This window comes from Ornithorhynchus anatinus, chromosome 10, assembly GCF_004115215.2.
Source record: "Ornithorhynchus anatinus isolate Pmale09 chromosome 10, mOrnAna1.pri.v4, whole genome shotgun sequence".
Classification (NCBI taxonomy): Eukaryota; Metazoa; Chordata; class Mammalia; order Monotremata; family Ornithorhynchidae; genus Ornithorhynchus; species Ornithorhynchus anatinus.
This window is the reverse complement of record NC_041737.1, coordinates 58,333,385-58,394,332: the sequence shown is the minus strand read 5'-3', so window position 1 is coordinate 58,394,332 and position 60,948 is coordinate 58,333,385. Positions and strand designations below refer to the sequence as shown.

The 60,948-nt window shown below is 47.1% G+C and overlaps 8 protein-coding genes across 9 annotated transcripts; 1 reads left to right on the top strand and 7 right to left on the bottom strand.

The window, feature by feature from the left end:
* Positions 1-3,437: 3,437 nt before the first annotated feature.
* Positions 3,438-4,376, bottom strand: LOC100087824 (olfactory receptor 6C74-like). The gene has a single exon (XM_001517609.3). It carries the CDS (start codon positions 4,365-4,367, stop codon positions 3,438-3,440), a length of 930 nt encoding a protein of 309 aa, XP_001517659.3. The 5' UTR covers positions 4,368-4,376.
* A 6,645-nt stretch (positions 4,377-11,021) lies between these two features.
* On the bottom strand, positions 11,022-11,984 carry LOC100086508 (olfactory receptor 6C74-like). The gene has a single exon (XM_001516567.3). It carries the CDS (start codon positions 11,958-11,960, stop codon positions 11,022-11,024), a length of 939 nt encoding a protein of 312 aa, XP_001516617.3. The 5' UTR covers positions 11,961-11,984.
* Positions 11,985-18,075: 6,091 nt separating this feature from the next.
* LOC114814697 (olfactory receptor 6C75-like) lies at positions 18,076-19,014 on the bottom strand. Its single transcript, XM_029073782.1, has one exon. It carries the CDS (start codon positions 19,012-19,014, stop codon positions 18,076-18,078), a length of 939 nt encoding a protein of 312 aa, XP_028929615.1.
* Positions 19,015-26,762: 7,748 nt separating this feature from the next.
* On the bottom strand, positions 26,763-30,398 carry LOC100085669 (olfactory receptor 6C75-like). Of its 2 annotated transcripts, none has more exons than XM_029072859.2 (2): positions 29,539-30,398; positions 26,763-27,760 (listed from the first exon to the last, which is right to left on the bottom strand). In XM_029072859.2, exon 2 carries the CDS (start codon positions 27,733-27,735, stop codon positions 26,797-26,799), a length of 939 nt encoding a protein of 312 aa, XP_028928692.1. In that variant the 5' UTR covers positions 27,736-27,760; positions 29,539-30,398; the 3' UTR covers positions 26,763-26,796. The 2 variants fall into 2 exon arrangements, with proteins under 2 accessions (XP_028928692.1, XP_028928686.1); XM_029072853.2 differs by lacking the exon at positions 29,539-30,398 and adding an exon at positions 28,922-29,131.
* A 1,811-nt stretch (positions 30,399-32,209) lies between these two features.
* On the bottom strand, positions 32,210-33,148 carry LOC100086512 (olfactory receptor 6C75-like). The gene has a single exon (XM_001516568.2). It carries the CDS (start codon positions 33,146-33,148, stop codon positions 32,210-32,212), a length of 939 nt encoding a protein of 312 aa, XP_001516618.2.
* A 4,921-nt stretch (positions 33,149-38,069) lies between these two features.
* Positions 38,070-39,023, bottom strand: LOC100086502 (olfactory receptor 6C75-like). Its single transcript, XM_001516560.3, has one exon. The coding sequence runs from the start codon at positions 39,021-39,023 to the stop codon at positions 38,070-38,072; it is 954 nt and encodes a 317-aa protein (XP_001516610.3).
* A 6,284-nt stretch (positions 39,024-45,307) lies between these two features.
* On the bottom strand, positions 45,308-46,246 carry LOC100681604 (olfactory receptor 6C76-like). Its single transcript, XM_029073780.1, has one exon. The coding sequence runs from the start codon at positions 46,244-46,246 to the stop codon at positions 45,308-45,310; it is 939 nt and encodes a 312-aa protein (XP_028929613.1).
* Positions 46,247-58,292: 12,046 nt separating this feature from the next.
* On the top strand, positions 58,293-59,234 carry LOC100086493 (olfactory receptor 6C4-like). The gene has a single exon (XM_007663573.2). The coding sequence runs from the start codon at positions 58,293-58,295 to the stop codon at positions 59,232-59,234; it is 942 nt and encodes a 313-aa protein (XP_007661763.2).
* The last annotated feature ends 1,714 nt before the right edge of the window (positions 59,235-60,948 follow it).

Sequence of the window (60,948 nt, the reverse complement as noted above, 5' to 3'; positions counted from 1 at the left end):
TCAATCATATAAATTGAGTGCTTACTTTGTGGAAAACACTGTACTAAGCACTTGGGAGAGAACAATATAACGGACACAATCCCTGCACACAACGAGCTTAGAAGCAGTGTGGCTCAGTGGAAAGAGCCCGGGCTTGTGAGTCAAAGGTCATGGGTTCTAATCCTGGCTCTGCCACTTGTCAGCTGTGTGACCGGGGGCAAGTCACTTAACTTCTTTGGGCCTCAGTTACCTCATCTGTAAAATGGGGATTTAGACTATGAGCCCCACGTGGGACAACCCGATCACTTTGTATCCCCCTCCAGCACTTAGAACAGTACTCTGCACATAGTAAGCACTTAACAAATGGCATCATTATCATTATCATTATTATTATTACAAATGTAGAGGGGAAGACAGACATCAATATAAATAAATAAAATTATACCTAGTATGTAAGTGCTGTGGGCCTGGGAGAGGGGATGAATAAATGGAGTAAATCAAGGTGATGAAGAAGGGAGTGGGAGAAGAGAAAAAGAAGAGGGCAGACCAAGAGGAGAGCAAACAAAATAGAACAACGGGTATCTTCCTTGTACAAATGGTGGCTGGGCCCGGGGATGGTTGAAGTATTGAGATCTTTTGGAGATGGAACCTACTCTCAATTAATCCATGAATCGCATTTCCTGAGCTTCCACTCGGGGCCCAGCTCTTTACTAAGAGGTTGGGAGAGGACAATGGAAAATACAGTTAAGAAGCAGTGTGGCCTAGTGGAAAAGATCACGGGCATGAGAGTCAGAGAACCTGGGTACTAATCTTAGCTTTGCCATTTGCCTGCTGTCTGACCATGGACAAGTCACTTGACTTCTCTGTGCCTCAGTTCTCTTGTTCTCTCTCCTATTTAGACTGAGCCCCAGGCAGGACAGGGACTGTGTACAACCTAACTAATTTTTATCTACCCCAGGACCTAGAACCGTGTTTGATACATATTAACTGCTTAACAAATACCATAAAAAATGGGGATTGAATTCTACTCCCTCCCTCTTAGATTGTGTTCTCCTGGAGGGACAGGGACCGTGTCCGTACTGACTATCTTATAACTGTCCCAGCGGTTAGTACAATGCTTGGCATATAGTAGGTAAGTACCATAAAAAATAGACATGATTCCTGCCTTCAATGTGTCCTGGGTTGAGCTCTGCCATGTGGGGAGGGAGATTCAAGCCGAGTTGTCGCCCCTGAGGTCCGGGGTCTTCATCGGCCCTCCCCTCCCAGTCAATCAATCAATAATTAATCAATCAATCAATTTAACGCTTCCTTCTAGGACCTCCCGGGGCTGCTGGCTGCTGGCTATGTTCCCTTGCCCTGTCCTCAGATGACCAGGAAAGGAAAGGGCTGTGATCTGCTTCTCCACTTGGTAATATTTCTGAAATGACAACAAGGATAGCAGACCAGGTGTTACCCAGCCGGTCATCTGGTGGTGTTTGACCAATCCCAGGAGTCCCTGCAGTTCTCCTCGAAAACTCAACCCCCTTCTAGGACCTGTGTTCTTATATCAACATACTCCCCACCTTATGAACTGGGATTCCAGGCCTATAAATCCATCAATCAAAAGTCAATCTGTCAATCTGTCACTCCTTTAGTCCATCAGTGGTATCTATTGAGGACGTGCTGAGTGCAAATCCATTCATCAGTTGATCTCAGGACATTTTCTGAGAGTCTATTGAGTCAACACAATCCATCAATTAATGAAATGGTATTTATTGAGCACTTGCTGAGTGCAAAGAAATCCATCAATCAATCCTATAACATTTATTGAGGGTCTACTGAGTGTTAAGTAATCCATCCATTCATCAGATGGAATCTATTGACTAACTACTTACTCATAGGCACTACTAAGTGCTTGGGAGAGCACAGCTGATGGAAGTCAATTGGTTCCTACCATCTGATAGTTTCCAATGGAATGGAGGACACAGAGATGATTTTCAAACAGTGGGAGCCTGAGTAAAAACAGAGATCAACTTGGGAGAAGAACAAATAGGATAGATTGGAATGTCTACCCAAATAATAATAATAATAATGATGGCATTTATTAATCGCTTACTATGTGCCAAGCACTGTTCTAAGTGCTGGGAGAGATTCAGAGCTCTAGACTGTGAGCTCGTTGTGGGCCCAGAATGTGTCTGTTGTTGTACTGCCCTCTTCCAAGCATATAGTACAGTGCTTTGAGCACAGTAAGCACTCAATAAATACGATTGAATGAGTGAATGAATGAATGAATGAGACATACAAATTCTCTGCCCACAGAAATACAATCTTTATAAATCTGGGGCGACCGAGGTGGGCAATAATAATAGTACTTAGGCTATTTGTTAAGTGCTTACTATGTGCCAGGCACTGTACTAAGCGCTGGGGTAGATACAAACAAATCAGGTTGGACCCAGTCCCTGTCCCGCGTGGGGCTCACAGTCTTGATCCCCATGTTACAGATGAAGCAACTGAAGCACAGAGAAGAGAAGTGATTTGCCCAAGATCACACAGCAGACTATTCAATCAGTGCAATTACAGTACGACAAAACGTATTCAATCATTCATTCACTCATTCAATTGTATTTTTTGAGCACTTACTGTGTGCACGGCACTGCACTAAGCGTTTGGAATGTACAATTCGGCAACAGAGACAATCCTTGCCCAACAACGTGCTCACAGTCTAAAAGGGGGAGAATGTATGCAAATATGCTGAGGATAGATGAGAGGGGGAGTGAGAGGGTGGGAGTGAGAGAGTGGAGTACAAAGGTGCTGAGCTTTGGCTTCCCCTCCGTGTAGTGACCAAAGTTGTCACTCCTCCTGCAGCTGGACATCACTTAGCTCAGGTACAGAAGGAGATTTGCAAAAAGCGCATTACACCTGGGGATTTCTACTGGCTTCGGCATAGACCTGCTGAGCAAACCTCGGAACGTCTCTATCTTGCAGGGTGAAAAGAGTTGATTCCCCTTGGGTAGATGAGGGCAAAGAGCTGAGGTAGCAGGGAGACCTGGCCAGGGGAGGGATTTCCAGGCGGGTGGGAGTGGGGGCGCACAGAGGGATGGAGAACCATCAGGTCCTGTTAGCGATGAAGCATTAGCCTAATGTGGCTCAGTAGAAAAAGCACGGGTTTTGGAGTCAAAGGTCATGGGTTCGAATCCTGGCTCAGCCACTTAGCTGTGTGATTTTGGGCAAGTCACTTCACTTCTCGGTGCCTCAGTTCCCTCATCTGTAAAATGGGGATTAAGACTGTGAGCCCCACGTGGGACAACCTCATTCCCCTGTGTCTACCCCAGCACTTAGAACAGTGCTCGGCACATAGTAAGCGCTAACAAATACCAACATTAATATTATTATTATTAATGTACAGGCACTGAGTTTCTTCGGTCGAGCTTCTGCAACTCCTGTATAATTTCCCACTGGATTTGGTCACCAAAGAGCCCTCACCTCCTGGAGGAAAATCCACCTCGGTGCACCAGGTCCCTAATGGCCTGCTTGACCTGCTGGTTCCGCAGGGTGTAAATGAAAGGGTTCAACATAGGGGCCACAGAAGTGTTCAGCACGGCCACCCCCTTGGTCAGGTCCACCCTGTCCTTGGCAGATGGTTTGATGTACATAAAGATGCAGCTCCCATATGTGATGGAGACCACGACCATGTGGGAGGAGCAGGTGGAAAAGGCCTTTCTCTTCTGTTGAGAGGAGGGCAGTCTCAGGATGGTGTGGGCAATGGCCGTGTAGGACACAGCCACTAACGCCAAGGTGATCAGTACTGTCCCCACGGCCACGGCAAAAGTCAACAACTCCAGGGGCCCAGTGTCTGAGCAGGAGAGCAGGAGCAGAGGGGAGACGTCACAGAAGAAATGGTTAATGGCTACGGAGCCACAGAATTCCAGCTGGAGAGTAAGGATGACCGGAGGAAAGATGACCAAGAACCCGGCCAGCCAGGAGCAGAAGACCAGCAGACTACAGACTCTCTGGTTCATGATGGTCGTGTAATGTAGCGGCCGGCAAATGGCGACGTAGCGGTCATAGGACATGGCGGCCAGGAGGAAGAACTCGGTTGCCCCCAGCAGAAAAAAGAAGAATAACTGTGTTATACAACAGTTGTAGGAAATGGTCCTGTCCCCGGTGGCGATAGTGGCCAGAAATCTGGGAATGCAGGCGGACGTAAAGCAGATCTCCAGCAAGGAGAAGCTGCGCAGGAAGAAGTACATGGGCGTGTGGAGGCGGGAGTCCAGCAAGGTGAGGGTAACGATGGTCAGATTGCCGGTAACACTCATCGTGTAGGTGACAGACATATAGAGGAGAATTACCGTTTGTAAAGTCGGGTTGTCCGTAAAGCCCAGGAGGATGAACTCAGTGTGGTTTCTCATAACTGATCTGTGATTCCTGTTGGGGTAACACCAGAGGACTGTCAGTCCAACTGACTGGAGGGGAATGGAGGGCAGTGTCTCCTCTCCTTCCAGACTAGGTGGGCAGGGGCAGCTCCAGATATGCTTAGAGTCCTCCACTCTGGGCAGAGTGCATGAGACCAAGGGCATGGCAGTGCCAGGACCCAGTCCTTGAGATGACTACATGGGTTAATGGCTGACACTTTCCCCAGGGACCATGGAAGTGTAGTGGTCCCAGCTGCGATTCTTAGACTTCATTACTGAGAAACTGCATGGCTATTGGAGTACAAATTACATTTACTATTTCCTCACGAAAATCAACACGATCAAGTCTGAGCTCCCCAAAGTCACCCCTCCGCCTCTCCCCTCCCCCCCAACAACCCCCTCTCCTACTTTCCCATCCTTCCCTGCAGTATCCTCAGAGGAGATCTCCTCCCTCCTCGCAAGTGCCACCCCCTCCACCTGCGCCTCGGACCCCATTCCCTTTCACCTTCTTAAAACCATCGCCCCTGCCCTCCTCCCTTCCTTAACTTCTATTTTTAACCACTCAATCTCCAAGGGCTCCTTCCCCTCTGCCTTCAAACATGCCCACGTCTCCCCCATCCTAAAAAAACCCGCTCTTGACCCCACTTCCCCCTCCAGTTATCGTCCTATCTCCCTACTACCCTTCCTTTCCAAAATCCTAGAACGAGTCGTCTACAATCGATGCCTAGAATTCCTTAACTCCCATTCTCTCCTAGACCCCCTCCGATCTGGCTTCCGTCCCCTCCACTCTACCGAGACTGCTCTCTCTAAGGTCACCCATGACCTCCTTCTTGCCAAATCCAATGGCTCCTACTCCATTCTGATCCTCCTTGACCTCTCTGCTGCCTTTGACACTGTCAACCATCCCCTCCTCCTCCATACCTTATCTCACCTTGGCTTCACGGACTCTGTCCTCTCCTGGTTCTCCTCTTACCTCTCTGGCCGATCATTCTCGGTCTCCTACGCTGGAGCCTCCTCCCCCTCCCATCCTTTAACTGTTGGAGTTCCTCAAGGGTCAGTTCTTGGCCCTCTTCTGTTCTCCATTTACACTCACTCCCTCGGTGAACTCATCCGCTCTCACGGCTTTGACTACCATCTCTACGCAGATGACACGCAGATCTACATCTCCGCCCCTGTCCTCTCCCCCTCCCTTCAGGCTCGCATCTCCTCCTGCCTCCGGGACATCTCCACCTGGATGTCGGCCCGCCACCTAAAACTCAACATGAGCAAGACTGAGCTCCTCATCTTCCCTCCCAAACCCGGTCCTCTCCCAGACTTCTCTATCACCGTGGATGGCACGACCATCCTTCCCGTCCCGCAGGCCCGCAATCTCGGTGTCATCCTTGACTCGTCCCTCTCGTTCACCCCACACATCCTATCCGTTACCGAGACCTGCCGGTTTCACCTCTACAATATCGCCAAGATCTGCCCTTTCCTCTCCACCCAAACGGCTACCTTACTATTACGGGCTCTCGTTATATCCCGGCTAGACTACTGTGTCAGCCTTCTCTCTGACCTCCCTTCCTCCTCTCTCGCCCCGCTCCGGTCTATTCTTCACTCCGCTGCCCGGCTCATCTTCCTGCAGAAACGATCTGGGCATGTCACTCCCCTTCTTAAACAACTCCAGTGGTTGCCTATCGACCTCCGCTCCAAACAAAAACTCCTCACTCTAGGCTTCAAGGCTCTCCATCACCTCGCCCCTTCCTACCTCTCCTCCCTTCTCTCTTTCTACCGCCCACCCCGCATGCTCCGCTCCTCTGCCGCCCACCTCCTCACCATCCCTCGGTCTCGCCTATCCCGCCGTCGACCCCTGGGTCACGTCCTCCCGCGGTCCTGGAACGCCCTCCCTCCTCACCTCCGCCAAACTGATTCTCTTTCCCTCTTCAAAACCTTACTTAAAAATCACCTCCTCCAAGAGGCGTTCCCAGACTGAGCTCCTCTTCCCCCTCTACTCCCTCTGCCATCCCCCCTTTACCTCTCCGCAGCTAAAGCCTCATTTTCCCCTTTTCCCTCTGCTCCTCCACCTCTCCCTTCCCATCCCCACAGCACTGTACTCGTCCGCTCAACTGTATATATTTTCGTTACCCTATTTATTTTGTTAATGAATTGTACATCGCCTTGATTCTATTTAGTTGCCATTGTTTTTATGAGATGTTCTTCCCCTTGACGCTGTTTAGTGCCATTGTTCTTATCTGTCCGTCTCCCCCGATTAGACCGTAAGCCCGTCAAACGGCAGGGACTGTCTCTATCTGTTGCCGACTTGTTCATCCCAAGCGCTTAGTACAGTGCTCTGCACATAGTAAGCGCTCAATAAATACTATTGAATGAATTTACTGAGCACCCACTGTGAGCAGGCACAGTTCTAGTCACTCCGGAAAGCATGCAACAAGCAAGTGACAAAATCCTTGCCCACATGGAATTTCCATTCTCATGGGGAGGCAAACGTAAACATACTTACCAATAGTGTGGTCAAAATGAGAAATTGAAAGACATATATTTATGATTGTTGAGAAAGAGTACAGAGTGCCCCCTGGATCATGGGTGCATGAATGTCTTGTGTACATGGAGGGAGGGGAATGCCCTTTGTCCAAGCCCATGAACATCAGTATTTCACCTGAATACATGTCCCCAACCCATCAACTGTCTACACCTGGATAATTGAGATTGCCTGCAGCCTTGAAGAAGGAAGAGTGTTTGGGACCATGAGCATAGGACCCAGTGAGTGCGAAGGAGCTCATAACCCCGTCATTCCCTGGAGATACTGCCAGTAAAGGGAACAAGCCCTCAGGAGACAAGTTCGGGATGGCTCCCTGGGTGAATAATAAATGTGTTTTTGTTCATTCATTACTATCTTCTAAGAAGTGCACTAAGCGCTGGTGTGGATTCAAAGTAACCAGGTCTCACTTGGGGCTCACAATCTTAGTAGGACAGAGACCAAGAATTGAATCCCCATTTTGCAGATAAGAGAACTGAAGTACTGAGAAGTTGAGTAGTCCAAAGTCACACAGCAGGTAAGTGTCGGAGCAGCAATTAGAATGCAAGTCCTCTAACACCCAAGGCATGCTTTTTCCATTAGCCAACAGTGCTTCTGAAGACTAGAGGATCTAGATACATGGAGTAGGTGGGGAGCTCAGACATTCACCAGCCATCAAGGAGCCTCCTTGGATCAAAGGGACCCTGCTTGGAACAGTAATTACAAAGAGCGGACTAGGGATTGAGTTCTGGTGTGTGTGTGTGTTAACATCTATCTCTCCCAGACGTCTTTATAGATGAAACCCCTCTCTTCCCTACTCTGTTTCCCTTCTATGTAGCTTATTCGGTTGGATCTTTACCTTTTAAGCACTTGCTATTCACCCCAGCTTCAGTACTACAGCACCTACATATATATCCATAATTCACATAAGGATTTATTTTTATGTCTTTTTCTTGCTCTGTACTTCTAAGCTTCTTGTGCTCAGGGAATGGGTCTATCAACTTTATTGTATTCTCTCTAGCATTTTGTAAAGTACTCTGCATACAGTAAACCCTCAATAAACATTCATTCATTCAATCCCAATTCTCCTCCCCAATCGATGCTCTCTTCCTCACCTTCCCAACACCATTGAACATGCGACCTCATCAAATCTCCAACCAGGCCAAAGTTTCGGCGTCCTATGGAAAACGGGAGGGAAGAAAGGCATCAGGAGTTTTCTCTGCTCATAGCAGGAGAGTCAGTTTGGATCCTTTAGACTTCTCTTAACAACTGCAGGAGCAAGAGTGAGGGTTTTATTATCTTTGGTTCCCAAAGGGCATACAGGACAGGGACTAATTGTGAGAACAGTGAAAGTCTCCCTAGGGGTGAGTCGGAAGACACTAATGTATGGAAGATGCTTTGGTGGCTCTAGCTGCTACTGTTTAATACCCAGACTGGGGATGTGTACTGGCTCTGGTCATCTGCCATGTGGGAAAGGAAATCCCAGCCTTGTTGTCGCCCCTGCGGTCTGCTGTGTGGACCCCGCAGCAAGGAGAGGGGGACCCAAGCTGCCACCACTGTAGACCTCTCGCCGCCCCTCCCTTCCTGCTCTCCCATCTTGACTGTGGCCCTCCCAGAGGGCTTGACTTGATGTGCTTTGGAATGCCTCCCTGGTCTACACCTGGCTCAGTGTCTTCAGGAGCCCTCTCCTGATCCCCACGACGCTTGTCCCAGGTCCGGGCTCCACTGTTGGACAGGCTCCAGTTGCCCAGAACTGCAGTCCCCTTCACACACACAATCCCCTACTCCTAGGCGCTAAGGCGTGTCTCCTAGATCCAGCCCCTGTCTCGTGGAGTCGCTGCCATTACAGGATAACTCTAAACCCCATGCCATGGCACTTTAGGATTGATCATAGCATCCTGTGTTTCCTTAACACCTTGGAATTTCGAGCTCTAACATGGCGAATTGGGCCACGAGGTGGAGATCAACTGTCGCACACCTCTTGCCCACATCCTGCCTCTGGCCTGGAACACCCTCCCTCTTTGTAACCGACAAATGATCACCCCGTTCTCCCCCCACAACCACCTGCAAAGCTTTATTGAAGACACGTCTCCTGCAAGAGGCCTTTGCTGGCTGAGCCCTCATTTGCTCTTCTCGCTCTCATTTCTGCTTATCCTTGCACTTGTATTTGCACCCTTTTGTACCCCTCCTCAGCCCCACAGCACTTATGTACATATGCGTAATTTATTGATTTATATGAATGTCTGTCTTCCCTTCTAGACTGTAAGCTCGTTGTGGGCAGTGACCATATCCACCAACTCTCCAAGGCACCTAGTACAGTGCTCTGCACACAGGAAGTGCTCAATAAATACAGTTGATTGATTGATTGATTAACCATTGGAAAAGGGACTAAGATGGTGAACAGGGACCACTGGAACCCGAGGGATACCAAGTTCTTGCTCAACCACCAGTGAGAAGCCACGGAACCAGCCTATCTCTTGGGGGAAACCATCCTCTGGAGGGCCAAAGAGAACTGACTATGTCAGCTCGGGGTCGGTTTATGAAAATGAAAGTATGTGTTAAAACCCCACCTGAGTACTTGAACAGGTGGCCATATGCTGAGACATCCTGGGAAGGTGTGTGATTACATGTCCCTGACTAGGAGCTATATTCAGCCTGCCAGGAACTCAGGATGACCAGAGATCCACTGGAGTTTCCAGTGTCTTGTCCAGTGGCTGTAGCTTGTGTGACAACATGAAAACATGCACAACTTGCATGGCAATATGAGAAGCAGTGTGGCTTAGTGGAAAGAGCACGGGCTTGGGAGTCAGAGGACGTGGGTTCTAATCCCACCTCCACCACTCTTCTGCTGTGTGACCTTGGGTAATCCACTTAACTTCTCTGTGTCTCAGTTATTTCATCTGTAAAATGGGGGATTAAGATTGTGAGCCCCACGTGGGACAACTTGCTAACCTTGTATCTACCTCAAGGCTTAGAACCATGCTTGTTACCGAGTAAGCACTTAACAAATACCATTATTATTATGTTCTCCACACGCAGACATAGACTGACCCTCGGCTCCGGGTCTGGCTAAGTCCCCACGGCTGCCCGGACCTGTCCCTTCCTGTGGGAATCTAGGGTCACAGGCTCAACTAAATCCTAGGCACTATACTAAGTGCTTGGGCAAGGACAACTGATGAAACTCAGATGTTTTCTGCCATCCAGTAGTTTCCAGTGGAATGGAGGACAGAGACAGAGATAATTTCCAAAGAGTGGGAGGCAGAGTAAAAACAGGGATCAGCTAGTGAGCAGAACAAATAGGACAGATTATAATGTCTGCCCAAATCAGATTAAATCAGTGCAATTACAGTATAACAGAGACATATGCAAATATGCTGAGTATAGATGTGAGAGGGAGAGTAAGAGGTTGTGGGTGAGAGAGGAGAGTGAGAGGATTGGAGTAAAAGGTGGTGAGCCTTTGGGTTCTCCTTCCCATAATGACCACTGATGTCACTCCTCCAGTTGCAGTCCCTCACTTATCTGGGTTACGGCAGGAGATGTGCAAAAAACACATTACACCTGCAGATTTCTATTGGCTTCGATCCAGCCTCGCTGAGCAAACCTCGGGACGTCTCTGTCGTTCCGAGTGAACAGGCCTGACTCTTCCCTGAGTGGATGAGGGGAACAGGTCGAAGGAACAGAGGGACCCAGCCAGGGGAGGGATTTCCAGAAGCGGAGGTGCAGGGGCGCACAGAGGGATGGATAACCGTTAGCTCCTGTTTGTTGGGCAGCAGATAAAGCATTAAGCTAATTTATGGAGAAGCAGCATGGGTTAGTGTAAAGAGTATGGGCTTGGGAGTCAGAGGACATGGGTTCTAATCCTGGATCCACCACTTGTCTGCTGTGGGACCTTGGGAAAGCTATTTAACTTCTCTGTGCCTCAGTCACCTCATCTGTAAATGGGGATTAAGATTGTGAGTCCCAAGTAGGAAAATCTGTTTACCTTTTATCTACCCCAGCGCTTAGAACAGTGCTTGGCACCGAGTAAGCGCTTAACAAATACCATTATTTTTTTCTTATTTTACAGGCATCAAGTCTCTGTGATCAAGCCTCTGCATCTCCTGCACATTTTTCTGCTGGATTTTGTTGCCAAGGGGTCCTCACCTCCTGGAGGAAAATCCAATCCGGTGCACCATGACCCGGAAGGCCTGCTTGACCTGCTGGTTCCGCAGGGTGTAGATGAAGGGGTTCAGCATGGGGGCCACAGAAGTGTTAAGCACTGCCACCCCTTTGGTCAGTTCCACCCTTTCCTTAGCAGATGGTTTGATGTACATGAAGATGCAGCTGCCGTATGTGATGGAGACCACGACTATGTGGGAGGAACAGGTGGAAAAGGCCTTTCTCTTCTGCTGTGTGGAGGGCAGTCTCAGGATGGCACGGACGATGGCCACGTAGGACGCGGTCACTAATGCCAGGGTGAGCAGGAGAGTCCCCATAGCCAAGACAAGAGCCATCAACTCCAGGAACCAGGTGTCCGAGCACGAGAGCAGGAGCAGAGGGGAGACGTCACAGAAGAAGTGGTCAATGGCTACAGAGCCACAGAAGTCCAGTTGGAGACCAAGGATGACGGGAGGAAAGATGACCACGAACCCGGTCAGGCAGGAGCAAAGGACCAGGAGTGTGCAGACCCTTTGGCTCATGACAGCAGTATAGTGCAGCGGCCAGCATATGGCGACATAACGGTCGTAGGACATGGCGGCCAGGAGGAAGAATTCGGTCGCCCCCAGCAGGATGAAGAAGAATAGCTGAGTTGCACAACAGTTGTAGGAAATGGTCCCGTCCCCGGTGACAATGGTGGCCAGGAATCTGGGAATGCAGGTGGACGTGAAGCAGATCTCCAGGAAGGAGAAGCAGCGCAGGAAGAAGTACATGGGGGTACGGAGGCTGGAGTCCATTAGGGTGAGGGTGACGATGGTAAAGTTGCCGGTGACACTCAGTATGTAGGTGACAGACATGTAGAGGAGAATCACAGCCTGTAAATTCGGGTCGTCCGTGAGCCCCAGGAGGATGAAGTCAGTCACTGGCGTGTGGTTCCTCATGGTTGACCGGTGACTCCTGTTGTATAACGCCAAGAGGACCATCAGTCTGACCTACTGGAGTGGGATGAAGGGATGCGTCCCTTCTCTTCTCCCTCCAGACTAAGTGGGTAGGGACAGCGACAGATATGCCCAGGGTCCTCCACTCCAGGCCGGGTGCATGAGATCTTGGGCATGGTCGAGTCAGGACCCATTCCTTGAGATGACTTGATGGGTTGATGGCTGACACCTCCCCAAGGGACAACAGAAGAATGATGGTCCTGACAGCGATCCTTAGGCTTCAGCACCTGGAACCTGAGTGAAGATTGGAATAGAGATAATACTTGGAATGGAGATTATATTTTCTGAGCACCCACTGGGAACAGGGCACTGTTCTAATCTCTCATGAAAGTACATACAAGCATGTGACAAAAGCCCTGCCCACATAGAGCTTTCGTTATCATGGGCAGGCAAACGTAAATGTATTTTCCGATAGTGTGGTCAAAATAAGAACTTGAATAACATGTGTACATGAGTGCTGAGAATGGGTGCAGACTGCCCACTGGAGCATGGATGCGTACATACCTCGTGTATATGTGATTGGGTGGAAAAAGTGCCTTTTGACCGATCCATGAATGTCAAGATTTCATCACAATATATGCGCCCAACTTATCAACGGTGGGCAACTGAGTTCGTCAGGAGCCTTGAGGAAGGAAGAGAGTTTGGGACCATGAGCATAGTACCCAGTGAGTATTAAGAAGCTCATAGCCCAGCCATTCCCTGGATATGCTGCCAGAAAAAAGAAGACCCTCAGGAGACGAGTCCGGAATGTCTGTCTTGAGTGAATAGCAACTGTGGTTTTTGTCAATCCGTCAGTTGTATATATTGAGCTCTTATTGTGTGCAGGGCGCTGTACTAAGCAACAATATAACAGATACATTCCCTGTCCACAGAGAACTTACAGTCTAGAGGGTGAGACAGGCATTAATATAAATAAATTACAGATATGTACATAGGTGCTGTGGGGCTGGGGCGGGGGAGGGAGGTTGCTGGTGCTGAATATAAGGAATCAGTCAGAGAGATACAAAAAAGAGTGGAAAGAGAGGAAGTCAAACCCTAAGTGCCAAGCACTTTATAAAGTTCTGGGGGTAGATAGAAGATAATTAGGTCCCAAATGGGAGTCACAATCTAAGTAGGAGGGAGAACAAGTACTGAATCCCCAGTTCCCAGGCTGTCTTTTTTCGGTAGGCGACACTACTGAAGATTAGAGGATCTGGACACAGGAAGCTGATTGGGTGCTCAGAGACTAACCAGCCACTGGGGAGCCTCCCTGGATCAAAGGTATCCTGCTTGGGTCAGTAAGGATGACAAAGGGAAGTCTGGGGATAAAGTTCTGGTGTGTGTGTATGTGTGTGTACATTTGTTTCTCCTAGAGGTCTTTCCCTATTAAGCCCTCTTTCCCAAGTTCCCGCTCCCTTCTGCGCCGCGTATCCACTTAAATCTTTACCTTTCAAGCACTTGCTATTCACCCCAGCTTCAGTACTATAGCACTTATGTAGATATCCATAATTTACTTACGGATTTATATTTATGTCTGTCTCTTCCTTTGTACTGTGAAGTTCTTGTGATCAGGGAACTTGCCTACCAACTCTTTTGTACTCTCCCAAGAGTCAGTAAAGTTCTCTGCACACATTTAGCCCTAAATAAATACCATTGATTGATTTTCTGATAATTACCAGTTCTGAACGGAGGCTCCAGGACAGGGTCTCAGGCTCCAGGAATTCTGGGTTAGAGGGAAGATGGACGCAGTCATCCATGGATTGAAGCTTTGAAATCCACAGTGGGAAGGGAAAGGACCAAAGCGACCCTGAGAGATCCTCACTTCCCGAGGACTTCATCCTGATTCTTAGTGTCACCCCAAACACCTGTTGTGGCCTAGGGCCGGAGTATTGGTGCTGAGATAGTGACATGCCTGTATGGAATTTCCCACCTGTTCCGCTGCTCTGTGCTGGCGGACACCTGCTCAAATCCTACTTCCTTCTTAGCCCTCTCATTACCATTGAACATGTGACCCCATCCACTCCCAACGAGGTCAAGGTTTCTGGGTCCTCTAGGAAGCAGGAGGAAAGGAAAGCATCCAGTTTTTTTCGTTCACAGCAGCGGAGACAACCTGGCTCCCTGGTTCAGGAGATGGGCTTCTCTACCTACTGCAGGAGGAAGAACAGGGTTTTATAGTCTTTGGTTCCAGATGGGCCCACAGGGACCAATTGTAAGAACAATGAAAGTCTCCCCAGGGGTAAGTCAGGAGACACAAATTCATTGAGGTTGCTTTGTTGGCTTTGGCTATGAAACTTTAATACCTGGATTGGGGCTGCAGATTTGAGGTGGGGCACAGCCGTAGTCATTCCAAACCATCAATCCCTGTCCATGTGATCAAGAGGAGAGCAAGTGAGGTGGAGCGATGGAGATCTCTTTTCTGCAAATGGTGGTTAGGCTCAGGGTGGTTGATTCTCTTTTGGGGTTGGAACCTACTCTCAATCCATTAATCGTATATCTTGAATCAATAGCTGGGAAGCATCATGGTCTAGTAGAAAAGAACACAGACTTGGAAGTCAGAGAACCTGGGTTCTAATCTTATGTCTGACACTTGCCTGCCTCATGACTATAACTTCTCTGAGCCTCATTTCTCCTGTTCTCCCTCCTACTTAGACTGTGAACCCCATGCAGGACAAGGACTGGGTCCATCCTGTTATTTTGTATCCACCCTAGCACTTAGAACAGTGTTTGACACATAGTAAGTGCTTAACAAATATCATAAAAATGGGGATAAATATGGAGGGAGGCCTCCCTCCTACTTAGACTCTTCCCCACGTGGGACCGGGACAGTGTCCATTCTGATTATTTTGTATCTGTCCCAGTGCTTAGAATAGTGGCTGGAACATAATAGGAATGTACCATAAAATAATAGACATGATCCCTGCCTTCAAAAAGCTATCGGGGGATTTCCTGCAGAATCCCCACGGTCCTGCCACTCCTCCTGTGCTAATGGAACTCGGGGGGGGGGTCATGCAAATGAAAGGATGTGTTGAAACCCCACTCGTGTAAGCAACCCGCTCTGGGTATCTGGACAGTCTGCCATGTTATGAGATTTCCTGAAAAGGTTTGGGATAAGGTCCCTGACTAGGAGCTAAAGGTTGAATCTGTGTTAATAATAATAATGATGGTGTTCTCTATACAGGGAAGCAGCATGGCACAGTAGATATAGCACGGGCCTGGAGTCAGAAGGTCATGAATTCTAATTCCGGCTCCGCCACTTGTCTGCTGTGTGACCTTGAGCAAGGCACTTCACTTCTCTGGGCCTCAGTTACCTCATCTGTAAAATGAGGATTAAGACTGAGAGCCTCACGTGGGACAACCTGACTACCTTGTATCTACCCCAGAGCTTAGAACTGTGGGTGGCACATAGTAAGTGCTTAACAATTACCAGAATATAACACCCCTCTGGAAGAGGCAGCATCCTTCATTTCCTCTCTCCTTCCCTCCCTTCCCATATGGGTCTTCCATTGCCTACCACCTATACTGGAGCGAAGCCCCTACCCAGGCTCTTGGTCTATTTTCCCTCCTTAGCTCTCCCTTTCTTAACCTATGTGCTCTTCCCTCTTATTTGAGAAGGAAACAGAAAGGTGCTAAGACATCTCTGTCCATCAGGTGGAAAGGAAGTGGGATCCCCTTTCTCTCTTCCTTATGGAGGCGGGGACCGAGGAGGCACATGTGGCTATGATGATGTCTAGGGTGTCCTGGTTCAAAATGGGAAAGACTCTATCCCGGGGCAGCTGTAGCTCCGAGTCTCCTGCTTCCCAGGGAAGCTACTGCCCGACAGTTTCTGGACAGAATTCCTGGCTCTCAGCTCCTCTGACATTCTGCTACTCCACTTCCTTCTGCAAGGGGTGCCACTGGCCTCCGTTCAATCAGTTCCACGTGGAGACAGGTCGCCCGACCAAGAGATTCAGACACACCACTCTCCTCCTATTGGTTCCCCCAGAGCGACGCCCCCAGGCCCACTCCTTCCCAGAATACGCACTCAGTGGTTCATTCATTCTTCCAATTAATTCAATCGTATTTAATGAGCGCTTATTATGTGCAGAGCACTGTACTTAGTGCTTGGAATGTACAATTCAGAAACAGAGACAATCCCTGCCCACAGTCTAAATGGGGGAGACAGCAAAACACAACAAAACAAAACAGTGGTTGTGGGTTGGAGGTGATAGCTGGCACTTTTATTCAGTTTTTTGGGAGCTCAGGCTGACCAGAACCTCTCTGGAGAGTCATCATGGAGGTTACCAGTGTCCAGTCCCGTGGCTGCAGCTCACATGGTAGCATGAGCCCGTTATTGGGCAGGGATATTCTCTATCTGTTGCCGAATTGTACATTCCAAGCACTTAGTACAGTGCTGGGCACATAGTAAACGCTCAATAAATACTATTGAATGAATGAATATGTTCCTCACAGAGACATAGACTGACCCTCGGCCCCAGGTCTGGCCAAGTCTCTGCGACTGCCCTGAGCTGTCCCTTCTTGTGGGAGTACGGGTCACAGGCTAGCCAAGTAGTCAAATCAATAAATCTAGGCCCTTCCGCCTAGGACCTCCAGGAGTGAGCTGGGATCTGCCTCTCTACTTGATATCATTTTCCAGAACAACGACAAGGAGGGCAGACCAGCTTCCCTCAGCCAGGCATCTGGTAATGTTTCCCTGAGTCTCATGCTTCTTGTGGTCTCCCTGAAAACTCAGACTCCTTTTAGGACCTCTGCTTTTGTATGGAGATACTCCCCTCCCCCAATATTAAATGGAATCTAGGCCTATCACTTAATCAATATATCAATCAATTAAGTCAGTCAGTCACTCTGTTAGTCAATCAGTGGCGTTTATTGATCAGTTAAGGAATGCAAAGCAATCCATCTATCAATCTGATAGCATTTAAAAAAATGTTTTTTAATGATATTTGCTAAGCACTTACTATGTGATAGGCTCTATATTAAGTGCTGAAATACATACAAGCTAATCAGCCCCATGTAGGGCTCACAGTCTTAATCCTCATTTTGCAGATGAGGTAACTGAGGCAGAGAGAAATTAAGTGCTTTACCCAAGGTCACACAGTCTACAAATGTCAGAGCTGGGATTAAAGCTGAAGTCCTCTGACTCCCAGACCCTTCACTTTCCACTAGGCCAAGCTTACTGAGTTCTAATCAATCCATCCATTGATCTATAGACAGCCTGCTAAGTCTTAGGCACTCTATGGAGTGCTTAGGAGAAGACAAGTGGAGAAGGACACAAAGTTCCTGCCATCCTGATGTTTCCAATCGAATGGAGGAGACAGACAGGGATGATTTCCAAAGAGTGGGAGCCTCTGTAAGAACAAGGATCAGATAAGGAGCAGAACAAAAGGGACAGATTGGAATGTCAGCCCAAATCATATTAAATCATTAAAATTACAAGTTAACATATTCATATATGTAAATGCTGAGGATGGATGTTAGAAAGTGAGAAAGCGAGGGGGAGTGTGGGAGGGTGGAGGTGAGGGGGGAGTGGGAGGTGGGAGTGAGAGGGTGGGATTGAGAGGTGCTGAGACTTTGGTTTGCCCTCCCCCTGATGACCAGTGACCTCACTGCTACAGGAGCAAAGACTAATAATAATAACAATTATTATGATACTTGTTTAGTGTTTCTTATGTGCCAAGCACTGCTCTAAGCGCTGGGGTAGGTAAAAGTTAATCGGGTTGGACACAGTAATTTAGCTCAGACACGGAAGGAGATTTGCAAAAAAGCACATTGCACCTGGAGTTCGTTATTGGTTTCGACACCGACCCGTTAAGTCAACCTCGGAATGTTCTTATTATGCAGAGGAAAAGGCTAAACTCTCCTCTGAGCAGACCAGGGAGGATGGTTGAGGTGGGAGGGGGACCTGGCCAGGGGAGGGATTCCCAGGAGGGTGGTTGCGGGCGTGGACAGAGGGCTGGGGAACTGCCAGGTCCTGTTTGGTGGCAGCAGATGAAGCATTAGGCTAATGTACAGGTACCGAGTCTATGTGGACTCTTTGCAATTCCTGCAGATGTTCTTGTGGTACTTTATCACAGATGAACCCTCACTTCCTGGAGGAAAATCCGACTCGTTGAATAAGGTCCCTGAAGGCTTGCTTGACCTGCTCGTTCCGCAAGGTATAGATGAAAGGGTTCAGCATGGGAGCCACGGAGGTGTTGAGAACCGCCACCCCCTTGTTTAGTTCCACCCTGTCCTTGGCAGATGGTTTGATGTACATGAAGATGCAGCTGCCATATGTGATGGAGACCACGACCATATGGGAGGAGCAGGTGGAAAAGGCCTTTCTCCTCTGCTGGGCGGAGGGCAGTTTTAGGATGGCGCGGATGATGGCTGCGTAGGACGCAGACATTAGCACCAAGGTAATGAGGAGTGTTCCCAAGGATAAAAGGAAACCCATCAGCTCCAGAAAGCGGGTGTCTGTGCAGGAAAGCCCCATCATTGGGGAAGAATCGCAGATGAAGTGGTTGAGGACGTTGGAGGCACAGTAATCCAGCCGGGCAATCATCACAACTGGTGGGAACACAATCAGATAACTGGAGAGAAAAGAGCAGAGGACCAGCAGGGAGCATACACCCCTGCTCATGACAGTCGTGTAGTGCAGGGGCCGGCAGATGGCAACATAGCGGTCGTAGGACATGGCGGCCAGGAGGAAGAACTCCGTCACCCCCAAGAAGATGAAGAAGAACAGCTGAGTGAAGCAGTTGGAAAAAGAAATGGTTCTGTCTCCAGTGACAATGGTGACCAGGAATCTGGGAATGCAGGCGGATGTGAAGGCGATCTCCAGCAAGGAGAAGCTGCGCAGGAAGAAATACATGGGAGTGTGTAGGCGGGAGTCCAGCAAGGTGAGGGTGACGATGGTCAGGTTCCCAGTGACGCTTAATGCATAGGTGAGGAAGAGGACGAGGAAGAGCAGAGCCTGCAGGTGGGGGTCATTGGTGAGCCCCACGAGGATGAACTCTGTCACCCCCGTGCCATTTCCCATGGTTGGGTGGTGGCGTCAGCCAAACCCGCAGGAGCAACAGGAGAGATGGGGGAGCTGAGGGCAGGTGCAGGAACAGCCTAAGATGGGAAGAAGATCCCATGAACCAACCAACGAGCGATTCCCCCTCCCCTGGACTGTCAGCAGTTCAGGCTCCGGCTGCTGCACACCCAAACTATATATAATTTGGTCAGAGGGGGCATGGGAAAATTCCCCCTATTCTCCTCCAGGAGATCCATTGGCCTTTCCTAGGCTCCAGTTCTTTGCCCACGGTAAGGGTGACCCCACCCTCCCTTGAAAGCTCCCGGTTTCTCTGGCAGCGAGGATCTCTGGCTCCCACCTCTTTGTTTATTCCTTGCTCTTTCCACTGTCTGCTTCTTCTCTTCTGTCCTCTTCTGTCTGGTTCAGGTAATCATATCCAGAAGCCCTGATCCATGAAGCCTAGAGGGTCCTCTAGGAAACGGGACCAGAGATGTGGTCTACTACCTGCCATTAGTTCCCTCCAGCCTCCCCTTTCTCCGCCTCCTCCTTCTTCTCCCAAATCTACATTCCAGTCCGTATCCCTCTCCCTCTCTGCTGTCTCATATTTCCTCCTGCTTTCAAGACATCTCTTCTTGAATGTCCCACTATCACCTCAAATCTGACATGTCTAAAACAGAACTCCTTATTTTCCCATCCAAATCCTGACTTTCCCAACACTGTAGACAGCACCACCATCCTTCCTGTCTCACAAGCCTGTAACCTGGCATTAGCCTTGACTCCTCTCTTTCATTCAATTAAAAAATTCAATCCATTACTAAATCCTTTCATTTCGACCTTCACAACATCCCTGAAATCCACCCTTTTCTCTCCATCCAAACTGCTGCCACATTAGTTCAAGCACTTATCCTGTCCTGCCTTGATTACTGTATCAGCCTCCTTACTGACCTCCTTGCTTCCTCTTCCCATTCTGGTTCATACTTCACTCTGCCATCCAGATCATTTTTCTACAAAAACTTCCAGTCCCTGTTTCACCACTCCTCAAGAACCACCAGTGGTTTCTCATCCACCTCCACATCAAGCAGAATCTCCTTATCATCGGCTTTAAAGTACTCAAATCATCTTGCCCTCTCCTACCTCCCCTCATTACTCTCCTTCTACAATCCAGCTCACACCCTTTGCTCCTCTAATGCTATCCTTCTCACTGTACCTTCTCACCATCAATCTCTTGCCCACGTCCTGCATCTGGCCTAGAATGCCCTCCCTCTTCATATCTGACAGGCAGTTATTCTCCCCACTTCTAAAGCCTTATTTAAGGCACATCTCCTCTAAGAGGCCTTCCTTTCCCCTTCTCCCACTCCCTACTGTGTCGCCCTGACTTACTCCTTTTATTCATCCTCCCTCCCAGTCCCACAGCATTTATGTACATTATCTGTAATTTTATTTATTTATATTGTCTGTTTCCTTCTCTAGACTATAAGCTCGTTGTGGGCAGGGAATGTGTTCTATTTGTTATATTGTACTTTCCCAAGCTTTTAGTACAGTGATCCACACACAGTAAGTGCTCAATAAATATGATTGACTGACTGACTGACTCTTCCTCCTCTCCTTCTGACTTTTCCTCTTTTACCTCCTCTTCCTCTTTCTTCCTCATTCTCCAGCTCTTCCTCTTTTGTATTCTACTATTACTTCTCGTTCTTCTCTTCCCCCTCACCTTCTTCCTCTTCCTCCCTTCTTCTGTATTCCTTATCCCCCCCTTCCTCTTCTCCTTCCCCCTTCTGCTCCTGATCATACACCTTCTTCTCCACTTCTCTGCTGCCCTTTCCTACTGGGAGGTGGTTATGCCCGATCAATTAATTATCCTGGATAATTGATGAATCAATCACAGCATTAACAAAGTGTGCCCTATGTGCTAAGTACCGCCCAAAGTGCTGAGTTAGATTCAAGATGACCAGATCAGACCCAATTGCTATTCCTCAAGGGGGTTCTCAGTCTATCTTTTCCTCATTTATAGAGGAGGAAGCTGAGGCTCAGAATGGTGAAGTGTTTGCCCAGGGTTAACCAATAAACCAGAGGGAGAGTTGGGATTAGAAGCCAGGCGGGACTCCTAGTCCTGTGCTCTTTTCACTAGGTTGTTCTGCCTCCTTCTCAAGAGTGAAGACAGTTCCATCAAGAATTGATGGCTGACCTGACTGGGCAACTTCGCTAACAGAGGGCCCGGGGTCTCCAGGGTGGAGGTAAGGTCTTCCTCCTGTTCCGTGTGGAATGACATCTTCCCAGGAGACACCTCCCCACCCTTGTTTGGGGGGATGCCAGTGGCTCATGTTCACCTTCTTTACTCAGTCCAGTGGCCTCCTGTGCTGGACTGAAAGACATGAAGGAGGCTGGGTAGCTTAGGTGTCAGAACATAGGACTGGCTTCTCATTCTAGATCTGCCCTTTACCTGCTGTGTGACCTTGGAGAAATCCCTTCTCCTCTCTAGGTCTCTGTTTTCTCCTCTGTAAAATGGGGATGAGGTTTGAGTTCAGTGTGGGACAGGGACTATATCTGATATGTTAGCCATTCATCTCCCCAAGCGCTCAATAAGTGCCATAACAACACCAACACCAACAACTGTAACACAACAACAATGGTAATAATGATAATAATAAATATTGATAATTCATGTCCAGTATCATCCCTAATAATAAAAAAAAATACCTGTGAGGGTTCCAGAGCAGACGAAGTCATACGAGTCAGCTCACATGAGCTCCACATATGCTTTGGAGATGAAGAGGAAGAAAGCAGGAGGAGCAGAGATGAGAGCAGGGACAGACTCACTCTCCCATGATCAGGTCCCTGATGGTAACCCTCAGAAGGTGAGCTTGGAAGGCCGCGCTCGGTCTCCCTTGAAGCCGGCAAACTGGTGCTGCACCAGAGGAGGGGAGGGTCGGGACCAGGGAGCACTTTCCAACACTGCCACATCCAGACCTCCCTCTGACCCCCTGCTCCCTCCCAGAGGCTCCTTGTCAAGCAGACCCTCTCTTGGGGGGCCCGTCCCAGGCCAGCTGAAGATCAGCTCCCTTCCCTTTGTCCCCACGGCACTTCTGAGACCAGATCCGAACCAGAACCCAGAATGACAGGGCCCTCCTCAGGTGACCTTCCCACACTCCAGACCCTCAGGGAGTGGGAAAGACTCATAGAGATCACAGAGAAGCAGTCCCCTCCCTTCTCCAGCACCGGAGCAAGGAGTAGCAATAGCGCCTAGCACTGCAGTAAACACTGGGAAAATTATTCAGGGGAGAATTAAATATGGTCCCTGGAAACTTCCCTATCTAAGCTTAATTGAGCGACGGAAACATAAAGGCAATGACAAATAAGAGAAAAGCAACAGGGAAGGTGGCCAGGGGAGAAGTTTCAGGCTCCTCGTGGCCGGGATTCCAACAGTCACAGCCACAGACCCGGTTCTCCACACAGGGAGGGAGGTGACTCTGAAGGCTGGCATGGCAGGAGCCAGCCAGGTTTTTATCCTCTCTGTTTGTGATCAGCTTCCGGGACTGGGGCCAGGAGTCACAGCCGGGCTGTGGGGAGCAGCGCTCAGGAGCACTAATGAGTCTACACCGTTATCCTCAGTGGTGGCCAGTGGAGACTGGGGCCCATGGAGAACGGGGCCAGGGGGACCTCGGAGGGCAGGTCAGGGGCTCAGAGATGAAGCAGGGACTGCATGGACCCAGCCTGGAGACCTTGACTGAGTTCTTCTCCAGGAAGGGGCAGCGACTCCATCTTTAGCCTTGGGGAGGGGAGAGGCTCATCCATCAGCCCAGTGCTGCCCCACCCTACAACAGGACCTTCTGGCTGGGCCCTGTTCTCTGAATCCCCCAACATTGGTCCTCCCCAGGGACTGCCCTCAGGGATTCAAAGCCACCATTCACATTCATAATAATAATAATAATGTTGGTATTTGTTAAGCGCTTACTATGTGCAGAGCACTGTTCTAAGCGCTGGGGTAGACACAGGGGAATCAGGTTGTCCCACGTGGGGCTCACAGTCTTAATCCCCATTTTACAGATGAGGGAACTGAGGCACAGAGAAGTTAAGTGACTTGCCCACAGTCACACAGCTGACAAGTGGCAGAGCTGGGATTCGAACTCATGAGCCCTGACTCCAAAGCCCGTGCTCTTTCCACTGAGCCACGCTGCTTCCCACATTCACATTCATAGCCCTTCTAGGAGGAAAACACACAATCCCAATCCATCCACAGCATATACGGTGTCCAGACCTTTGTGCTAAATTCTGAGAAAATAAAAACAAACAGAAGTCGAGGTAGAAGACATGATCTCTCGCCTCAGTGAGTTTACAATCTAACACAGAGAGAGACACAAAATGAATTACAGATAAAATAGGAAAATATATTTATGGGAAAGTAAGGGCTTAAACAGATGATCACTTACTATAGTAGTATTAGTCAAGAGGGCCTCCTGGGATCAGTGAGATGTACTATTACTTACACAGCCAACCGGTCAGTGGTATTTACTGAGTGGTTATTGAAAGGTGCTAAATTGTTGAGAGAGTACAATAAAGTAAATAAGACATGTCCCCTGTCCTCAAGAATATTTCAATCTAACGAGGAAGGAAGGTATGAGAAGAAGAAGCAACGTGGCCTAGTGGAAAGAGCACAGGCCTGGAAGTCACAGGAACCAGGTTCTAATCCCTGATCTGCTACTTGTCTGCTGTGTAACTTTGGGCAAGTCACTTAACTTCTCTCTGCCTCACTTTCCTTAACTATTCCATGGGGAATACATCCTGTTCTACCTCCACTTTAGACTGTGATCTTAGTGTGAAACAGACTGTGTCTGACTTCATGGTCTTGTAGCTATTTCAGTACCTAGTACAGTGTCTGGCACTCAGTAAGCGATTAGCAAATGCAACAACAATAATGATAATAACAAATGCAATAATAATTTACCACTAGATTGGTCAGTTTAAATAATCGAATGTACATTTGAATAAAGATGAATACACAAGTGCTGAAGATGGGTTTAAATAAAGTCATATGTGCTAGAGTTGCCTTATCTTAAAATACTGGGAGAGTAACTGAGAGAGACTAAATTGTTATGATCAGAAGTGTTATGGATAGTTAGGATTGAATAAGTGCTGAGGTGGTAGTTAGGAAGATGAGACCTAGGTAAAAGAAAAATAAACGGAGAAGAACTCCTGGAGGAAGAGGGATTTCTGAAGGGCTTTAAAGTGAACCGTGGTAAAGCCGGTATGAAATGGGAGGGAGTTCAAGGCAGGAGAAAGGGCATGGAGCCAGGGAAAGTTGAGAATGAGGCACAGCTATCAGGTTAGTTTGGAAGGTGTGAAGAGTGAAAACTAGGGTGTAGTAGGAGAAGTGAATGAATAAGGCAGAAGAGCAAGAATGCTGAGAGATAGCCTTGAAACTCATGATCAGGAGTTTCTGCTTGATGTGGACAGGAATGGACAACCCTCAGAAGGATTTGAGTAGTGGGGAGACCTGGAACTCCCTCCTTTCCCATGTCAGACAAACCATAGCTCTCCCCACGTTGTCCACCATCCTAAAATCTCATCACTTCCAACAAGTTTTCTCCAGTCAATTTCTCTCTCTCCAAAGCCATATCATTCCTTCAGCCAATTCTAGCACATATGGACTTATTTACTCCCTCATTAGTACATGTATATATGTTGGATTACATATATATGTTCGATTAACATCCTTCTTGTCTCACAAACCCATTAACTTTGGTGTTATCCTCGACATGTCTCCTTCATTCAATTCACGGTGCAATTTACTGTATTAACCACTTGGAAACTTCAGTGGATGTGCTAGATCCAATTCATTTCTTCCCTGATCTCTCATTCCACCAACTGTCACATTATTATTACCAAGTCACTTATTCATCTGTTTAATCATACTCACATCTTTATTCTCTATTACCTCTTCCTACCTGTAATCAATTGTAGTGTCTGTCTTTCCTGCTAGGTTACAAACTTCTCAAGGGCAGGAATTGTGTCTATCAATTCTGGTGTCCTCTCCCAAAAGCTCAGTACAGTGTTTGTCATCCAGTTGGCGCTCAATCAAACTACTGATTGACTCATCGAGACATGTTCCTTGCCAACAAGTAGCTCCCACTTGACTGAGGAAGAGAATGAAAAGCTAAAAGAGTAGCTGTAGGCTGTGGTAGATGCTTTGATAGCTCTGGCTGTGAACGTTTAATACCCAGATTGGAGACATGTCCAGAGGGATGGGGCTCAGCCACAGCCATTCCAAACCATTAATCCCTAGTCCAGATAACCAAGAGGAGAGTAAGCAAGGTGGAGCAAAGGGGATCTCCCTTCTCCCTTCTGCTAAGTTCAGAGATGGTGAGGTATTGGGCTGACTTTTTCTGGCTCAACACTCCCTGCATCTCTTCCTGAAACTCAGCTCCCTTGTAGAACCTCCACTCTTGCATCAAGATGCTCCCGTCCAGACCAAATAGGATTTCAGGTCTAGCAATTATTTAATCAACTTGCCAATTAGTCATTCAATGGTATTTAGTGAGCACCGACTGCTCAAAGATCTCATGGTATTTATTGAGAGCCTAGAGAATGCAAAACAATCCATCAATCAATCAGATGGCATTTATTGAGCACCTGAGTACAAAGCAATCCATCGATCAATTCGTTTGCATTTATTGACGGCATATCGAGTGCTAAGAAATCCATCAAATAGAATCTATTGACTGCCTACTGACTGAGTTCTAAGCACTGTACTAAGTGCTTGGGAGAGCACAACTAAAGAAAGACACAGAGTTCCTGCTAACCAGGCATTTCCAATCGAATAGGGGAGACAAAGAGAGATGATTTCCAAAAAGTGGGAGCCAGAGTAAGAATAAACATCAGGTAGGAAGCAGAACAAATTGGACAGATCGGAATGCTTTTTTTTATGGTTTTTGGTAAGTGCTTACTATGTGCCAGACACTGTAGCAAGCACTGGGGTACATACAAATTAATCAAGTTGGACACAGTCCCTGTCCCACATGGGGCTCACAGTTTTAATCTCCATTTTAAGAGACACAGAAACACGGAGATGTGAAATAAATTGCCTAAGGTCACACATCATATAAGTGGCAGACCCAGAATTAGAACCCAGGTCCTTCTGACTCTCAAGCCCCTGCCCTATCGACTAGGCTACACTGGCTCTCTAATAACTGCTCAAATGCCTGCCCAAATAAGAATATATCACTACAATTACAATCTAATGTTTACACATGCATACGTGCTGAGATGAGAGGAAATGGGAATGAGATGGGGAGAGCAAGAGGGTAGAAGTGAGGGGGCAAGTGGAAAGTGGGACTGAAAGAATAAGAGCAATAGGATGGTAGCGAGAGGTGGTGAGCCTTTGGGTTCCTCTCCACAAACGACCAGTGACATCAAATATATAGGTGCAAGAATTCATTTAGCTAGGACTTCGAAGAAGATTTGGGAACACACACACACACACACACATACACACACACACACACACACACACACTCTGCATCTGTGGTTCTCCATTAGCTTCGGAACATCTCTATCATGTGGAGGAAAAGGCAAGATTCCCTTCTGAATGGACGAGGGCAGAAGGGCTGGGGTTGTAGGGGGAAATTGGCCAGGGGAGGGATTTTCAGAAGGGTCGTGTGGGAGCGCACAGAGGGCTGGAGAACAGCCAGGTCCTGTTTATCGGGTAGCAGATGAAGCATTAGGCTAATGTAGAGGCACCGACTCTCTGTGGTCGACCTTATGCAACTCCTGCAGATTTTCCTGTGGCACTTTATTGCAGAATAGCCCTCACTTCCTGGAGGAAAACCTAATCCGGTGCACCAGGACCCTGAAGGCCTGCTTGACCTGCTCGTTCCGCAGGGTGTAGATGAAGGGATTCAGCATGGGGGCCACAGAAGTGTTGAGCACCGCCACCCCCTTGGTCAGTTCCACCCTGTCCTTGGCAGATGGCTTGATGTACATGAAGATGCAACTGCCATATGTTATGGAGACCACGACCATGTGGGAGGAGCAGGTGGAAAAGGCCTTTCTCCTCTGCTGGGAGGAGGGCAGTCTTAGGATGGCACGGACAATGGCTGCATAGGATGCAGTCATTAGCACCAAGGTAATGAGGAGTGTTCCCAAGGACAAAAGGAAAGCCATGAGCTCCAGGAAGCGGGTGTCTGCGCAGGAAAGCCCCATCATTGGGGAAGAATCGCAGATGAAGTGGTTGAGGATGTTGGAGGCGCAGAAGTCTAGCTGGGCGATCATCACAACTGGTGGGAACACGATCAGATAACTGGAGAAAAAAGAGCAGAGGACCAGCAGGGAGCATACACCCCCGCTCATGACAGTCGTATAGTGCAGAGGCCGGCAGATGGCAACATAGCGGTCGTAGGACATGGCGGCCAGGAGGAAGAACTCCGTCACCGCCAGGAAGATGATGAAGAACAGCTGAGTGAAGCAGTTGGAAAAGGAAATGGTTCTGTCTCCGGTGGCGATGGTGACCAGGAATCTGGGAATGCAGGCGGATGTGAAGGCGATCTCCAGCAAGGAGAAGCTGCGCAAGAAGAAGTACATGGGAGTGCGGAGGTGGGAGTCCAGCAGGGTTAAAGTGACGATGGTCAAGTTCCCGGTGATGCTCACTGCGTAGGTGAGAAAGAGGACGAGGAAGAGCAGAGCCTGCAGGTGGGGGTCATCGGTGAGCCCCATGAGGATGAACTCTGTCACCCCCGTGCCGTTTCCCATGGTTGGTTGGTGGTGTCAGCCAAATCTGCAGGAGCAATGGGAGAGATGGTGGAACTGAGGGCAGGTGCAGGAACAGCCTAAGACGGGGAGAAGAGCCCATGGACCAACCAACGAGCGATTCTCCCTCCCCTGGACCTTCTGTGGTTCAGGCTCCGGTTGCCACACGACCCAACCATGCATACTGTCGTCAGTAGGGATTTGATAGGAAAATGTCCCAGTTCCACTCCAGCCGATCTACCGTAGTCTCCTGGGCACCGGTTTGACCCCTCCCTTCTAGTTCAGGTCTCCACCGCTGGGCCTTTCTCTGCCCGCAGTGCAGGTGATTCCACTGTCCCCTGAAAGCTCCCAGTTCTTCTGGCAGGCTAGTTCTCACTAGCTCCCACCTCTCAGTTTCTTACTCTTTCGACTGCCTGCTTCCTCCCTTCTGTCTGTTTCTGCCAGGATCTGGTAGTCACTTTCAGGGGCCATGATTCATACAGTCTGGGGGCGGGGGAGGGGGACCTCTAGGAAACGGGGCCAAAGTTATGGACCACTTCATTCCATTACCTCCCTACTCCTTCCTCCTCCTCCTCCCCTCCTCCTTTTTCATTTACCTCCTCCTCTTCTTTTGCTTTTTCCTCTCCTCATTATGCTTTCTCCTCTACCCCTCTTCCCTTTCTTCTCTTACTCCTTTTTTTCTCCTTTTTCTTCTCATTCTCCTCTTCCCTCTCGCCTTCTTCCTCTCATTATGCCTCTTCTTCCTCTTCCTCCCTTCTTCTATATTTCTTATCCCCTCTTCCCCCTCCTCCTCCTGCACCTGGCCACACACTTCTCCACTTCTCTGGTGTCCTTTTCTGTTGAGCACGTTTCAAGAATTATCCTCTGCAATTGAATCAGTTACAGCATTAACAAAGGATGCCTTATATACTAAGCACCGCCTGAACTACTGAGGTAGATTTAAATGATCAGATCTGACCCAATTTCTGTCCCTCAGGAAGGTCACAGTCTATTTTATCCTAATTTTGTAGAAGAGGAAGTTGAGGTTCAGAATGGTGAAATGTTTGCCCAAGGTCATCCCATAGGCCAGAGGGAGAAATTTGATTAGAAGTCAGCCCTCCTGACTCCCAGGCCCATGCTCTTTTAGGTTGCCCTTCCTCCTGCCAAAGAGCAAAGACAGCTCCATCACAGGCAAGATGTGATGACTAACCTGACTGGACAGCTCCTGGGATCTCCAGGGTGGGGGGAGATCTTCCTCCTGTTCCATATGGAATGACATCTTCCAAGAAGTGCTTCCTACCTATGTTTGGGAAGATGTCCATGGCTTCTGCTCACTTGCTTTACTCAGGTTCATTGCCTGCCCTGGGCCAGGAGATATGAAGAGGACTCATTAATTAAATGATCATAGCTTGGAGCTAGGTTCTGGGAGACCTGGGTTTTCATTCCAACTCTGCCCCGTCCTGCTGCATGACCTCAGAGAAGCCCTTTCACTTCTCTGGGCCTCTATTTTCTCCTCTGTAAAATGGGGATAAAGTTGTGAGGTCCGTGTGGGTCAGGAACTGTGTCCGATAGCATCTATCCAAGCATTAGTAAACAGTAAGCACTTACTAAATGTCATAACAACAACAATAACAGCAGTCGCTGAAATAAAAATAATAATGATGATAAAAATAATAATTTTTTCCATCCCGACTAATGGATAAAATATGTGTATGGGTCCCGGAGTACAAGAGGGCACAAGAGTCAGCTCCCATGAGGTCCACATACCCTTTCAGGGAGAGGATGAGGAAGGGGGAAGAGCAGGGAGGAGAACAGGGACAAACTCACTTTCCCGAGGATCAGGTCCCTGATGGCGCCCCTCGGAAAGTGAACCCAGAAGATGGCACTCAATGCCCCTTGAAGACAGCATGTAGTTGCTGCACCAGAGGAGGAGGGGCTCTTGACCAGGAAGCACTGTCCAACCTCTTCAAATCCGGTCCTCTCCCCTACCACCGGCCCCCTCTTTCTGTTTCCTCGACAAGCAGTCCCTCTCTCGTAGGGCTCGCCCCAGGCCATCAGAAGGTCAGCTCCCCTCCCTTTGTTCCTACCGCACTTCCGAGAGCAGATCCGATCCAGAACCCAGAGAGATAGCGCCCACCCCAGGTGACCTTCCCATGCTACTGACCCTCAAGGAATGTGAAAGGCTCTCAGAGATCACAGAGAGGAGGTTCCCTCCTCCTCCAGCAACTGAGTAAGGAGTAACAGCGGGGCAAAGCACTGCACTAAGTACTGGGAAAATTACCCAGGGGAGAATTAGATACGGTCCCTGCAAGGCTCTCCATCTAAGCATAATTTGGCAGAGGGCTGGCGACGGAAACATAAGGGCAATGACAAATAAGACAAGAGCAACAGGGGGCGGTGGGCAAAGGAGAAGCTTCAGGCTCCTTGTGGCCCTGATTCCAACAGCCACAACCACGGCCCCCAGTTCTCCATGCTGGGAGGCGGATGACTCTCAAGACCAACGGGCCAGGAGCCAGACTGATTTTATCCTCTGTGTTCACGACGAGCTCCGGGGACCGGTGACAGGAGTCAGGAGCAGTAATGAGCTTGTACCGTTACCCGCGGTGGCAGCCAGTGGAGACTGGGGCCCGTGGAGAACGGGGCCGGGGGGACCTTGCAGGGACGTAGCCTGGAGACCCTGGCCGAGTTCTTCCTCGGAGAGGGACCGTTAAACCGGTCTAGACCTGGGGGAGGGGAGAGGCTCATCCGCCAGTCTGGTGCTGCCCCACCCTAAAACAGGAACTTCTGGTTGGGCCCCGCTTTCTGGCTTCAGCCATTTGTTGCTGAATTGTACTTTCCAAGCGCTTAGTACAGTGCTCTCCACACAGTAAGCGCTCAATAAATATGATGAAATGAATGAATGAATTTGCACCTGGACTTCATCTGTTAATATAAGCACTGGTCCCATCCATAATAATGTTGGTATTTGTTAAGCGCTTACTATGTGCCGAGCACTGTTCTAAGCGCTGGGGTAGACATAGGGGAATCAGGTTGTCCCACGTGGGGCTCACAGTGAACTGCCCTAGGGGATTCACAGTCACCAGTTCTTTCCCAAACCCTTCCCAGGAGGAAAACACACAATCCCAATCTATTAGTAGCATTAACTGTGTGCAGATCTCTGTGCTAAACGCTGACAAAATAAAGACAAAGAAACAAAAAATACCCACAATAGAAGTAGGAGAGAAGGAGTTTACAATCTAGCCAGGAAACAAATCCAGAATGAATTACGGATAAAATAGGAAGGTATATTTATGGGAAAGTAAGGGCTTAAATAGAAGATCTCATTCTGTAGTAGTAGTAGTAGTAGTAGTAGTAGTTATGAGCTCCTCCAGAGAAAAGTGAACTGTAGTATTCCTTACCCAGTCAATCAACCAATCAGTGGAATTTACTGAGTGCTTACTGAGAAGTGCTAAATTATTGAGATACTAAAATAGAATAAACAAACACGTCCTAGTGGAAAAACACTGTCCTGGAAGTCCCAGGACCCAGGTTCTAATCCCCCCTCTGCCACTTGTCTGCTGTGTAACTTTGTGTCACTTAACTTCTCTCTGCCTCACTTTCCTTAGCTGTTCAATGGGGATTCAATGCCTGTACTACCTCCAATTTAGACTGTGAGTTTAGTGTGGAACAGGGACTGCATCTGACTTGATGGTCTTGTACTTACCCTAGTGCTTAGTACAGTGTTTGGCACCCAGTAGCAATGAACAAATTCAGCAACAATAACAATAATAACAATTATAATAACAATAATAATTTACCACTAGAATGGCCAGATTAAATAAGCGAATGCACAGTTGAATATAGACAAGTGCTTCACAAGTGCTGAAGATGGGTTCAAATAAGGTCATCTGTGCTAGAGTTGGCTCAATTTAAGATGGAGGGAGATTAACTGGGAGAGATTGAATTGATAAGAACAGAAGTGCTATGGGTTGTTGGAATTGAATAAGTGCTGAGGTGGTAGTTAGGAGGGTAAGATCTAAGCAAAAAAAAATTAAATGGGGAAGAACTCCTGGAATAAGAGAGATTCCAGAAGGGTTTTTAAGACAGAGAATTGTGGTCTGGCAGGTATGAAATGTGAGGGAGCTCAAGGCAGGAGAAAGGGCATGGAGCCAGAAGAAGGAGAAAAAAATCACACATCACATTGCACCTGTGGTACTCCATCGGCTTTGGCACTGACCTGCAGAGCAAACCTCGGAACACCTCTATCACATGGAGAAAAAGGGCAACATTCCACTCTGAATGGCTGAGGGCAGAGGGCTAGGGTAGCAGGGAGACCTGGCCAAGGGACGGATTTTCAGGAGGGCGTGTATGGGGGCGCACAGAGGGATGGAGAACCATCAGGTCCTATTTGTCGGGCAGCAGATGAAGCATTAGGTTAATGTAGAGGCACCGAGGCTCTGTGGTCAACCTTTTGCGACTCCTGCAGATTTTCCTGTGGTACTTTATCACAGATGAACCCTCACTTCCTGAAGGAAAACCCAATCCGGTGCACCAGGACCCTGAAGGCCTGCTTGACCTGCTCATTCCGCAGGGTGTAGATGAAGGGATTCAGCATGGGGGCCACAGAAGTGTTGAGCACCGCTATCCCCTTGGTCAGTTCTACCCTGTCCTTGGCAGATGGTTTGATGTACATGAAAATGCAGCTGCCATATGTTATGGAGACCACGACCATGTGGGAGGAGCAGGTGGAAAAGGCCTTTCTCCTCTGCTGAGTGGAGGGCAGTCTCAGGATGGTGCGAACAATGGCCGTGTAGGAGGCGGTCATTAGTGCCAGGGTGACCAGCAGCGTCCCCAAGGCCAGGAGGAAAGCCATGAACTCCAGGAAGCGGGTGTCTGTGCAAGAAAGCCCCATCATTGGGGAAGAATCGCAGATGAAGTGGTTGAGGATGTTGGAGGCGCAGAAGTCTAGCTGGGCGATCATCATAACTGGTGGGAACACGATCAGATAACTGGAGAAAAAAGAACAGAGGACCAGCAGGGCACAGAAGCCCCCGCTCATGACGGTCGTGTAGTGCAGGGGCCGGCAGATGGCAACATAGCGGTCGTAGGACATGGCGGCCAGGAGGAAGAACTCCGTCACCCCCAGGAAGATGAAGAAGAACAGCTGAGTGAAGCAGTTGGAAAAGGAAATGGTTCTATCTCCGGTGACGATGGTGACCAGGAATCTGGGAATGCAGGCGGATGTGAAGGCGATCTCCAGCAAGGAGAAGCTGCGCAGGAAGAAGTACATGGGAGTGTGGAGGTGGGAGTCCAGCAGGGTTAAAGTGATGATGGTCAGGTTCCCGGTGATGCTCACTGCGTAGGTGAGAAAGAGGACAAAGAAGAGCAGAGCCTGCAGGTGGGGGTCATCTGTGAGACCCATGAGGATGAATTCTGTCACTCCCGTGCTGTTTCCCATGGTTGGTTGGTGGTGTCAGCCGAACCTGCAAGAGCAACGGGAGAGATGGGGGAGCTGAGAGCAGGTGCAGGAACAGCCTAAGATGGGGAGAAGAACCCATGGACTAACCAATGAGTGATTTCCCCTCTGCTGGACTGTCAAGTGGTTCAGGCCCCAGTTTCCACACTATCCAACCTTGCATACTGTGGTCAGAAGGGGTTTGGAAGGAAAATGTCCCCAGTTCCACTCCCGCCGATCTATTGGAGTTTCCTAGGCACCCATTTGACCCCTATCGTCTAGTTCAGCCCTCCACCCCTGGCCCTTTCCCTGCCCACGGTACGAATAAGCCCACCGTCCCCTGAAAGCTCCTGGTTCCTCTGGAAGCTTGGTTCTCTTCAGCTCCCACCTCTTGATTTAATTTCTCACTCTTTTACTTTCTGCTTCTGCCTGGATCTGGTAGTCACTTTCAGCGGCCCTGATTCATCCAGCCTGAGGGAGTGTGCCTCTAGGAAACGGGGCCAGAGATGTGTACCACTACCTGCGGTCCACTACCTGCCATTTTCTCCCTCCTCCACCTTCCTCCTCCTCTTTTTTCTCTTCCTCTCTTTCTTCTCCTCCTTTTCCTCCCCTCATTACACTTCTACCTCCTTCTCCTCATGCTGTTCCTCATCTTTCTTCTCATTCTCCTTTCTCTTGCCATCTTCATCTCATTATGCTTCATCTTCCTCTTCCTCCTTTCTTCTCTATTCCTTATCCTATCTTCCTCCTCCTGGTCATATCCCTTTTCTTCTCCACTTCTCTGGTGCCCTTTCCTATTGGGCGGTGGGTATACAATTATTCTAGATAATTGATGAATCAATTACAGCATTAATAAAGAACACACTATGTACTAAGCAGTGCCTGAAGTGCTTAGCACAATTTCTGCTCCTCAGGGCACTCACAGTCAATCTTATTCTCATTTTATAGAGGAGGAAGCTGAGTCTTAGAATGGTGAAGTGTTTGCCTAGGGTCAGCCAAAAGGCCAGAGGGAGAGTTGGGACTCAAAGCCAGGCTTCCCGACTCCCAGTCCCGTGCTCTTTTCTTTAGTTTGCTCTCCCTCCTTCTGAAGAGTGAAGAGAGCCCCATCAAAGGCAAAAACTGATGACTGTGGACAACTTCTCGAAAGTGCTTACTAAATTCCAGAACAACAGAATAACAACAACAGCTCCTGAATAAAAATAATAATGAAGATGAAAATAATGATGATTCATGTCCAGTGTCATCTTGACTAATGGAAAAAACTCATGTGAGGGTCCCAGAGCAGAGGAGGTTACACAAGTCAGCCCCCATGAGCTCTACATATGCTTTTTGAGGGGAGGATGATGGAAGAAGAAGGAACAGGGAGGAGGACAGGGATAGACTTACTTTTTCTATGATCAGCTCCCTGAAGATGACCCTAAGAAAGTGAACTTGGAAGGCCACGCTCGGTCCCTCTTGAAACCGGCGTATTGGCACTTCACCAGAGAAGGAGAGGATTGGGACCAGGGAGTACTGCCCAACCTCTTCACGCCCTGGCCTTCCCCCTCTCGCCAGCCTCCTCCCTGTGGCTCCTCGACAAGCAGACCCTCTCTCGGAGTGCTCACCCAGGCCAGCCGAAGGTCAGCTCCCCTCCCTTTGTCCCCACAGCACTTCTGAGACCAGATCAGATTCAGAACCCAGGCAACCTTCCCGCATTCCAGACCCTCGGGGAGAGGGAAAAACTCTCAGAGAGCACAGCAGGGTGCTCCCCTCCCTTCTCCAACACCAGAGTAATGCATGGCAATGGAGCCTAGTACTGCACTAAACACTGGGAAAATTACCCAGGGGAGAAATAGATATGGTCTCTGGAAGCTTCCCCATCTACGCATAATTAGGCAGAAGGCTGGCTACGGAAGCATAAGGGCAATGACAAATAAGATACGAGCAATAGGGGACAGTGGCCAAAGGTGAAGTTTCAGTCTCCTCGTGGCCTGGACTCCAACAGCCACAGCCACAGACCCGGTTCTCCAAGCAGGGAGGTGGGTGTCTTTGAAGGCTGGCATGGCAGGAGGCGGCCTGGTTTTATCCACTCTGTTTGCAACAAGCTCTGTGGACCGGTGCCAGGAGTCACAGCCGGGCCAGGGGGAGCAGCACTCAGGAGCATTAATGAGTCTATACCGTTATCCGTGGTGGTGGCCAGTGAAGACAGGGGCCCTTGGAGAATGGGGCTGGGGGGGATCTCCGAGGGCAGGGCTGGGAGTTCAATGCCCAGCAATGAAGTAGGGAATGCAGGGACCCAGGCTGGAGACCCTAGTTGAGTTTTTCCCTGGAGAGGGACAGCTACCCCAACCTTAGCCGTGGGGAGGGGAGAGGCTCACCCACCTGCCCGTTGCTGCCCCACCCTAAAACAGGACCTTCTGGCTGGGTTCCCCTGCCTGGCTTTGGCCATTTATGCCTCCAGCTGTTAATAATAATAATAATGTTGGTATTTGTTAAGCACTTACTATGTGCAGAGCACTGCTCTAAGCACTGGGGTAGATACAGGGTAATCAGGTTGTCCCACGTGAGGCTCACAGTTAATCCCCATAATATCAGCACTGGCCCCACCCTGGAACTGCCATCTGGGATTCAAAGCCAGCAGTTCTTTTCCAAACCCTTCCCAATAGAGAAGCACACAAGTTTAATCCATCAGTAGTGTTTACTGTGTGCAGGCCTCCGTCCTAAACCCTGGGAAAAAAGCCCTGTAGAGGTAGAAGGTATGGAACCAGCCCTTAAGGAACTTGCATTCTAATGGGTAAACAGGCAGAAAATGAATTACGGATAAAATAGGAAGATAGACTTATGGGCAAGTAAGGGCTTAAATAGAAGAGCACAAACTGTACAATTACGAGTGATGAACACCTTCTGGTGCAGTGAACTGTACCATTTCTTGCCCAATTAATCAATCAGTCAATCTGTAAATGGTATGTACTGAGTGGTTAATGAGAGGTACTAAGTTCTTGAGAGAGTACATTAGAATTAATAGTTATATTCTCTGCCCTCAAGTATCTTACACAAGAAAGGAAGGTTTGAGAAGGAGAAATAGCATGGTCTAGTGGAAAAAGCATGAGTCAAGGAGTCAGAGGACCTGGGTTCTAATTCCAGATCTTCTACTTGCCTGCCTTGTGACCTTGGGCAAGTAACTTAATTTCTCTTTGCATCAGTTTCTTCAGCTGTAAAATGGAGATTCATTTCTCCCTCCAGTTTAGACTGTTAGATCCATGTGGAACAGGGACTGCATCTATCTAACCTTTTATCTATCCCAGCACTTAGTATAGTGTTTAGCTCCTAATAAGTGATTAACAAATGCAACAACAATCATAATGATGATGATAATTTACCACTTCAGAAGTCAGATTAAATAATTGAATTTAAAGTTGAATAAAAATGAATAGATAGTGCTGAAGATGGGTTTCATTAAGATCATATGTGCTAGAGTTGGTCATGGGTTTATGCATCTTAAGATACTGGGAGATTAATTGGGAGAAGCTAAATTGATAAGAACAGAAGTTCTATGTGTAGTAGGGAGTGCATAAGTGCTGAGAAAGTAGTTGAGGAGGAAACCCAAGTGAAAGAAAAATTAAGTGGGGAAGAACTCCTGGAACAAGAGAGATTTCAGAAGAGTTTTTAAGAAAGAGAACCGTGGTCTGGCATAAGTGAAATATGAGGAGTTCAAGTCAGGAGAAAAGACGTGGAACAAGGGGTCAGTGATGATTGAGAATGAGTCACGGTGATTGGGTTAGCTTGGAATAAATAGAGTGAAAGCTGGGGTGTAGTGGGATGAGAGAGTGCATAAGCATGAGAGAGAGAATGCTGAGAGATAGCCTTGAAACTCATGGTCAAGAGTATCTGCTCGATGTGGTCAGGAATGGGCAACCATCAGAAGGATTTGAGCAGTGAGGAGACCTGGAACTCCTTTCTTTCGCACATCAGACAAACCCCAGCTCTCCCCACATTGACAACCCTCCTAAAATCTCACCTCCTCCAACAAGCTTTCTCCAATTTATTTCTCACTCCCCAGAGCCATATCATTCTTTCAGCCAACTCTAGAACATATGGACTTACTTATTCCCTCCTAGTACTCATGTATACATGTTCGATTAATTCAAATGTTTTTGACTTCTCTAGTTGTAAATATTTTCACTTTGGGTAAGCTCTTTGTAGGCAGAAAACATGTCATTTCACTATTCTGTACTTCCCAAGCACCTAATACAGTGCTTGGCCCCAAGTGAGCACTCTATAAATGCTACTACTATAACTATTCTTATGACTACTACTATTACTAATCAGTCAATCGTATTTGAGTGCTTATTGTGTCCAGAGCACTGTGTCCACTGTACTGAGCTCTTGGGAGAGTACTATAAAATAGAGTTGGTAGACACATTCCCTGCTCACAGTGAGCTTACAATATAGAGGAGGAGACAGACATTAATATAAAGGAATAAAGTATACAGGGCTGAAGAAAGAGTGAATAAAGGATACAAATTCAACAGTGAGAGCGATGCAGGTTTAGAACCCACTTTCTCTGACATCCAGGCCTGTGTTCTTTCCACCAAGCCTTGCTGCTTCTCAGAAATATTAGGCAGTGTTCACCCTGGATAGAATGATTTCTCTTGTGATCATTAAGACATTTGTTAGTTCTGAATCAGTGGTATTTATTGAGCAGGTACAAAAGACTTAGGCTCTATTTTAGGCATTGTAGGGAATATACAGTCACTGAGTTCCTGTGTATTAAGGACTGCTTCCCTCTGCCCCATGAGAGTGGAAGTTCCTGATGGACAGGGAATATGCCCTGAACTTCTGTTATATTTTCCCACATGCCTAGTACAATGCACCACATTTAGGAAGAAATCAATAAATATTATCACTGCTATTTCTGCATAGTTCTCCCTTTGTCCACTCCCACTTATATTGCTCTCCCTCTCTTCTTTAAGAAACACTGAACCTGGAACACCAGGTCCCTTAGGGCCTGTATGACCTGCTCATTCCTCAAAGTGTAGATGAAAGGGTTCAGCATGGGGGCCACGGAGGTGTTGAGCACCGCCACCCCCTTGTTGAAGGAGACCCCTGACTTGGGGGATGGGTTGACATACATGAAGATGCAGCTGCCATAGGAGATGGAGACCACGACCATGTGGGAGGAGCAGGTGGAAAAGGCCTTTCTCCTCTGCTTGGAGGAAGGCAGTCTCAGGATGGCCAGGATGATGGCTGTGTAGGACACAGTCACTGGAGCCAGGGTGACCAGGAGGGTCCCCAAGGCTAAGAGGAAAGCCATTAGCTCCAAGAACCGGGTGTCTGAGCAGGAGAGCTGTAGCATGGGAGAAGAGTCACAGAGGAAATGGTTGATGATATTGGAGGAGCAGAAATCATGCTGTAGGAGAACGATGACTGGTGGAAATACGACCAGGAACCCAGCCAGCCAGGAGCAGAAGACCAACAGGGCACAGAAGTCCCCGCTCATGACGGTCGTGTAGTGCAGGGGCCGGCAGATGGCAACATAGCGGTCGTAGGACATGGCGGCCAGGAGGAAGAACTCCGTCACCCCCAGGAAGATGAAGAAGAACAGCTGAGTGAAGCAGTTGGAAAAGGAAATGGTTCTATCTCCGGTGACGATGGTGACCAGGAATCTGGGAATGCAGGCGGATGTGAAGGCGATCTCCAGCAAGGAGAAACTGCGCAGGAACAAGTACATGGGAGTGCGGAGGTGGGAGCCCAGCAAAGTGAGGGTTACGATGGTCAGATTCCCGGTGACGCTTAATGCGTAGGTGAGGAAGAGGACAAAGAAGAGCAGAGCCTGCAGGTGGGGGTCATCGGTGAGCCCCACGAGGATGAAGTCTGTCACCCCTGTGCCGTTTCCCATGGTTGCTTGTTCTCATTGACTGGACCTGTTGATGCAGCAGAAGGGAGAGAGGAAGTGAGGGCTGGCTCAGAAGCAGCCTGTGACCCAGGTGGAGAGGCAGTGAACCTCTGATTTCTCCCTTCCTTCAGTCGTTCATTCATTGTCTTATTTATTGAAAGCTTCCTGTGTGCAGAGTACTGAACTAAGCGCTTGGGATAGTACAATATAACAATAACAGACACATACCCTGCCCTTAACGAGGTTACTGGCATTCGCCAACACTAGCTGCAATGCACAAGTGCTGTGTCTTCCCCGTTCTGGACTGTGAGCTCATTGTCAGGATTGTCTCTATTTGTTGCCAAATTGTACTTTCCAAGCGTTTAGTACAGGGCTCTGCACACAGTAAACACTCAATAAATATGATTGAAAGAATGAAATGTCCAAACAAGAGGAGGCGGCAGTGTCTTTGAATTATCGACCCCATCAGCTCCTTTTCTGATTTTAGTGTCCTTAGTTTCAATCTCTTGTTTCCCAAACTTTTCTCTGAATTAATCCCTCTCCCCTACAATCTCCCCCACTAGACTGTTAACTCCTGTCTGTTAACTCCGTGAAGACAGGGATTTTTTTATGGTATTTCTTAAACACTTACCATGAGCCAGGTGCTGTGATAAGCGCTGGGTAGATATAAGCTAATCAGGTTGAACACAGTCCATGTCCCACGGAAGCTCATAGTCTTAATAACCATTTTACAGATGATGTACCTGAGGCACAGAGAAGTTGAATGACTTGCCCAAGGTCATACAACAAAGAAATGGCCAAGCCGGGTAGAACCCAGGTACATTGTACATTCCAAGCGCCTAGTACAGTGTTCTGCACACAGTAAGTGCTCAATAAATATGATTGAATGAATGAATGAATGACCCCGGTCCTTCTGTCACCCAAGTCCAGACTGCTAAAACTGCTTTACTCTAAGAGCTCAGAATCGTGCTCTGCACCAATCAAGTAGGTGCTTAGTCAATTCTATGGCTTGATTGATTGACTATTTAAGAGTAGGTTCTAAATTAGTGATATTGATTAATTAATTTACTGTTTGGCTGATGAGTGCACCGAAAACATTCAGATCTGTTACCTGCAGAACGGCAGGTGGAGGAAAGGGAAAATCTTTCTCGTGTCAAACAAAGACAGCACAATTTTCCCACTCTTTCTGATAGCTTTCTTGGTACTTTGACTCGGCATGCAGAGACAAGAGAATTTTGTGTTAAAGTCTAGTTCCACCTCTTGGACACACGGAAGCAGCCTTTACCTCACCCGACCAAAATTTCAGCGTAGTGGTCGTGGGGGTGAGGTGGGGAGAATCTCTCTCAGGCTCTTCCAGGGCAGAACTCCCCCTGGTTTTTCCCAGAACTCATCCAGGACCCTGGGAAGCTCTGCCGGCTGTTGCTTATGGGGCCATATTCCCGCTGTCTGGATCATCGGGGTGGACCATGGTTTATCCAGATGAAGGAGTCCTACTCACTGAGCAGGTAGAGGAGAGACTCTGAAGGCCGAGGGTCAAGCTGGCTTTATCCACTCTGTTCGCGATGGGTTCTGGGGAAACAGGGGCCAGGAGCCACAGCTGAGGTGTGGAAGCCATGCTCAGGAGCACTAATGAATCTACGCCATTAACGACGATGGCAGGCGACAGAGACTGGGGCCCTTGGGAAACAGAACGGAGAGCAGAAACAGGCGCTCAGAGCATAGAGGCGAGGCGAGGGCTGCTGGGACTCAGCCTGGAGACCACAGCTAGTTTCTTCCCCTGGGAAGGTTAAAGACACTGGGTTTATCTTGGGGTAGGGGGTGGGGAGAGGGGCGCTTCCGAGAGCCCAAATTAGCTCCAGAAAAATTTCCAGGAAAAGGTAAAATGTGCAAGTTTTCCTCCTTTCCCTTTCCTTCCATTTTCTCCAATAATAATGTTGGTATTTGTTAAGCGCTTACTATGTGCAGGGCACTGTTCTAAGCGCTGGGGTAGATACAGGGTCACCAGGTTGTCCCATGTGAGGCTCACAGTCTTCATCCCCATTTTGCAGATGAGGTAACTGAGGCACAGAGAAGTTAAGTGACTTGCCCACAATCACACCGCTGACAAGTGGCAGATCCGGGATTCGAACCCATGATCTCTGACTCCCAAGCCCGGGCTCTTTCCACTGAGCCACGCTACTTCTCATGCTCCAGTGTTAAGCAGTGGTAGGAAGCCCCAAAGTGACGGCCTGATTTGGGTCAGAATTTTGGGCTACACCTAGCACTTCCTTTCTGCGATACTATCTAGAATTTCACGGGAACATCTTCATGTCGCTCTCTAGAATATCACTGGAGTATATCTGTCCCCTTTGATTCCACACTATCCAGTGCTGGATCTAGAAACAGGGGGAGTGGGAATTGTCCAAGGTGCTTAGACATATGGCTTGAGAGTCAGAAGACACAGATGTCTACCGCTATCGAACAATCACTTTTATTGAGCACTTACTGTGAGCAGAACACTGTGCTAAGGGCTTGGGAGAGTACAACACAACAATATAACAGACATATTCCTTGCCCACAATGAGTTTACAATCTAGAGGGGGAGATGGACATTAATATAAATAAATTCCAGTGGTACATGGTGGGGCGTGGTGAATAAAAAGAGCAAGTCAGGGTAAAGCAGAAGGGAGGGGGAACAGAGGAAATAAGGGTTTAGTCAGCGAAGGCCCCTTGGAGGAGATGTGTCTTCAATAAGGCTTTGAAGGTGGGAAGAGTAGTTTTCTGTCAATTATAAGAAGGGAGGGAGTTCAAGGGCAGAGGCAGGATATGGATGAGAGGTTAGCAGCGAGATAGGGGAGATCGAAGTACAGTGAGTATGTTGGCATTAGAGGAGCGAAGAGTGCGGGCTGGGTTGTAGTAAGAGAATAATAAGGTGAGACATGCATTCTTTTCTTTCCCTTCCTCACTCTCTACTGCTTTTTCCATGGCCTCTGGGTGACTGGAATCTGAAAGAGAGATTCATCACTGCCCAGGATCGTTCATTACATAGAATCAGCTCTGATCACTCCCAGCAGCCCTCACGTTTGAAGAAAGGAAGGAGATATTAAAAACAGATACAGTAATTACATTTTTTTTCAAAGTTGAGTTCACTTTTACTATGAAGAGCAGTGATATCATCATTCTTTCACAGAGCAGTTACTCTTTCCTGTTACAGAAATGAAGAAGGCAGCACTGTTTCACCAAGGCAGAATCACAGATTTTGCTAACATCATCTGAGATCATCTCTTGGCAAAGATCAGGATTAACCTCTTCCCTCCAATTTAGACTGTGAGCCCCATGTGGGACAGGGACCTGCTAAACTTGTATCTGCCCCAGTGCTTACAACAGTGCTTTTTTATTTATTAATGGCTCTTTTCCCCTTCAGTCTGTAAGCTCATAGTGGGCAGGGAATATGTCTGTTTATTGTTGCACTGTACTTCCCAAGCACTTTTAAAGTGCTTTGCGGACAGTAAGTGCTCAATAAATATGATTAACTGACTGACTACTTCACATGTAGTAAGTGCTTAGCAAATGCCATAAGAAAAGAGATAGATTACATTCCGAGGGCCCTAGAGATTACTTAACCCATTTTACCTTTATCTGGGCTCCATCATGGTGGAGGAGGGGATTGAAAAATGGTTTGGAGGAGGAGTTATCTTGGCTGACACAGATGAAGAAGACAATCGATTATCTAGGTTTTTTTCCCAGCTCTGTCATGGGTGTTTTGATCACCTTGGGCAAGTCATTCAAATACGAATCACAGTCACACTCACAAAACTTACAAGTACATAACTAAAAAAGAAGAAATGCACAAGGTAGTGAAAGTGGCTAATGAGACATCCCAACCAGGAAAGGGAGCTATCAATCAAAGAAGGCTTCCTGGAGGAAGTAGCATTTGGTTCTGAAGGAGGGTTCCAATGTGTTCTGGCTGAGGGAAGAGGGCAGGGTGTTTCCTGGAGTGGGAAGGGAGTAGTATATGGAATATTGCAGGATCCCAGTGAGGTACATTTGGAAGGTTTGCTTGGGAGGAGGAAAGGCCACAGTCTGGGTAGGAGGCTTGGCAGAAGAGATTAGATTGTTATCGGGGAGATAGCAGGGTGACAGTCCTAAAGCCAACAGAGAGGAGTTCTCATTTGATGTGAGGAGAAATGGGTTGGTGAGAAACATGTGACACATTCATGTGAGATAGAAATAAAATATATTTATAAATGGAGTGATCAGAATAAGTTACTGAGTGTTCAGGAGATTCCTTGCTCCATCACTTGCCTGCTGTGTGACCTTGGGCAAGTCATTTCACTTCCTCTGTGCTTCAGTTCCCTCATATGTAAGATGGGGATTAAGACTGTGAGCCATATGTAGGACAGGGCCTGTGTCCATCCCAAATATTTTGTTTCTACCCCAGTGCTTAGAGCAGTGCCTGGCACATAGTAAGCACTTAACAAATACCATAATAATAATAAATTATTATGCTGTCATTAAATACAATTTACTCTCATGGGTAAGCTCTCATTAAATACAATTTAATGAAGTGGGAATAGTGGTGGCCTGTCAGATATGAAGGGAGAGGGAGTTCCAAGCCAGAGGGAGGATGTGGGCAAGGGGTCTGTGGTGAGAAAGAAGGGATTGAGATACAATGAGTAGGCTGGTATTAAAGAAGCTAAGTTGTGTGGGTTGGGTTGTAGTAGGAGATGAGAGGTAAGGTAGAAAGGAGAGAACTGATTAACTGCCTTAAAGCCGATAGTTAGGTTTTTCTATTTGTTTCAAAGATAGATGACCAGCAATTGGAGGTTTTTGAGGAGAAGGAAGATAAAGACTGAGCCTTTTTTTAAGAAAAATGATCAGGGCAGCAGAGTTAAGTATGGACTGAAGATGAGAGAGACAGAGAATTACTACTATTACTACTATTTATTTATTTATTTACTCATTCATTCATATTTATTGAGCGCTTACTGTGCACAGAGAACTGTACTAAGCGCTTGGGAAAGTACACTACAACAATATTCATTCAATCATTCTTTCAATCATATTTATTAAGTGCTTACTGAGTGCAGAGCAAGTATGATACAACAATAAAGAATGACAATTCTTGTCCAAAATGAACTCACAGTCTGGGGTGGGGGTGGGGCCAGATATCAGTATAAATAAACAGGCATCAGTACAAAAAAATATTACAGGTGTATACATAAGTGCTTTGGGGCTGGGAGGTGGGGAAGAGCAAAAGTAAGAAGTCATGGCAATGTAGAAGGAAATGGAAGATAAGGAAAATTGGGACTTAGTCTGGGAAGGCCTCTTGGAGGAGATGTGCCTTCAGTAAGATTTTGAAGAGGTTGGGGGAGAGTAATTGTCTGGCGGATTTGAGGAGGGAGGGCATTCCAGGCCAGAGACGGGATGTGGGCTAGGGATCGGCAGAGAGACAGGCGAGATCAAGGCCCAGTGAGAAGATTAGCATTAGAGGAGTGAAGTGTGTGGGCTGGATTGTAGAAGGAGAAAAACAAGGTGAGGTAGGAGGGGGCAAGGTAATGGAGTACTTTAAAGCCAATGGAGAGGAATTATTGTTTCATATGGAGGTGGATGAGCAATCACTGGAATTTTTTGAGGAAGGGGGTGACATGTCCAGGATGTTTTGGAAGAAAAATGATCTGGGCAGCAGAGTGAAGTATGAACTGGTGTGGGGAGAGATAGGAGGCTGGGAAGTCAGGATGGAATGACTGATGCAGTAATCCAGGCAGGATAGGATGAGTGATTGTATTAATGTGGTAGCAGTATGGATGGAGAGGAAAGGGTGGATTTTAGCAATGTTGTGAAGGTGGGATCTCAGGATTTGGTGACGGATTGAATATGTGGGTTGAAGGTAATGAGCTTGTGAGACAGGAAGGAAGGTGGTGCTATCTACAGTAATGGGAAAATACTACTACTGCTAATACTATTCTGAACCCCATGCGGGAGAGAGACTGTGTCCAACCTGATTTGCCTGTATCCACCCCAGCGCTTAGTACAGTACCTGACACAAAATAAGCACTTAACAAATACCACAATCATTATTCTACTACTCATATGATAACAACTAGCTCTAAAGTTGTTGTGGAAAGGGATGGGGCAGATCTAGTAGACAAGGTGGTGGGTGGCTCAGACGTGGGAGTGGAAACAGAAAAAGAGGATAAGGAAGGAAACCCTGAAGGGGGAGCTGTAAGTCCATCCTCACTAAGGAAAGCTTTGGTCATTCAGTTTCGTTTTTTGTTTTAGAATCACAAACAAGGGTCCAAAGAGTCTTATTTCTTCTTAAAGAAAATCATCCTCTTGGCTACGTCCTTGATGGCCTGCTTCACCTGCTGGTTTCGTAGAGTGTAGATAAAGGGGTTCAGCATGGGGGCCACGGAAGTGTTTAGCACTGCCACCCTCTTGTTGAAGTCTAAACCTTCCTTGGGGGATGGCTTGATGTACATGAATATGCAGCTGCCGTAAGAGAGGAAGATGACGATCATGTGGGAGGAGCAGGTGGAAAAGGCTTTTTTTCTTTGCTGGGTGGAAGGCAGTCTCAGGATGGTGCGGGTGATGGCCGTGTAGGACACGGCGACTAGTGCCAGAGTGACCAGGAGTGTCCCCACTGCTAATATAAAATTCATCTTCTCAAATAATTGCGTGTCAGTGCATGAGATTTCCAGCATGGGAGCAGTGTCACAGGTGAAATGGTTGATGACGTTGGAGTCACAGAAGTCCAGCTGGAGACCCAGGATGAGGCCTGGAAAGATGATCAGGAAGCTGATCAGCCAGGAGCAGAGGACCAGCAAAGTGCAGACGTTCTGGCTCATGATGGTCAAGTAGTGTAGGGGCCGGCAGATGGCTACATAGCGGTCGTAGGACATGGCGGCCAGGAGGAAAAACTCCGCCGCCCCCAGCAGGATGTAAAAGAACAACTGAATGGCACAAGCATTATAGGAAATGGTCCTGTCCCCGGTTGAAATAGCCACCAGCAGTTTGGGAATTGTGACCGACGTATATGAAATTTCTAGGAAGGAGAAATTCTGGAGGAAGAAGTACATTGGAGTGTGGAGGTGGGAGTCCAGTAGGGTGAGGGTGAGAATGGTCAGGTTCCCAGTGATGCTCAACAGGTAACTGAGTAGCATGAATAGGAAGATGACAATCTTCCAGTCTGGATTGTCCGTCAGCCCTAGGAGGATGAACTCGGTCACTGAGGTCTGATTTCTCATTGCTGACTTTGGATTTCCTCTGGGGTCACATCTGAGGATGAGAACTGAAGTTGGTCAGGGAATTTTTCTGTTTATTGTTATATTATACTCTCCCAACCGCTTAGTACAGCGCTTTGCAAACAGTAAGTGCTCAATGAATACAATTAAATAAGGAGATAGGCTGAAAAAGGAAACTCAAATAAAGCAGTTGGAATGCTTCTCCTTCTCTCATTGGACTGAATCATTATCATCACCCTGGCTGAAACCAATCCTCATCAGTGTTTATTGGGCACCTCTTCTGTTGTTATTGGGCACCTCTTCTGTTGTGTACTCTCATAGGCTCTTAGGGAAGTAAAATCAATCAGTGGTATTTATTGAATGCTTACTGCATAAAGAGCACAACAATAGACTACAGACCCCACCTGTGGGGAGTTTACAATCTAATGGGAGAGATCAGCAGTAAAAATTAGCTATAGAGGGAGGAATTCACCCGGATTTTTGACCCCAGGGCAAGGGAGGTCATCAGTCTCATCAGCCAACTCCAGGCAGAGCTGGGGCTAGAACCCCAGGTATCCCAGAGCTGATAAACATTAAATGGACCCCTATCAGGGCTCCTGGCCAGGATCTGCTTGGTGAAAAGGAGACAGTTGCCAGGGGCAACAGATCACCCGAGTCATGGGCCAATACCAACCCCTCAGAGATCAATCCAGCCACCAAAAATACCAATCGAAGCGATTCCTTTCCAGTTGTCGCTATCTCTTTCCCTGCCCAAATCAGAAAGGTCAGATATGGTACTGGAAAAACCAGCAGATAACAGATTTCAGGAGGACCGAGATACTTAAGGAGGAGCGTGTACTTACTTTTCTGACACTCTCGATGGTTTTGGTCAGAGTTTTCAACCTGAATATTCGGTTCGTCCGTTTGAAAATATGAATCGACCCTCTCCCTGTTCTCAGGAAGAATTTCATACCATTTAGGCAGCACAAATCTCTCCCCATTTTCATGGTATCCTGCCCGGAAAGATGGAATCTCCATTATCCTCCTCCTTCTGCTGTGACTACTTCCATTGGTTTGTGGAGGGGAGAGGAGTAGGGGACCTGGGTGACACCCTTCTTGCCAGCCTACCAGCAGGGATGGAGAAAACTCTCTTCTAGAAGGAAGGAAAGACAGGATAGCGGAGACTGGAGAAAACAAGCTGCTTCCTAACTGTCACAGAAAGGAGATTTGACTTTATTTCTCTCTCCCCCAGCCCTTATTTTACAGAGACAATATTCCACCCCTTTTATGAGTCCTACTCAATGCAGATGGGGAGGGCTCTTTATAGATAACAAAGGAGACATTCCCTGAAGATGCTCATTGCAAGGCACTAATGAACTCGGCTCTCAATCCCCCCTGAGTGAAGAAGTTTAAATTGGGTGGGAAAGAGACAGTGCCAGGAAAGACCCCAAAGGAAAGATCTTGAAGGGTTCTTTCCTAGAGCTGGAGCTGGCTTCGCCAATCTGCTCATCACCCAGTGGTCCCTGGTTCCTGGGCTACCTGTGGGGGAAAAGTGGCCATTGTACCCCTAGCTATACTGGGGCGCTGCTGTAGCAGCTGCTGCTATTGCTCTTTTGTTATCCTTCTGCTGTTCTCAAGAAAGTAGAAAATATCCCTGTGGCCCCTAGTCCCACTTGATTCATTCAAATATATTTCATTCAGTGGCATTTATTGAATACAGAACACTGTACTAAGCACTTGGGAGAGCACAGTATAGCAATAAACATATTCCCTGCTCACTGCAAGCTTACAGTCTAGAGGAGGAGAAAGACATTAATATAAATAAATACAATTACAGATATGTACATAAGTGCTGTGGGGCTGGGAGGGGGGCAGTGAATAAAGGAAACAAGCCAGGGAGTTGCAGAAGGGAGTGGGAGAAGAGGAAATTCATTCAATAGTATTTATTGAGCGCTTACTATGTGCAGAGCACTGTACTAAGCGCTTGGGATGAACAAGTCGGCAACAGATAGAGACAGGTCCCTGCCGTTTGACGGGCTTACAGTCTAATCGGGGGAGACGGACAGATAAGAACAATGGCACTAAACAGCGTCAAGGGGAAGAACATCTCGTAAAAACAATGGCAACTAAATAGAATCAAGGTGATGTACAATTCATTAACAAAATAAATAGGGTAACGAGAATATATACAGTTGAGCGGACGAGTACAGTGCTGTGGGGATGGGAAGGGAGAGGTGGAGGAGCAGAGGGAAAAGGGGAAAATGAGGCTTTAGCTGCGGAGAGGTAAAGGGGGGATGGCAGAGGGAGTAGAGGGGGAAGAGGAGCTCAGTCTGGGAACGCCTCTTGGAAGAGGTGATTTTTAAGTAAGGTTTTGAAGAGGGAAAGAGAATCAGTTTGGCGGAGGTGAGGAGGGAGGGCGTTCCAGGACCGCGGGAGGACGTGACCCAGGGGTCGACGGCGGGATAGGCGAGACCGAGGGACGGCGAGGAGGTGGGCGGCAGAGGAGCGGAGCGTGCGGGGTGGGCGGTAGAAAGAGAGAAGGGAGGAGAGGTAGGAAGGGGCAAGGTGATGGAGAGCCTTGAAGCCTAGAGTGAGGAAATGAGGGTTTAGTCAGGGAAGGCCACCGTGTGATGTACTCAGTGATGCCTGACCACACTGGGAAAGCTCAGGGGTGTCTGCAGATGACGAGATCTTGAGCATCTGTAATTTACTGAACAACATATCTGTAATTTATTTATTTATATTAATGTCTGTCACCCCTTCTAGACTGTAAGCTCATTGTGGTCAGGGAATGTGCCTGTTGTATTGTTATATTGTACTCTCCGAAGTGCTTACGACATGCTCTGCACACAGTAAGTGCTCAATAAATATGGTTGACTGGAGATGTTCTGTTCCATGACTATAAGTGGCAACTGCTCTCCCTGACAGCTCTCTGACAATGCGGGCTGCGAGGCAATAGGGACGGAGGGCCGAGGTGTGGGGAGGGGGTGAGAGACTGTGAAGACTCAGTCCATTGCAGTCACCACTGTTGCACACAGTAGCTGCTAACTGTCCATGATCTATGTCAGGAACTGTCTCCTTTGCTAGATTATTATTAATAATAATAATTTACTTATTATTAATAATAATTATTATTGTATTTGTTGAGGTCTTACTATGTTCCAGGCACTGTACTAAGCTCTAGGGTGGATACAATCAAATTGGGTTGGACACAGTCCCTGTCCAATGTGGGGCTTACAGTCTCAATCCTCATTTTCCAGATGAGGGAACTGAGGCCCAGATAAGTGAAGTGACTTGCCCAAGGTCACACAGAAAACAAGTGGTGGACCTGGGATTAAAACTCATGACCTTCTGACTCCTAAGCCCATGCCCTATGCCCTACGCCATGCTGCTTCTCAAGAAAGTGAAATCACTGAGGGCAGGAAACTGCCACTTCATCATTTTCATACTCATCACCCCCACTTAGGTCAATACCTTTATACTCAGTGGCTTCCCGCTACCTGAAATTTATTTTACTGCCTGTCTCCCCCATTAAATTGTAAACTCTTTGAGGACATGGATCATCTTCCCCAACATGGTGTAGTTTATAGAGCACAGGCCTGGGAGTCAGAAGGTCATGGTTTCTAATCACGGTTCTGCCACTTGTGTGCTGTATGGCCTTGGACAAGTCACTTCACTTCTCTATACCTCAGTCCCCTCATCTTTAATATGGGGATTAAGGCTGTGAGCCTCATGCAGGACAGAGACTGTGGCCGACTCAATTTGCTTGTATCCACCCCAGCGTTTAGTACAGTGCCTGGCACATAATAAGCTTTTAACAAATATCACAATTATCATTATTATTACTAACTCTACTGTTCTCTTCCAAGCACTTAGTACTGTATTTTAAACATAGTAAATATTCAATAAATACTATTGATTGACTGACTACTAATTCTTGAGTATTCTCCCAACTGTTTAGGAATGCTCAATAAATAATAATTTTTAGACTGTGAGCTCCTTAAGGGAGCTCATGTCTACTAACTCTACTGTACTCTCCCAAGAACTAATTCAGAGCCCTGCATACAGTAAGTACTCAGTCAATTCTACTGGTTGATTGATTAATTTATGGATCTATTACTCTGATTCTAGGGGATCTAGGGAGGTTTCTTGCTTCACTGTCACACTTAAGTGTGAGAGTGAGGCTGAGATCACTGCTCTCACCTTCAAAATGTGGAAATTGAAGTATTGGAGGCAAACGTGCTACAAACATTTGGTAGGTACTAGCACTTGGTAGGTGCTTAATCAATCAATACTATTGACTGGAAAATCTGGACATGGGGCCCCAGAGGAAGAACTTGCTCTCCTCCAGCAGGATAAAGAAAAAGCTGTGTTACACAACTGTAATAAGAAATGGTCCTGTCCCCAGTGAGTACCCAATGGTGTTTGCAGCTAGGAATCTGGGAATGCAGGTGGACATAAAGGAGATCTCCAAGAAGGAGAAAATGTGCAGGAAAAAGTATATGGGAGGGCAAAGAGAAGCAGCGTTAGAGAAGCAGCGTGGTGCAGTGGAAAGAGCACGGGCTTTGGAGTCAGGGCTCATGAGTTCGAATCCCAGCTCTGCCACTTGTCAGCTGTGTGACTGTGGGCAAGTCACTTAACTTCTCTGTGCCTCAGTTCCCTCATCTGTAAAATGGGGATGAAGACTGTGAGCCCCACGTGGGACAACCTGATTCCCCTGTGTTTACCCCAGCGCTTAGAACAGTGCTCTGCACATAGTAAGCGCTTAACAAATACCAACATTATTAAAGACAGGGGTCAATAAGAGAGAGGGTGGTAATGGTCAGATTTCTGGTGAAGTTCAGCACATAGATAAAGAGGAGAAAGGGGACGATCAGAATACATTGCTGAGGGTCATGATCTGCTCCAAAAGAATGAACTACGGCTTCTCATGACCACCTCCCAACTTCTACTAGAGCTACAAATTGAAATTCAAAAAATTCTTCCTCAATCAAGAAAACAACCCAAGAAATTTGCTTTGGGAGAGGCAAATCTATGATATTTGCCTCCCACATATCTATGAAGCTAATGAAATGTTTCATAAGCTTCTTTTCAGGATAAATCTCCACTGAAATATAATACCTCCCCTGCTCCTCTGGAAATTGGACCAACCAACCAATCAATGTGTAGAACCCTGTGCTTGGAAAAAGAGAGTTAGTAGAATCAGCAGTTATGAAACCTGCCATTAAGGAGTTTGGTGTGGGAGAACAAACACTGTCATCAATTAGACAGGAGGAAGAAGGAAAGAGGATTGTACATACACTCAATTAATAGAATGTGTGAGATATGTACAGAGAAGCAGCATAGTTTAATGGATAGAGCATGAGTGTGGGAGTCAGAAGGTCATGGGTTCTAATTCCAGCTCTGCCACTTATCTTCTGTGTGACCTTGGGCAAGTCACTTAACTTCTCTGTATCTCAATTACCGCATCTGTACAACGGGAGAGTGAGACTGTGAGACAGGGACTGTGTCCAACCCAATTTGCTTGTAGCCACCCCAGCGCTTACTACAATGCCTAGCACATAGTAAGTGCTTAACAAATACAATAATTATTATTATTATTACCGATGGTGAGTACCCAAATGCTTAGGTGGGACAGAAGTGCTGAAATGGCGAGTGTGGGTGATATAAAGTGGGGATATCAGTGATCAATCAGGAGAGACTTCCTGGAGGAGATGTGATTTCAGAAGGATTTTGATGATGAGGAGAGTAGTGGTGTGCCAGATATGGAAAGGGAGAGTTCCAGGATGAAGGAAAGATGTTGGCTGCGGGAGAGATGAGGACAAGGGTGAAGGGTGTAGAATGACCTGGATAAAAGCTGTAAAAATTGCAATCTTTTTCCTACAAGGAACAGGGATATGCAGATGGTTAAACACATGATTCTAAACTGTGGTTTCTCAGTAGATCTGTGCTGTATTCTCTTGGAAGAGCCTTATCCAGACAAAAGAATCCCCCAGGGCCTGAAGCTCCCCAATCTGAGTTTACAACAGAAAATACGAATTAGAATTGGTGGAAACTCTTTGTCTCTGGATAGCTGTAGGGCTGACTCGAGAGTAGCTCTAGTCTCCAGGCTCCTAGGAAACTCATCCCCACCCCACCCCCACAGAGACTTATGTTCCAAGTTTACTAATCATTCCTCTAGTGCCTCATTAGTCACTTCTCAAAGTTTATGTCTCTGGAGAGGACTCGTTTTGCCTACCTCTGACACAACAATGGAATTTTGAACTGTTCCTGAGAGGGTTTGATCATTCCAGAGGGATTGCTTTTGAGAATCAGCAAGGCCTAGATCAAAGAGGACAAGCTTCAGAGTCAGAAGACCTGGGTTTTAATCCTTTGTCTGCTGGGTGACCTTGGACAAGTCACTTAACTTCTTTGTGCCTTAATCCCTCGTCTGCAAAATGGTTATTCAATACCTGGTCTTCCCCCTATTTAGACTGTGAGCCCCTTACCTTGATTACCTTACATAATAATGGTGGTATTTGTTAAGCTCTTATTATGAGCAAAGCACTGTTCTAAGCGCTGGGGGGATACAAGGTGATCAGGTTGTCCCACTTGGGGCTCACAGTTTTAATTCCCATTTTACAGATGAGGTAACTGAGGCACAGAGAAGTTAAGTGACTTGCCCAAAGTCATACAGCTGGCAAGTGGCGGAGCTGGGATTAGAACCCATGACCTCTGACTGCCAAGCCCAGGCTCTTTCCACTGAGCCAAACTGCTTCTCATCTACCCCTGCACTTAGTACAGTACTTGGCACATAGTAATGGCTTAACAATAATAATAATAATAATGTTATTTGTTAAACACTATGTGGCAGACTGTACTAAGTGCTGGAATGGATACAAGCAAATCGAGCTGGACACAGTTTCTGTCCCACGTGGGGCTCACAGTCTCAAAACCCCATTTTACAAATGAGGTAACTGAGGCCCAGAGAAGTGAAGTGACTTGCCCAAGGCCATACAGCAAACAAGTGGTGGATTGAGGATTAGAACACAGGTCCTTCTGACTCACAGGCCTGGGCTATATCCACTATGCAATGCTACTTCTCAATACCAAATATCTAATAATCAAATACCAAATAAATACCACTATTGTTATTATTGTTATTGTTGTTGTTATTAATAATATTTCAGTTAGAGAGTTGCAAAGAATCTGGTGCCAGGTCAATCAGAACTCTTACATCCAATCTCCCCACAGCATAGCAGCAATTTGCAATTCGTCAATCAATGTAATGTACTGAGCACTTACTGTGTACAGAGAGCTGTAGTGAGCACTTGGAGAGTGCAATAGAGGTAGAAGACATGATCCCCACCCTCAAATAGATTACAGTCTATCAAAGTATTGGCTGAGTGTTTATTGTGTTTGGAACACTCTACTGAATGCTTGGAAGGATATAATATAAAAAAGCACAATTCTTGCCCATAAGGAGCTTACAGTCTAGCAGGGGAGATAGGCACTAAAGTAATTTATAAATGAAGAAAGTGCTCTTATAGTAGAGTAGGTAATATGATATGTACTAAAGCATAATGAGAAGAGGTGAGTGCAAAAATGCTGAAAAGAGAGTAGGGATGATGTGACCTAGGAAAAAGAAAATTAATTGGGTAGGCATCCTGGAATTAAAATAATAATAATAGTAGTATTTGTTAAGCGCTTACTATACACCAGGCACTGTACCAAACACAGGGGTGAATACAAGCAAATTGGGTTGGACACAGTCCCTGTCTCCCATGGGGCTCACAGTTTTAATCTCCATTTTACAAATGAAGTAACTGAGGCACAGAAAAGTGAAGTGACTTGCCCAAGGTTTAAGTGACTTGCCCAAGGGTCAAGACAGACAAGTGGTGGAACTGGGATTAGAACCCAGATCCTTCTGACTCCCAGGCCCAGGCTCTATCCACTAGATCATACTGCTCTCTCAAAGGGTTTGGAATATGGGGAGAGCTATGGACCAGTGGATTTGAAGTGGAAGGGAGTTCCAGGCAGGAGGAAGGTTCATGGGACAGAAACTGGAGAGAAGAGAGTTGGGAACATATCACGTAAGTAAGTGTGCTTATGAGGGAAAGAAGATTGAGAGCTGGAGTGTAGTAGTGGAGTGTAGGAGTGGAATGCGTGGTTCAGTGGAAAGAGCACGGGCTTTGGAGTCAGAGGTCATGGGTTCAAATCCCGGCTCTGCTACTTGTCAGCTGTGTGACTGTGGGCAAGTCACTTCACTTCTCTGTGCCTCAGTTACCTCATCTGTAAAATGGGGATTAAGACTGTGTTTCCCTTGTGTCTACCCCAGCACTTAGAACAGTGCTCTGCACATAGTAAGTGCTTAACAAATACCAACATTATTAGGAGAAGCAGCATGGCTCAGTGGAAAGAGCATGGGCTTTGGAGTCAGAGGTCATGAGTTCAAATCTCAGCTCTGCCACTTGTCAGCTGTGTGACTGTGGGCAAGTCACTTAACTTCTCTGTGCCTCAGTTACCTCATCTGCAAAATGGGGATTAAGACTGTGAGCCCCACGTGGGACAACCTGATTCCCCTGTGTCTACCCCAGCGCTTAGAACAGTGCTCGGCACATAGTAAGCGCTTAACAAATACCAACATTAGTAGGAGAATGGAGTGGATATATAATAATAATGATAATAATAATAACTATGGCACTATTAAGCACTTATATATCAAGTACTATTCTAAGCACTAGGATGGATGAAAATTAATCAGATAGGACGTGGTAGCTGTTCCACATAGTGTTCACAGCCTAAGTATTGAACTCTCATTTTTCAGATGAAGAAACTGAAGCACAGAGAAGTTAAGTGGCTTGTCCAAGGTCTCACAACAAGTGGCAGAGCTGGGTTTAGAACCCAGGTTCTCTGACTCCCAGGCGCATGCTTTTTCCAGTAGGCCAAGCTCCAACAAGATGTGTGTGTGTGTATGTGTGCATGTGCCTGTGTATGTGTGCTGGAAGTGTCTGTTCTTAGACTCGGAGTCCCATGGGACAGGAACTTTGTCTTATCTGCTTATGAGATATCTACCTTAGCAGTCAGTACATTACTGATACAAAGTAAATGCTTAACAAATAATATTATCATTTTGGGATGCTTTGTTGAGAACCAGCATGGCCTAGTGGATACAACACAGGCCTGAGAGTCAGAGGGACCTGGATTCTAATCCCAGCTCTGCCACTTGTCTGCTGGGTGACCTTGGTTAGGCAAGTCACTTAACTTCCCTGTGCCTCAGTTACCTCAGCTGTAAATTGGGGATTAAGACTGTGTACCACATGTGGAACAGGACTGTGTCCTACCAGATTTGCTTGTACCCACTCCAGTACTTAAAACAGTTCTGGCACATGGTAAGCACTTAATAAATGTGACAATTACTGTCATTATTATCATTATCATTATAAACTAGGTTGGGAAGCTCTGGAATTAGATTGCAATAATTCTAGTGTTTACGAAGTAGTTATTTTGATTGATTGATTATGGTATTTGTTTAGCACTTACTTTTGTCAACACTGTTCTAAGCACTGGGGAAGGTACAAGTTAATGGGGTTGGACACAGTCCCTGCTCCTCATGGGACTCACGAGTCTAAATAGGAGGAAGATCAGGTATCCTCATTGTTGAGGAAACAGTAGCCGAGAGAAGTTAAGTGACATGCCTAAGGTTGCATAGCAAGCAATGTGGCAGAGCAGGGATTACAACCCAGGTCCTTCTGACTCCCAGACCCACGCTCTCTCCACTAGGCTATGCTGTTATTTTGCGCTGAGAGTTGGTAACAAATTATCGAGGGTTCTCTCTCATTTGAAGATGACACAAGTGACAAAAAAAGTTTATGTAATTATTCCACTTCCTTCAGGCTAAATGAATCCATGTCCCCAAAGCCACATGAGCCCTTAAATACTGGGAGTCAGATGAGGGGCCCCAAGGAACTAGGGCCACCAGTCACCCTGGGGAGGTAGGGGAGAGGGAGGCAAGCAAGACATTAGTCCTGCTAAGATTTCTCAAGCTCCCATCTCCTTCAGGTCTCTGCTCTCCTGCCACCTGGAATACAACCATTGTCTCTGGGCATTTTCCAGAGAGGCCATAGCTCTTCTAGCCTGGACCGATTTACCTCACCTCAGACTTCTAATCCACACTTTGCACCTTTAGCAACACCTTTCAATGATGCCCGGTTTGTGTGAAGATGCAGAACGAGGTGGAGCTGAGGGGCAAGCTTTCTGAGTGAGGAGGGAAAGGTTATGGTCCCAAAGAAGGGTTTGATTTCCTTCACTGCTCATTAGGAAATCAGTAGACCCGAGTTTGAGTCCCACTCTGCCACTGTCCTGTTGAGTGTACTTGGGCAAATCATTTCACCTCCCCCAATTAGTTTCCTCCCCTGTCAAATGGAGATTAGATATATTGTGCTCTCTCTGTGAGAGAGAGACTATGTCTGGTCTGTTAATCATGAATCCACTGCAGCTCTTTGGGCATAGTGAGCACTTAATAATTACTGCAAAGGACATGAACGTTGTGAAAATACTTCGGAAATTTTATTATAATTTTTAACGAAAAATAAGGCACTACTACCTCTTCTTTCTCCTCTCTTCTTCCCTCCTGACAGCAGCTCTCCTAAGGTAAGTAGCCAGAAAAGTTGCTATGGTTAGTGCCATTAAAAAATCTGTGAATTCCGATAAGTTGAAAACATGAGCCAGACAGACCAAGCTAACAAATTCTAGCAGAGAAGACCAGTGAAATGATAGAACAGTCTCTTCTCAGAAAGCCTCAGGGTGCTGGGCTGTTTAGTCCTGAGAAGAGAAGGCTGAGGGGGGTGGAGTGGGGTGTCAGGGCTGGATGAGGTTCTCCAAGAATTAATGACCCTTAGACAATGAGCTCCGGTTGGGTCAGGGACTCTGTCCAGTCTGATTATTCTGCATTTACCCCCAGCACTTGTCACAGTACTTGGATAGTAGTAATAATGATAACATTAATAAAGATAATAATAATAATAATAATGCTATTTGTTAAGTGCTTATGATGTGCCAAGCACTGTTCTAAGTACTGGGGTAAATACGAAATCATCATATCTTACATGGGGTTCACAGTCTAAATTGGAGGGAGAGCAGGGGTAGCAAGGATGGAAATTATATTGTGAGCTCCTTGTGGGAGAGGGACTCTGCCTGCTCTGTTAATCATGTATGCACTGTAGCTCTTAGAACATACTAAGTGCTTAATAAATGCTGTAATTAATATTTTGGGGCTCCTTGAGAGTTCTCTCCTCCTCCATACGGCTGCCTTGTGGCTGCTATCCCTTAAATAGGAACACCCTGTAGCTCTTCCCACTCCTTCGGGAAAGACTGAAACAACTTAGTTTCTCAAAGAGGCATCTGCCTTCTCGTGTGGTAGTTTGGTGAAATCACAGCTCTTTTGAATGCCTCCTGAATTACCTCGGTAAATTATGTTGTCAGATTGATTTTAAGATGGTGTGTGTATGAAAATCTCTGAGTGGGATCATATAAATGAAATTACTTTTTTCAGAATGCTGTGAAGTTTTTAAGTGTGAAAATACTCCTCCCTCTCCCACAGAGTACCAATTTTTCCTGTAACTGCTTTGAGGGACTGGGGGAAGGAATAGGAGTCAAAATTTGAGTGCCACTGTTCTAAGCGCTGGGGTAGATACAGGATAATCAGGTTGGACATTAGTAAATGATTTTTGTGTCTGTCTCCCAGGAGAGACTGTAAGTTCCTAGAAGGTAGGGCTCATATCTACTGATTCTTTCATACTCTCCCAAGTGCTTGACATTGTGCCCTACACACATTAGGTGCTTAATCAGTATAATTGATTGATTAGTTGTAAATCTTGTCGGAGTCTGGGTCCCCTGCTAGACTTCAAAGGAGAACAGGGATCACTTTTTCTAACTTTACTGTGCTGTCCCGAGTGCTTAACACAGTGATCCACACACAGTAAGAGCTCAATATATATAACTGATTTATTGAGAGAATGGTTGAGTGATCAGTCTTTCAACTCTTCTCCCACCTGCATTCTACCTACTCTTTCAGTGCCCTCAGGAATCAATGATGAGAAACCAAACAGCAGTGACAGAGTTCATTCTCCTCGGCTTGACGGATGATCCAGAGTTTCAGGCTCTGCTTTTCCTTTTCCTATTTACCACCTATTTGCTGAGCATCGCCGGGAACCTGACCATCATCACCCTTACCCTGCTCGACTCCCGCCTCTGCACCCCCATGTATTTCTTCCTGCGTAATTTCTCCTTCCTGGAGATCTCCTTCACGTCCGTCTTTGTCCCCAAAATGCTGGTCAGCATCGGGACTGGAAACAAGACCATTAGCTTTGATGCCTGTTTTGCACAGTTCTTCTTCGCCATCTTGCTGGGGGCGACAGAGTTCTTCCTCTTGGCTGCCATGTCCTACGACCGTTATGTAGCCATCTGTCGGCCCCTGCACTACAAGACCATCATGAGTGGCAGTGTTTGCATCCTGCTGGTTCTCTGTTCCTGGGTGTCCGGCTTGCTTACTGTTTTAGTGCCCAACATCATGATCAGCCAGCTACCTTTCTGTGGCCCCAACGTAATCAACCATTACTGCTGTGACTACATAATATTACTGCAGCTGGCCTGCTCGGACACCCTCCCCATAGAGGTCATAGTCCTTGTCTTGGCGGTGGTGACACTCCTGGTCACCCTGGCGCTAGTGACCATGTCCTACACAGCCATTGTCCGTGCCATCCTGAGACTGCCTTCTGCCCAGCAGAGGAAAAAGGCCTTTTCCACCTGCTCCTCCCACATGGTCGTGGTCTCCATCTCCTATGGCAGCTGCATCTTCATGTATGTCAATCCGTTTCCCAAGGAAGACTTAGACTACAGTAAAAGGGTGGCCATGCTCCACACCTCTGTGGTTCCGTTGCTCAACCCCTTCATCTACACCCTGCGGAACCAGCAGGTCAAGCAAGCCTTCAGGGATGTGGTAGGAAAAGTAAACATTTTTCACAGGAAGTGAGAGTCTTGTTGGACATCAGGATGTCAAATCCCAGTAAGGAGGGATCCACAAAGATGGAAGATAGTGGGTCAGACCAATGATCCTCCCAGACCAGAACTCTCTATCTTCAGTGGCAACAAGACAATATGTAGAGATAGGAATATGAATGTCCTGGATGGTATCCATCTACAAGGTTAGAGTGCAAGCTCCTTCAGGGCAGGGAGCGTGTCTTCTCCCACTACTCTATGCTCTCTCCAGGGCTTAGTGTAGGACTGTGCAAGCAGTAGGCATTCATTTAATATTTTTGATAGATTGCTGGTGAGGGGCTGATCACCTGACACCCCCCAGTTTCTCCATAATAACTCCTTACTGACTGCCCAACCATATATCACACAAATCCTTGACCACAGTCACACCCCCTTTAGATACAAATTAGAGATTTATAACTCTTCCATTGGTAGATGATGAACCTGATGCAGTATGGAATGTCTTAGGGCTTTAAGTGTTTTAGGTTCTTGGGTTTCTGTACCACGTCATGCACTTAAGTGATGTATTTTTGTCCATTTTCTCCTCAGGATCCCACTTGTTCCCAGACCACCCCCTCCATACACCCACCCACAAATATTGATTGATTTACTCTCTCCCTCAGCACATAAGCCTATATGTATCATCGATTGTACAGTAAACCTATTTATTCTGATTATCCTGTTGATAACATTTTGGGGTTTTTTGGGGTCTGTTTTTGTAGAGTGGAAGTTCCTTGTGGGAAGGAAACCTGTCATGTAGATCTACTGCACTTTCCCAACATTTATTACTGTGTGTTGTGTCCAGTGGGGCTCAGCAAATACCACCATGCTGGTCTAGATATTTGTCATATCTTTACTCAATTACTACTTCCCAGTCCTTGCAGACCTCTCTGTCACCAGTCTCTCCCCTCCCTTGCCCACACTTCACTCTGCTATCCAGATCATTTTTTCTTAAACATCACAATGCCTCATCTTATTCATCTGTAAAATAGGGATTCAATGATTGTTCTCCCTCCTACTTAGACTGTGAAACCCTTGTGGAACCATGACTGTCTCTGACCCAATTAACATGTACCTACGCCAGTGTGTAGTACAGTGCTTGTCCCATAGTAAGTGTAAAATAAATATTTCTATTTTTTATTATGGTTACTTATAAATTTTCTTAGATGGACCTAATCCATCTCAAATTCACCCCCATGTCACTGCTCAAGAAACCCAAGACCCGACTACTCCTGTCTTTTAACTTTCACCTTCAACCCCCTGTGCCCCCAACTTCTCTTGCCACTATTGATCTTGCTAATAACTTTGCTAAATAAATTGAAATCATTCGTGTGAACTCCCTAAATTCTCCTCCATCTCCTCCCTAGGTCCTTCTTACCCTTGTCCTGGTGCTTTGGGAACAGTGTGCTATAAGTACTTCTTGGATAGGGCCCTGAAGAGAAGTGAAGCTCAGAGTGGCAAAGTGACTTGCTAAAGGTCATACAGAAAGAACACAGACATTGCCAGAAAAAAAGGACCCCCAAAGGAGGAGGCTTGGCAGTTAGGAGAAAATGAGGGGACACTAATGTGATTAATTTTGATGACTGAAATTGTGAATATTTGTATTTCCTTATCTTTCATTCGAATCTAAGCTCCTTGTGAACAAGGATTGTGTCATTCCTTTATTCTGTACCTCCCAAACACTTGGTGTCAATCAGTAGAATTTACTG

Excerpts from the sequence above, each read along its gene's own strand:
- LOC100087824 (XM_001517609.3), bottom strand. The coding sequence starts at position 4,367 with ATGAGAAACCACACTGAGTTCATCCTCCTGGGCTTTACGGACAACCCG.
- LOC100086508 (XM_001516567.3), bottom strand. The coding sequence starts at position 11,960 with ATGAGGAACCACACGCCAGTGACTGACTTCATCCTCCTGGGGCTCACG.
- LOC114814697 (XM_029073782.1), bottom strand. The coding sequence starts at position 19,014 with ATGGGAAATGGCACGGGGGTGACAGAGTTCATCCTCGTGGGGCTCACC.
- LOC100085669 (XM_029072859.2), bottom strand. The coding sequence starts at position 27,735 with ATGGGAAACGGCACGGGGGTGACAGAGTTCATCCTCATGGGGCTCACC.
- LOC100086512 (XM_001516568.2), bottom strand. The coding sequence starts at position 33,148 with ATGGGAAACAGCACGGGAGTGACAGAATTCATCCTCATGGGTCTCACA.
- LOC100086502 (XM_001516560.3), bottom strand. The coding sequence starts at position 39,023 with ATGGGAAACGGCACAGGGGTGACAGACTTCATCCTCGTGGGGCTCACC.
- LOC100681604 (XM_029073780.1), bottom strand. The coding sequence starts at position 46,246 with ATGAGAAATCAGACCTCAGTGACCGAGTTCATCCTCCTAGGGCTGACG.
- LOC100086493 (XM_007663573.2), top strand. The coding sequence starts at position 58,293 with ATGATGAGAAACCAAACAGCAGTGACAGAGTTCATTCTCCTCGGCTTG.